Raw genomic sequence first — 71,724 nt, forward strand, 5'->3', positions numbered from 1 at the left:
GTATTCAGTATAGCATCAACCGGTTGGGAAAGATTGATTTGTGTAGGTCAGTATGGACTATGGAGTGTTTGCCTTTTAAGGTTGGATTCACAGTGGGTTGCGTCTGGTCAGGTCTGGCTCATAACTTGGTATGGTGGTTTCGTTGGTTAAAAAAGAATGGTGTTTGGGGGTGGGGTAGTGGTTGTTGGTGTTGGTTTGGGTTTGTATTATTATGTGTTGCAGTGCTGGGTTTTTTAGGTACCCGAGCACCGAACCAAAGTAATGATTGTATTCTGGTGGTTTGGTACCAAAATAAATTTCTGTTTTAATACATAATTTGAATTAAATTTACACACTATGATTCTTTCATTTTGAATTAAATTTACACGCTTTGATTCTTTCATTATTCGACTGTATATGGTCAAAATATGTCGTACCCTTACCCCCTTCCAGACAATTGATCTTGTTATTTCAAGCTTGTTGAGGACAAATTCTGAGCTGTAGTCATGTGCTACGGTAATTCTCATTGGATCATGCGCTTGATTAAGGACTTAAGAGAGTCTTTAGTAGGTTGAGAGCCATGTGCTCGTCTAATTGTCTTCGTCCGCCATATTGAGGTTCTCCTTGGCATAATTTATATTTATGTTTCTATCTTAACTATGAAATATTATGGCCATTCCGATCCGTATAAAATCTCTCTGGCTGATTCGAATCCGAATATGTTGATCCAGCCTTAACTATCCATAGTCTAAATACTTTGAGAACCTTTTGGTTTTTTTTTCTTCTGGTGAAGAAATTAACATTTTTGGCCATTGATGGTTCAATTATTCTTTTCTTTTTGGTAAAGCAATTCTTCCTTCACACTTGGTGAAAAGGTGAAAGAAATCTCTCCTAAAGGATATTACACAATTCAAAGTGTTAAGATTAGCAATAAGTTTTCCTTGGGAGCCAATATTTTCTCCACGTCTTTTAACCAAAATAACAGAATGAAAAAAATTACAGTAGAGTAAAAGTAATTAATAAAAAGTTTTCTCCCGCCGGCATGGCTTAGTCACCTCCTTGACATCAACTCAAGAATGTAGTCTGAATTATAGTTGAAGGGATAGGTATTGGATACAGTATTGGTCTCGGTGGATATTGATTTGGATTTGCTCAAATATGTCTTCGACAGATTTGTCTCTGTTTTTCAATCTATTTATTTATTTTTAACCTTTTTGCCCTTGGTCTCTACCGAATTACTGATCCATTGATATAGATCGGCCGATTCGGATACTGATTACCAACTCCATGTTCTGAATCAAACCATTTTTCTAAGTTGTCTTCTCTCACTAATGGTGCTTGAGTGAGTCCTTAGGGCCTTAGTTTTGGTTTTGTTAAGTTAATCCTGAAAAAATTCATTAGTGTGAATTATTATTGTCACAAGATCGTAAATCATTTATTCTGTCATATGGATGGATGATATGTCCATTCCGACCGTTGAAAAGAGAAGATTCAAAATCTAATTCAATCGAATACCTCATTTTGTATTTTGCTCATATGTTTTGTATATCTATGTATACTTATTGACATTATTGTGTATTCTTCAACACTTTGTGGAAAATATCCCCTTCCATTTTTACAGTGATAACTACCCTCATGTAAATTATAAAATAAATATTTGGATAGGTTTTTGTACATGGCCGTGTATGGTACATGGTTGTGCTTTCAACCATTGGATGGACATGACTGTGTATAGTAAATGGTTTGTAATTCCCATCCCATGGTTGATGACATGATCGTGCACCATGCATGGTTGTGTATAGAACCTTTTATCATAAATATTTTTTAACCTATTCTTAGTAGCTCTTTGTCCATGGATCTTCGGTTAATTAAATCGTGCATCTCCGTCACTTATAGTGGTTTAGCAATCAATGAATGACTGAAAAAAGGTCTACCGTCAGTAATCTAATCAGATTTGGTTGGCTAGACCATTAGGGTTGAAAATCAGACCTCAAAAGGGGACGCAAAAAGGTTTTTTTGTTTTTGATAAAGGGGATGCAAAGAGTTAACCAAGGGATTGTTGAAATTTTGTAGACTGGTAGGTCTGAAGGTTCTTTACTCACATGCCATGTCCCATTGGCTTGGAGACCCTAGACCAACATCGGTTAAGTTTGGTGTGTGTTGTGTACATCCATTATTCTACAGCCCTAAAAGTAGGAGTGGTACGTGGAATTTTCAGGGGTTAGGGGGCATCAGGAATATTGGGTGCATTATAGGGGATATGCGTATCTTACTCTTTCTTTTTTTTTTCCTCCTGATAAATCTGATCACTCTTTCCCCTACATATTCTTGAATCAGAAACCCCCTTTATTACAAGATCTTCTTCCCCTTAAAAAAGGAAAAGTGTTTCAGAGGAGAACATGTCCGTTTTGAAATTTTGTTTTTTGTATTGCACTTCAGTCCCAACTTCGTCAAATTTTTTTTTTTTTTTTTTTTGATTAAGAGCTTGTATAATAGGGGGGTGGGAATTAGGGGAGGACTACCACAACAGCAGCGAGCCGTCACACTAGATCTTAATTTTAATTATTTTGAGAAGGGGTTGGGGGGGGGGATGAGAGGGTATAATCAGAAGCTCAAGATTAAAAATATAGAAGATTACATTGCTTTCTTTCTAATACAGCTTTGTGTTTCAAGAACTTCATTATCTCAAGCCCTAAAACTACAAGAGAAAGATCTAACTAATAAGTAGACAGTTGGATTATATGGGTAGATTACGTACTCTTGGGGAACAAAAGATAACACTGCCCTCTAACTGAAACTAGGCCATCCACCATTTTGAATCCAATGGGGTTTTACACCAGAAAAAAAAGGGGAGTAAGTAAAGGGCCTTCACATCCATCAGAGAGGATCAGGTTTGCTTGAATTAGTAGGTAGGATTTGGGGTGGAGGTGGAGCAACGGTTGCGGTCAGTAATAGTATTTGGGTTTGGTTTGGAGAGCTTCTGCTTCTGCTTCAGCTCAGATAACAAGGCCTGATTCTCCTGGTTGAGAAGCTGAGCTTTCTAACTCAGCCTTTCATTCTCTTGGATTATGTAACAGTTCTCAAGGTACAACTTCGTGTTCTGACTTCCAATGACTATCAAACGCAATATTCCTGTTCACAAAAAATAGAAACAGAGAAGAAGAAAGCATCTCAGATACACTCATTTGAAAAAGGGAAATATCACAAAATATATTACATTTGGAACAAATGTGTTAATTAAAACTAATGTCATATTGGAGAATGATTTTGCTTACTCTTCTGAAAAATGAAGAACCCGACTTAAATCAGAACTTACTTTAAACAGAGGAATAGAAACAAAACAGAGATGATAAAAAATTCAAGATGAACCCAACCCAATAGCAGAGATTTCCAGAACTTGGTGGTTGTTTCACTTCTGCTGTGCCAGATGGATTAAAATGAGAAGGAAGGCAAAGCAAAAGAGGCCACGAGTAACTACATATGGTTGAGCTCACTTGGGTAGTCAAGGAAATTATGAAACAGGGGGCCTCAGAAAACAGAGAAAGGAAGGAAATGATGAGATAGATCAGACAGCTCTTGCACTGGCCGAAAGAAAATAACTGTAACCATGGCCTGATTCTGCCATGTGGAAGAATGATGTGCCAAATATGACTTGACTGATGGATATTTAAGGATTGCCTATCTTGGCCACGCGTCAAATTTGAGATTGGGGCATCTAATGCCATCTCTCATGTATACCATGTCGAACCCCAGTAGTTTCATGCTCCCTCGTCCTGAGTTCCGTTTTGCCACATGGCAAACTCAGAATGGTCTGAAACTAGCATGTGAACAGGGGACTTTGGAATCTATATGTCCACAAATATCAACCCAATCTGAGTCTACCAGGTGGCTGAATCAGGGCCATAATTACAGTCCAATAGTGACCAACATCGTTACCCATAGCACAACCCCATAATTTTGGGAAAATCCAACAGTAACCATCTATGGTTATAATTTTACTCAAAAACAAATGAGGGATATACTAACAGAATGATTGAATAAACAGTAAGAATTCATTTCTCAAACACTAAAAGCATCTAAATAATCATTTGTTACAATTAGTAAATGTGAAAGACCACTGAGGCACTTACCATACAAGAGAATATCTTGAAGTACCACACACCATTGGCCTGTTTTAACTTATCGGCGGTAACGATAGCGTTTGAAGTTAATATAGACATGCAAAATGCCCCGCTCAAATGTGCATTTGAAACCCTTCTTGTGGGAATATTCCCACTCTTTGTTCACAATCTTGAATGCCTGTAATGCAATTACAAGAGCAAGTCTTTAAGTAAATTATTTCTAATGAAATTTCAGATAGATGCAGGTTCATTCAATGGACAAAGCAGGACTCACAATGTCTTCGTAAGGTGGCCCAGCATGAAATCTTATAATGCATGTCTCGCCACTGCTTCCATCTTTCTCTATGGTATACAATGGAGCTTTTGTTTTGTCAACAAGATCTGGGTAAAAGATATTAAATTTGTAACCTTGCACAATCTTTGGAGGTGGATTGTCATGGTCGTAGTGGGTTTGGTTGTATTTGTTCCACTCATATCCAGTGTGAACCCGATTGAAATACTTCGGTTTCCTTGGACGGTATTTATCATGCCACCAGTATACCTGCATCAAGATGTTTCATTAGACAATTATGAAATGATCAAATGAGGGAAAATATAAATATTAGAAGCTACAAAACACACTTGCGAATCCAGGTTGACTTCAGCACCAGAGCCAAATACTGCATCCCCTTCCTCCATAGCTCCCATAGCTTTCATGGCCTTCAGCTCCAAGTTATCTTCTGATGAATTTGGTTTTGATGCCATTGATTCCCTAATCCGTCTTTGCTGTTCTTCTAGTACAGCAACTCTTTTTCTTTCCTGGTATATTAAACACCAGAAAGGTTTTAAAACGTGGAATTTGGAACATAAATGATCTCCATCAATTCTGGTCCAAATCGGATTGGAATTGACTGGACTCGCCAAACTCAATTGGACTCAGTATGACTCAGTCAGAACTCAGTTATTGAGAATTGGGGTTAATAGGAATCGTGGTTGGTCAATTCCAGATGATCAGCCTTTTTTCGATTCCAATCCGATCTTTAAAACCAAAATTTATTATAGGATGCTCAAAATGCAACAATTAGGTTCTGGAATCAAGTACCACAGTCTAGTGGCTTTGATTTAATTTCCTAGCAATAGATAATTAGAAAGCTTTACCCTAAAAAAATCAATTAAGTCAAATTGTAGAGGCTGTTTTTTCTGTTGGATGGTGTGTGTGTGTTGGGGGGGGGGGGGGGATGGATTCAAATCATAGGTTTGACCATTTGGTAATCGTTATCCTTTGCTGTATCTGAGAATGTTGGGTAATACTGAGAATTCTGTCCCTATTCTGGGTGGCAGAACTGAATTTTAGTGCAGTGAACTGCATATCTAATACAATAAAATCAGCATATGTGAATTAGTAGATAGATTACCAGTTCAATCCTATCCTCTTCAGGGTCAATTGCTTCTTCATTTTCATCACCATGCAACAGCTGCGGTGAAAATGAACCAGGTTCTTCTTCAGGCTCATGAGTCTCTTCATCGGTCAGGGGCACAGGAGAATATTGTTGAACATCTATATTCAAATTCAGTTAGCTAACCATGCTAAATAAAGAATCATACAACCAAACCAGAATAGGCAGCAAGGGCAAGGATAGCCCATACCTTCCACAGCATGAATGGCGTCCTCTTGAGGATTTAAGTTATGATCTCCTTCCAAGTCTTCCTCACTCTCCAAAGGTTGCTCCAGGCGTTGGAGATGTTTATGCAATAGATTAGCATGAATCTCCTTTAGAAGAGCCTATTATAGCAAAAATCAATTGGCAAGTTTCCAATCACAACATGGAATTAGATGGAAATACATTTATGGAGGTGTGAAACTGTGTACCTTTGCCTTATATATCGTAAGGTGTTTCTGAACAGCCTGCCAGAACTCTACCACCTTGGCAGTGCCAGAATGCAACCCTGAGTCAATCAGTGATTCTAATTCCTCTAGCTCATTGTAAGTCTTCACCTCCAGGACGTTCTTGACATCTCCTTCAATGCTCGAGTGCAAACCTCTTTCCGCACCAAGCAATTCAGCTGGTGGTTCCTGTCCCCGTACTTGAGCACGATCTAAGGCATCCTTTTTCCGAGCCTCAGCCAGCTCCCAGTCACAAACCACCATTAATGCCTGTTCCACAACATCCAATATCTTATTCATGAGCTTTGACCCCATAACAAAGTAAGAACATAGAGTTTTAGGGGAAACTACCATCAAGGCGTCACTTCTAACATTAATATTATGTTAGTCCGTTATAATTCCAGAATATCAAGTCCATAGTTCTGTAAAACGATCTCAAATCTAATTTAAGCAGCGTGCAGAAGCATTGTGAAATTTTTAACTTATCTTTCATCATAAACTTCAAATCAATTCTAGAGGAACTACCAGGTCCAGAAAAATGAAGAGTCATGTGGTGTCTTCACTGTAACCCAAGCAATGCCCAGATACGAAATGTAAAATACCATAAGATTTTTGTTGCTTGGCAATGCCACATCAGATGTCTGGCTCCCTGCTGCCTACACTACACATTGACTATACAAGTGTACCCGTCTTTGAGATAGCCCATGGTAAGGAACTTGTCAAACACTACCACCCAAACAAAAGAAGGCAAGCCATTTCTGGGGATCCTATCATTGAATCAACTCTGGTAAGAAAATCTGTAATTCCACTTCGTCAAGACTTAATTCCACCCCCTCCCAGTATGAACATGGGCATGCACGGACATGGCAATCCATGAAATCTTAAAAAAGGAATACAGCTACACATACAAACACAAAATTCAACTTAAACAATCTTCAAGATTCGGTTTCGACTAGGATTTCGACCCTGATCGAAACTGAAATATACCGCTGAAATGGTCGAAATGGCACTGAAATATGGTCCATTTTGATGAGAAAATCGAAACATTGAAGACCCCTCAATTCGCATGCCATTTCGTTTCTACAAGTGTCAAAACCAAAATATGCCGTCAAAATTCCGACCTATGAACTTAATGGAATATGTAACTATTTTATTCAGAAAAGGCAAGGACAAAGTGCAGGGGAGAGAAGGGATACCGCTCCGCCACAACACCCATCCAAAAAAAAAAGGAAGACAGAACTATAAGAAGAAGCTAAAGGTTGCATATATTATGGAACCCCCAAGTAACACAATCTTGCTCTTATCACACTGCTAAACCAACCAATATCAACATTGAATGCATTTTACTCTAAAACTACCAAACCCAAACCTTATCCCACCCATTTCATGACTAAGGGATGGCTTTGCTTAACCAGATTAATAGGACGGTCAGGTATGGATCAAGAAACTAGCTCTTACCCTAAATGGTTAACCAGATTAGAACCAACAAAATGCTAGCAACTAAAACCGAAACTAGAACTCTTCGAATGAAAAGTAAAACCCAGCAAGTTAAAAAGTAAAATATGACAATTTATCTAATTCGGTTCAGAAATTTGTAGCTAGGGTATATTTAAATATTTTATGATGGACAACAGAGGAAATTGAATGCATAAATAGACCATGGACAAGGTTCATACCTCCCAAAACTTTATATGTGTCGGTGTTGCCCTATCCAAATCCAGGTGCATTTTTATGTCATCATGAAGCTCTTCCATTTCCTTCACTGTTAAACCCTGTTGTACATATTTCAGTTTTTATTCCAAGCATAGTCATCATAAATAACAAGAGAACATAATAGAGCATAATTCATGGTTAAAAAATATAAATGCAAAGGAGGCTAACATTCAAGATACATATTAGATCAACAACAACAACTCAGCCTTATCCCAACTAAATGGGGTCCGCTACATTTTAGGTCTGCCCCTGGCACTTTTAATTTCTTCAATCTGAAGCATCTGAAGGCCTTAGTTGAACATCGCCAATCCACCTCAAACAAGTTTCTCATGGTTTATCATGTATCGGATCTACTCCCAATTCAGCTCTAATATGATCTCGTAGCTTATCAAGCAAGAGTACATCCATATTTGGAAGGTATTCAACTCAACTCAGCCTTATCCCAACTAAATGAGGTAGGCTACATTGTTCCTTCTTCTCCAATCAGCTCTATTCAAAGCCATACTTGTTAATAGTCTTAAACTATGTAATGTAGAAGGGGTTCAATTAAGAACCACTCTACAGTAGGATCGATGATAGGTTGCAGCAGAACATCAAATTAGAAACAAAATCAGAATTAGTAACTTAGTAAATAAGAACCAAACCAACCATTGGAAAGGGATCAAACTCAGGTCGATTGGTGATTATATAGAGTAAAAGCACTGCTGAAAGTCTCACTTGATTATGATGATTGAATTGGAAGATATGGCAGCAACACCAAAATAGAAGGTTAAGGGTTATCTCACAAACCAACACTTTGTTTGCGATCCAATCAGGATCAAGTGGAGGCCTTGTGGAGTAGGTGATCTGCAGCAAGTTTGGTGTAATTTTGATGGACAGAAGTGAAGTTATGAAGGGGGAATGAAAATAGAAGGTTTGTGAATATGGAGGATTCTAGCCAATGGAATGGAGTAGACGTGGGGATCGATTGGAGTGATTGATGGTGTTGTTCTATGCTCAAAATCCCAGCAGATTTTGATGGATGAAAGTGGAGATATGCAGCCTTGAAGTTCCAGCAGGAACTCAAGTCCAGGAGCAGCAGCAGTCTTCACTCGAATGGAGGAGGCAGTAGCAGCACAACAAATGTAGTCCTAGATTGGTAGAAGACCAACTAGGAGCCAGTAAACCAGGATCTGTTATGAACAGGTGAATTGGCTAGGTGGTTTTTGGTGAAATTAGGGTTAGGGTTTGATGTTAGGGTTATGTCAAGTCAAGGTAGGGGAGTCTATCAGTGAAGGTCCTAAGATGTTTTGATGGTTGGAAGTATGTAAACTTGAATGAGCAGTAACTTAGGTTTAGGGTTTTGGAAAAGAGGAAAAGAGGAAAAGAGGGGACTCTAGGGGATTAGAAAGGGAGGATGGGGATAGGGTTTGGATAGAGTGCTAAAGGGGCAGGGGTGGAGAGTTTGATCTAAAAAAGGAGGGATTTTGCTGGCTGGTTTGGTCTGAGCAGAATTTAGATCTTGGGAAAATTGAAAACAAAAAGGGGTAATTTAGGGTTTGGTAGTTTAGAGGATTACAAGAAGAATTGTTGGGGATGGGGATGATTCAAACTCACTGTTGTGCAGAATTTCCTTGCCAGTAGCTTGTTTGAATGGAGAACTTGAATAAAAATTGATTCTTTAACTAGAACTTGAAGGAGAGCTTCAAAAGAACCACCCGGGCTTCACACCGCAAGGTGTCGATTGGATTAAACATAAATCCCACCAACGAACCACCCGGGCTTCCCACCGGATGTCAATCGGATCAAACATCGATCCCACCAGCCTTGATCAAACACAAGACAAAAATCTACAATGGAGAAGAAGAGCAAAAAAAGAAGCATTTCATTAATATCAAAATTCGTGTTGAATGCTTGCCCACCTTACAACCTTATATAAAAGACTCAAAAATAGATTCCTACACTAAAAAGGAAAGGCCTAACCCAATCCTTAACCTATTAGGTAACTTAAACTAACTAGGAAAGTGAAATAACAAAGGAAATAGACTCAAAACATGGCTGGAGTTATAGAGTCCTAATCCAGCGCAACTTAAATAACAATTAAATAGTCACATGACTACTGACCACTTAACCAAGTCACATGATCACTTAAGTGATCACATGACCACTAACCAAATAAAAAGAAATCTACCAACTAATATGTAACCTTATTACACATAGTTTAGGCCCATAAAAGTGGCCTATTACATTGAAAACCCATGGGATCAAAGGCCCAACATGTATATAACCCAAACCTAGACTTATTCCTAAGTAAAGAAGCCCAGTTTGGTGATAAATCTGCATCAACTGCCTTCGATTGAGTCTTCACATCACTAGTATTGATCACAGGGTAGCAGCAATATCATAGGGGATCGATTGCAATGGAGGAGAAGATAGAGAAGAGAAGGAGGGGGGGGGTAGGGGAATGGCTCTCTCAGCCTGGGTCTCTCACCCACAGCTATCCCAGCTGTTGAAACATGGAATTTCTCCCATAACCAATTGCAACATGGCCTGAAAATTCTATTCTCCAAAATCTGCTCCTTCCTTACAATAGGGGGCCTATTAATAGCTTAGGCAAGCTTACAATAAAAATAGAAACTACGAAATCCTAACTAAAATTAGAAACTACTAGGTTTTATATAGATCAGCCACATGCAAGAATAACTAAAATAGAAATTGATAGATTTAGCAACTAAGTACTATTAAGAGAATAGTAACAAAATAAAATCAGATCTTCAGTCTTCTAGCAGCCGATCCTCTTTCTTGTTAAATCTTGGATTCTGATGTGGTCCCCACCAAGGATCTTCTAATAATATTCTCACCAAGGAAAAATCAGGGGCTCTGTGACACTGTTCACATGAACAGTGTTTTGGCCACTTTTTCTTCATGTTTTGTCCTACATCACTATGCATGTCTTTCCTCACCACTCCTAGAGTCATTTTAGGCCTAACCCTAGCACTTTTAGCTCCTTCAATCTGAATCAAATCACCCTTCCGTACTGGAACATTCAAAGGCCTCTATTGCACATGTCCATGCCACCTCAAACGATTTTTTTGCAACTCATCATATATATTGGAGCTCCTTCTAAATTAGCTCTAACTTGTTCATTCTTATTTTATCTTTCCTATTTTTACTAGTCATCCATCTTAACATATTCATTTCAGCTACGCTAAGTTTGTTTATATGTTGTTTCTTCACTGCCAAACATTCAGCTCCATACATCATTGATGGTTGTATAACTATCCTATAGGGTTTTCCTTTTGAGTTTTAAAGGAATACGTTGATCATACAACACTTCGGATGCGCCCCTCCACTTCATCCGCCCTATTCTAATTCTTTGTGCAACATCATCCTCTATTTCTTCTTTTTTATTTATGATTGAACCTAGGTATCTAAAATTTTCACTTTGTAGTACATCTTTGTATCATCAGTTTCACCACCTAGCTTTCAATTATACTGTTACTAAAGTTACACACCATATACCTGGTTTTTGTTTTGCTATCTTAAAACCTTTGGATTTCCAAGGTTGATCTCCATAATTCCAACTTTGCATTTATCCATGCTATTGTTTCATCCACCAAAATAATATCATCAGCAAAAAGCATGCACCAAGGGACCACTCGACATGGTAGCGGTTACCATGCTTTCCTTGTCAAATGGAAAGGTCACCCACGCCAGGACAGCACTGGAATTTATGCGGACGACTTCAAGAAACTCGACCCCAAGTTGTATGACCATTACATGTCCTTCATCCATTCGTCAGAGACGAATATTTTCAAGCCGGGGAGAGCTGATGTAGAGCTGAAGCACTACATCCGCAAGAAGAAGAGGAACAAGAAGCTGTCCAAGTAGTAGTAGTAGTGCAAGAAGAAGAGGAACAAGAAGCTGTCCAAGTAGTAGTAGTAGTGCAAGAAGAAGAGGAACAAGAAGCTGTCCAAGTAGTACTGTAGTAGTAGTAGTGCAAGAAGAAGATGAACAAGAAGCTGTCCAAGTAGTAGTAGTATTTCCATACTTAGTTTATTTGTAGTGTTTTGTGTTTTTAAATTGAACCGGCCCAACCTAGTTGAACCAGTGGTTCAATTTATGTGACTTGAGTCACCCTTTAATTAATGTAATGTTTTTTTTGGGGTCCACACCTCCCACGAATTTAGAAGGGGGAGGTGGTGTTAGAGTAAGCCGGCTAGGAGTATTTACACTCCTAGGCTGATTAGGAGAATGGCCTATGGCCACTATAAATAAAGTAATTCGCTGGGGGTTTATTCTCACCTCTGAATTTTTTTTTAAAAACTGCTCAAGCTGCTCTGCAACTTTGTTCTCTCCTTTCAGAATTGCTTTGTATCTGATCAAGGCTGATGGAATTGGTGTCTGATCCAATCGACACCTTGTGGTATGAAGCCCGGGTGGTTCCTTTGAAGCTCTGTTTTCAAGTTCTTATTTTTATTCAAGTTTTCAACTTCCAACAAGCTGCTGACAGGATTTTTCTGCAACAACAGTGAGTTAGAAGTGTTTCCCATCCCCATTATTCTTCTTCTAATCCTCTCACATCCCAACCGTAACAATCCCCCTTTTTTAATTTTACTTTTACAACATCAACAATCAAACTAGACCTAACCATCCATCCACGGAACCCCGAATTTTGATCACATATTCCCCTACCACTAGGGAACACTCGATCCTAAGCCCAGCCACCATCTTCCATTAAACATGCCCATATTTGGACCGAGTCACTCTCACACCCTAAGGAGAGCTCGATCCAAACCCTAGGCCAAGACTCACATCCTAAATCCTAGAATCCCCCATACTTCTTTTTTTAAAAACCCCAGAAAATCTAACCCTAAGCTGCTGCCCAGTCAAGTTTACATATTTCCCACCATCAAAACATCTCAGGACCTTCACTGTTAGACTCCCAACTTGACATAACCCACACATCAAACCCTAACCCTAATTTCACCAAAGTACCTATTTTAGCCTAGCCGATTTAGTGTTCATAGCAGGTTCTGTTTTACTGGCTCCTAGTTTGACTTTTCAAACCTAGGACTACATTACTTCGTTTTGGATCATCCAATAGCCAAGGTTCATCTGTCTACTCTTAAGCAGCCAAACCTGAAGGCAGATACTGAGTAGATGGATGGCTTCAAAAGTTACCTGCATAACTAAAGTTAAGGAGGTCCAGACGTCCACAAGTCCTTTATTTGTGAGTCAAGAACCTAAAGTGTAGAAGATTAAGTGATTGTGACAGTTATAACGTATACTGGTACTAACTTGATAGTGATTTGAAGTTGATTTCATCTAGAGATAGCTGGGAAACCAGAAATCATGTCATTTGATGTCCAATTACCTGTTAGTCCAAACAGATTAAAGATACTTTTGTGGGAAACAAATGAATTTTAATTTTTCAGCAAATTTTTTTTTTTATTTGCTTTGTGTACAATGAACAATATGATATTTCAACCAAAGCCATGAAAAACATGAAAGAAACTCATAAGAATGTCACAAGTGTGTACTAATTAGCACGGAACAAATAGAATTTGAGAACACTGTGGAAGCTTGCCTTGAAGACCATGTATGGTTCATTTATCTCGATGTCAAAGTCATCTGAACCATTAAGATGCTTGGAGAGAATATCAATGGGTTTTATACGCCCCTCACGCAATCTAATCTCTGACCTGACTTTGCTTTGATCAAAATGAAACTGTAAATTGAGCAGGTTAGCCACTGGTATATTGACATATTTGCATAAGATTGACTTTAATTACCAGAAAAATAAACAATATAATAGATAGTAACGAAATGCTATCATATCGAAATTACCTCCACAATTAAACCCCTGAACATAATAATAATACTAATGGCATACCAATACTGCAATAGATAAATTATCTCGATATCACAATAAGAATACTAGTAATATGCATTCATATCGATTTCACCTCCAACAGCAATAGAAATACTAATACAAATAATAATAAATGGTTCACACTTCACATGAAAGGATGAAGATAACAGGAATATGAGGGATGAATTCATTGCTTACCTCTTCTTCTTTCTTTTCCCAGTCATGGAACTCAGCCCTAGCACGTTCTCTAGCCAACATCGCCTGGGATAATGAACACAATTGGTAACTTATTCCTCAGGAAAATTATTAGTTTCATTTCAATTAAGAGATTAAAATAAGATCTATATGTATCAGACCATGATCACTTTAAAATCACATCCCCAGGATGATGATAGGCAAGTGGATGTTAGATCAGAAGTGCACCTTTTCTTTTTATGCCTTCTTCTGGAGTAATATGGGAGGAGAACAAATAGAAGGAAAAACTTAATTTCAATTTTCATGTGAAGCAGTCCCATCCCAACAATAGTCAGAGCTTCTACATGGAGTTTGGTGTTAGACAATATCCTTACTGTTGATCATTTAGAGAGGGAAAAAAACAGCCAGGTCAAATGCAACTAGAAGGTAGAAGGTTAGACAATCCATCATTTTTTCCTCCACCACTAGATGTTCAAGACCATTTGGTAGTTCTTTCATTCAAATTTTTTTGTGAATCCCATTAGTCTCCTTTGGAGACTTCCTTATCTATGGTCAAACTGCTAAGGGGATGGTGCATAGTGGCAAATCTTATGGCAGGTTCTTCCATATATGGTGGTCAGGGCATTAGGAAAGAGAGAAAACAAAGGAATCATCCAGGAATCAATAGCTGACCCGCAGAATATGATGGATGCGGATGTTTCTCCTTTATAATTGGTATTGGGTGCTGAGATTTTTGTCAAAGGAAGAGTTTAATTGGGACAAGGTCATACACCAGAATTACAGCATACAGCCATATCACATTTAATTTTCACATCTGTTGGACATAATCCTCATATATATACCACCAGCTTACTTATTTTCTCTTCCTCTAAACACAAAGGTTACTGTTAGGCATTCAAAAAAAATACAAGAAAAAAGAATAATGACAAAGTTTCCTCCAATAGACCAAAAAGATCGTGAAATGTCAAAGATGAAAGTACCATTTCCTCTTCATATTTTGCTTTCTCAATTGCTCGCTCCTCCCTTCTCTTCTTCACTTTCTCAATCTCCGCCTGCAGCATGAATTTGATAGTAAGTGCCTAAATTTCATATTTCAAAAAAATAGACAATCTCAACTTAACTAAACCATATCCCAATTAAATGAGGTGGCAGATAGGTAAAACTACTATACACAGTCTCAAAATCAAAGCAATATTAGTAGGGCTACCAGAACCAGCTAATCATTAAAGATGTTGGAAGTATTGAAGTAATATATACATGAAAGACTGGGTTGTGTTCTAGATTCAAAAGGTTCCATCATAGGTTAGAGGAATTGAGTAAAATAGTTCAGTGATAAAATGAAGTGAAAGTCAAAATTAAAAAAAAAATGCTTTCCAACTCTTTCAATAAAATGAAAATGCTCTACAACAACAATACAGCCTTATCCCAACTAAATGGGGTCGGCTACATGGATCCTTGCCCTCTAATCAGCTCTATTCAAGGTCGTACTTGATACAAGACCTAAGATATGCATGTCTTTCCTCACCACTTCTCCTAAGGTCATTTTAAGTCTGCCCTGCCTCTTTTAGTTCCTTCAATCTAAATCAAATCATTCTTCCGTACTGGAGCATTCAAAGGCCTTCATCGAACATGGCCATGCCACCTCAAAACGACTTTCTCGTAACTTATCATGGATCAGAGCTACTCCTAGACCAGCTCTAATATGATCATTCCTTACTTTATCCTTCCTAGTTTTGCCCCTCATCCATCTCAACATCCTCATCGCTGCTACACTTTGTTCATCTATATGATGCTTCTCAACTGCCCAACATTCCGCACCATACATCATAGCCGGTCGTATGACTGTCCTATAAAATTTTTCTTTTAAGTTTTAAAAAGGAATACGCCAATCACACAACACTCCGGATGCATTTTCTCCACTTCATCCATCTAAGTTTAATTCTCTGTGAAACATCATCCTCTATGTCACCTTCTTTATTTATGATTGAGCCCAGATTACTATAATAATCACCTATTGCGGAATCTCCCTCTCATCAATTTTCACCACCTCATTATCTGTACTAGTGTAACTAAAGCTACACACCATATACTCCGTTTTTGTTCTACTTAAAACCTTTTGATTCCAAGGTTGATCTCTATAACTCCAACTTGGCGTTAATCCCTGCTTTTGTCTCATCTACCAAAACAATATCAGCAGCAAAAAACATACACCAAGGAACCTCATCTTGAATGTCTCTGGTTAAATCATCCATGATAAGCGCAAACAAATAAGGGCTTAAAGCTGATCTTTGATATAACCCAATTGTAATTGGGAATACCTTGCTCCCCCCCCCCCCCCCCAGTTCTTACACTTGTCACCGCACCCCGCACCATCATACATATCTTTAATTATGTCCACATATTTACTTGAAACACTTCTCTTCTCTAGTACTTGCTAGATTAACTCTCTAGGGACTCTATCATAAGCTTTTTCTAGGTCAATAAAGACCTTATGAAGATACTTCTTGCCATCTCTAAATCTTTCCATAAGTCTCCTAATTAGGTAAATAGCTTCAATCGTGGATCTTCCTGACATAAAACCAAATTGGTTCTCCGTAATAGTAGAGCCTGCTTGATAACCTTCCCAGAAACTGTTTTTGGTGTTTTTGTGTTATGAGAAACGGAAAAACACCCTAAAAAACCGTTTGATAAACCTGTTTCATTTTTAGTGTTTTAGAAACATAAATTGAAATTTATGGTACATGGCACAGGTTTGACAGAACATGTACAACATGATTTTACGTTTCTTGGCACAACTTTTACAAAACGGTGACCCGATAAAAACGAGGGTTGAGTGAACAAACCACAGGTTCTCATCTCTACTCTCTTCATTCGTTCTCAACACCCTGAGTGGAAAACCAAAGAGCTTCTTAGTTCTCATCGTCTTCAGCGACTACTGTGCAGAACCACTTCCGCTCTGAGATCCAGGTACCCTCTCTCTCTCTCGCTCGCTCTCTGATATGGTTCTATTCTTCAATGGAAGATCATACCAGGTTATAAATCATGGAAGTCTTCTTTCTCTAGGGTTTAACGGTGACTAGAAGCCAATATTCGCTCGGAACCCCCATTTTCCCCTTCATTCTTGAGAAGCGTTGAACCCTAGATTTCACAAATCCCCCATCCCTCTCTCCCATTTTCCCTTCATTTTTCTGAATTAAATGAAGGGGAAATGGGAGAAGAGGGATGGGGGATTTGTGAAATCTAGGGTACATTTCTTTGTTTTTACTTCTTCCCCATTCGTCCCCTGCAAATTTGGCGTTCCTCTAAAAGACTCTTGAATCTGGGTGTCCTCAATTTCCATCTTTTAGAGGGAAATCCCCCTCGTTTTTCTGAATTTTCCCCTTCGTTTTTTCTGAATTTATGTTGTATATATTTGTGATTTTGCTGATTCTCTCTCTCTCTCTGTGTTTGTGTGTGAAGCTTGAACCATGGAAGCTGCATTTGAGCAAGATTAGTTGAGAAACTTTGCTCTAATCAGGTATGGTTCATTTGTCCTTCCATGTTTTTATCTTTGCACCTTTGGAGTGGTACTTGGAGTCCTACATAATACCTGCGTAGAGCTTTTATTGTCATCATTTTGAAATTTTTTAGAATAAACCTCTGAGGCATATTCCTGATCCCACTCTTCCCACCTATAGCTTTTGTTTCTTTTAACAAATTGGATCTGAAACACTGACCATAAAACAAGTTGGATCTGAACTTTGATCTGTATTGATGACCTTTCTGATTCTACTATTACTCCAGAAGATGACTCTCCCTGCCTGGGTTCATTTAAACTTTCATTTTCATTATAGAATAAGGTTTTCCTGAGCAATCTAACCTTTTTGGGTTTTCAGGATTTTCTAATTTTTAGATCCTTGGGATGCAACCAGAACCTCAAACCACCCCTTATTAACTTATAATTTGTAATAATATGATGCATTGATCATATGGTGATGGTTTAGCTCAATCAAGGGTCCATAGACCTGAGTTGTATATACATTAGCAAGAGGAGATCCGGGAGGAGAAAGTGGCGGATCTACTATGACCCTCAGCATATTCTTGCAATGGACTCAAATGACCCAAACATGAGTGGGAGATAATCTGCCTAAGGTGGCAGCATTAACCTCTTGAGAATTGTTATCACTTTAGAACCATGACCCTCAGCATATTCATTGGCTATAACTGGTTAATTGTTATCAATTTTTTCTCTGTAACTGGTTAATCGAGGAGAAGGGTTTATGTACTGTATGAATCATAACCCATTAAGGATGGGTAGGTAGGTATAGACATATAGTTGCTGAACAGCTGAAGAGTGGCCCCTTTGATTGTTAGAGTTATTAGTTCTCATGTCCTAGGGGTATTTCTGGAACTAGATCTTAACTAGTTTCCTTATCATGTAATTTCTTCTTTTTCTTTCTTTTTACCTTTTACCTCCCTAGGGAGGTTGGATGTAATATGTCAAGAGTTTATATTTGAGTAATATAGGTGTGGAGAAATAATCTCCAACACATAACTTTACAACCGAAACATTCTCTCCTTCTTCTTCTTCTCTTCTTCTTCTCCTTCTTCCTCCTTCATCATCTTCCTTTTCTTCTACTTGTTCTCCTAACCTAAATCTTAACTTGGTATCAGAGCTAAGGGTTTGAGAGTCGTATCCATCCTCCTTGTCCCTATTTTTTCCTCTCTTTGGAATCCGAGAACATAAGGGATTCCAAGGAAGAGGCTCTTATGTAAACTGCTTGTTGAAGGAGTCTGAAATAGGTTCTTTTCAACCTATTCAAGTGATTGATACTGTTCCTTGAGCTACATTGAAGCCCTTATGAAGTTTTGGAGCTCACCCAGCCTTATCTAGGTTTTCCGCCAGGTTCCTGCTGCAGGCCTTGTATCTCCTTCTCTCGGGCTGTGTTTGGATCCTGGAGTAGCTCTTTAAGATCGTATCTGAGTCCTATTTATGCCTCTGATGCTTGCACTTGATGGATATGAAGCTGGTTGGAGCATAACTCATTCTCGTGTGACCTCTGTTTCTGCCCAGGTAAAGCTGAGACTGATATTTGGTCCTTTTTCTCGCATTTGGAGTACAATAGGCTCCCCTCTTAGTTGAGAAATAATTATGGACATCTTGTTTGAAGTCTTGCAACAGTATTAAGTGTTTTTTGGTTGCTTGGAAAGTGTTTGGGTAAAGGCTGTTCCAGCTTATACTACTTTTCTTCTTGCTGGAATTTCTTTTTTCTGTGTTGGAATCATTTCTTGGGTTGAGTGTGTACTCCCCACTTGCTGTTGGGACTCTTGTTTATGGTCAAGTGTTCCTTTCCTTACACTATGGTTGATTCAGCAACATCTGGCCTTGGTTCGGCTGATTCACAGCCCACTCCAACAGCTCCTCGGTTGGTTTATAAGAACACCCATCTACAGATTTCCTTTGTGCAGCTTGATGGCACTAATTACTTGGACTGGTCACACTCTGTGAAGCTTTCCCTTCGAAGCAAAGGGAAGCTTGGGTATATTACAGGTGATATTAAGGCCCCAGAGCCTAGTTCACCTACCTATGAGAAATGGGAGACAGAAAACTCTACAGTGATGACCTGGTTAATCTTCTCCATGAAACCTGAGATTGGGAGAAGGTTTATAAGAAAAGAAACTGCCAAGGCAATCTGGGACAGTGTCGCCCTGACCTTTGACAGAGTGGGTGACTCTGCCAAGGTTTATCAGCTCCACCAGAAAATTAACTCAATGAGACAGGGTGACAGGACCATTTCTGAGTACTACAGTGCTTTTCTTGGTCTTTTGGAGGAGTGTGACCACTACAGGGACCTTCAATTGACTAACCCAGAGGATGAAGCCAAGGTACATCGGACTCTTGAAAAGGAACGTGTCTTCTCCTTACTTGGTGGTTTGAATCCTGACTATGAGCCAATTAGGCTTCAGATCTTAGGCCGGTTTCCCTTTCCATCTCTTAGTGAGGTTTGTAGTTACGTACAGAGTGAGGAGACTCGGCGTGCTGCTATGGCACCAACATCTGTTCCATCTCTTGAACGGTCAGCCTTCAATATGAGTTCCTTCCGAGACACCAGTGGAGGTGGAAGAGGCCAAGGGCCTAACTGTACAGAAGATAGAGCAGTGGAGCCAATTGGTGCCAGTGGAGTTGGTCGCGACAGGTTTAAATGTGATCATTGTGGGAGGACAGGACACACCAAGGATAGGTGTTGGTCTCTTCATGGTCGCCCTCCTGGCACTAGTGGTCGTGGTGGCCGTAGAGGGGGAGCTAGAGCACATTCTGTGATGACTGAGACAGATGCTCCACAGGATGACTCCACTTTGGCAGATGCGGTGTTTCGCAGGGTTATGTCACAGCTGAGCACATCTCCTGCACCCACAGTGGCCAGTTCTTCCTCATCCTCAGCTTTGCAGGTCTCCACCTCAGCTTCTACTGCAGCCCAGTCTTGGGTCATTGATTCTGGTGCCACCGACCACATGATTGGTACGTCCCATTACTATGATTTCTATACCATTTGTTCTGGTAAGGACAAGGTTAGGGTAGCCGATGGTTCCCTTTCCTCCATCTCTGGTAAGAGCAGTATCCCTGTTACACCGTCTATTTCCCTTACTTCTATTCTCCATGCCCCTAACCTTACTCTTAATCTTTTATCTGTGAGTCATTTGACTAAATCTCTGAATTGTTGTGTCACCTTTTATCCTTCTCATTGTCTTTTTCAGGATTTGGTGACGAAGAGGATTATTGGTAGTGGACGTGAAGAGCAAGGCCTTTATCTCTTTGACCCTTTTTTTCCCACAGTTCAGTCTTATGTGTGTGGACGTGATGATAGTAGTTCTGTGGAGTCTGTTATGTTATGGCACCGCCGTCTTTGCCATCCATCTGTTGTTGTAATGAGGAAACAATTGCTTCACTTATTTTCTTCTGTTGCTTCTTCTCATGTATTTCAATGTGAACCATGTATGTTTGCCAAACATTGTCGTTCCTCTTATCCATATCATAGTAATAGAACTGTCGTTCCCTTTCATATTGTACATACTGATGTTTGGGGACCTTCTCCTACTACCTCCTTATTTGACTATCGTTACTTTGTGTCATTTATTGATGATTTTTCTCGTGCTACTTGGACTGTTCTTATGAAGCATAAGAGTGATGTTTGTGATGCATTTAAAACCTTTTATCAGATGATTCTTACTCAGTTTGACACTCGGATCAAAATTGTTCGGTCCGATAAAGGGGGGAGAATACATGTTTGGTGGCCTCTAAACCTTCTTTTCTAATAATGGCATTATCCATCAGCTAGCGTGTGTTGACACACCCCAACAAAATGGGGTTGCTGAGAGGAAAAATCGCCATTTATTGGAGGTCACTCTCTTGTTTGGCATGAATGTCCCCAAGACCTTCTGGTCTGCTGCTCTTCTCACAGCTTCTTTTCTCATTAATCGCATGCCTACCAAGCTTCTTGATTTCAAATCTCCCTTGGACATTTTATCTCCCAAGGTTTTTGCTTTCTCTCTTCCTCCTAGAGTCTTTGGTTGTGTCTATTATGTGCATGTTAACAAATCTGCTCGTACTAAACTTGATCCTAAAGCCCTCAAGTGTCTCTTCCTTGGGTATTCTTCTACTACCAAGGGTTACAAGTGCTATCACCCTTCTTCTCGTCAGTGCATTATCTCCAAGGATGTCACCTTCCTTGAATCTATCCCTTTCTTTGCTCCTTCTCAGCATCCTCTTCAGGGGGAGCATTGTGGAAGTGAACAGGCTGCTGATTACCTTCACTCTCCTCTCCCTATCCCCCCTTTTATGTTTGATATTGGAACACACAAGACTGTGGAGACTGTGGATGCGGGTAATATTGGTGATCAATTAGGTGTGAATACAGAATTGGCGGTTGAGAGTGGTTCTGGTAAGGAGAAGGATTACCACATTACCTACAAAAAGGGTGAAGGCTTGCATAACAGAGAAAAGCAGACCTACCAAGAGTCCTCTTTTGATCTAGATCCACATCCTGAGATTCATCCTCCTCAATCAGGTGACATTCCTTCTCCTCCATCTGATTTAGACCTTCCTATTACTGTTAGAAAAGGGAAAAGAGCTTGTACTAATCCTATAGCCCAGTTTGTCTCCTATAATGCTCTTTCTTCTACAAGTATTGCCTTTATTACTGCTCTCTCTACAACTTCTATTCCCAGGAATATTACTGATGCTATGTCTGACCCAAAGTGGAGATAAGTTATGTTTGAGGAGATGATGGCTCTTGAGAAGAATGGCACTTGGCAGTTGGTAGATCTTCCCAAGGGACGTGTCCCAATTGGATGCAAATGGGTCTATACAATCAAGTATAAATCTAATGGTACTGTTGAGAGATACAAAGCAAGGTTAGTAGCCAAGGGGTACAGTCAAGTCTATGGGATTGACTATCAAGAGACATTCGCTCTAGTAGCTAAGCACAACTCCATAAGAGTTCTTTAATTTCTGGCGGCCAATAAAGATTGGCCATTGTATCAGTTAGATGTGAAGAATGCCTTTCTTCATGGTGACTTGGAAGAGGAAGTGTACATGCAACCCCCACCGGGCTTCAAAATACCCTCAGCTGAAGGGAAGGTGTGCCTCCTCAAGAAGGCACTATATGGACTCAAACAATCTCTAAAGACATGGTTTGAGCACTTTCAACAAGCTATTCTTCAGAATGGATATTCCCAAAGTCAAGCAGATCACACTCTCTTTACCAAGCAGGGCAATGGTACCATCACAGCTCTCATTGTCTATGGTGATGATATTGTAGTCACTGGAGATGATATGGCTGAGATAGATAAACTGAAGACCTACTTGGCTAAACAGTTTGAAATCAAAGATCTAGGCCCCTTGAAGTATTTCTTAGGCATTGAAGTATCAAGGACCAATTAATCAACATATGTCAACGAAAGTTTGTGCTTGATTTGTTGACAGAGATAGGGATGTTAGGTTGTAAACCAGCAAGTTCTCCTATTGAGCAGAATCACAAATTAGGAGAAGATTGTGGTTCTCCTCTTGTTGATGCGGGAAAATACCAGAGGCTAGTTGGGAAGCTTATTTACCTTTCTATGACACGCCCATATATCTCCTATGCAGTGGGAGTAGTGAGCCAATTTATGCATGCCCCCAAGAGTGGTCACTTAGATGCTATGTATCGTATTCTTAGATATTTGAAATCATGCCCAGGGAAAGGATTGATGTATGCCAGGCACAACCACCTGAGAGTGGAAGGTTTTACTGATGCTGATTGGACTGGATCCATCACAGACAGGAGGTCTACCTCCGGCTATTGTACCTTTGTGGGAGGTAACTTGGTTACATGGAGAAGCAAAAAACAGCCGGTTGTAGCTAGATCTAGTGCCGAGGCAGAATTTAGAGCTATGGCTCATGGAGTGTGTGAACTCATATGGTTGAAAAGACTTGTTCAGGAATTGGGTTTTGACACTGAAGGTCCTATGAGGCTCTACTGTGACAACAACGCTGCCATCAGTATTACCCATAATCTTGTACAACATGACAGAACCAAGCACAGTGTCGAGGATTGAAGTGGATCGACACTTCATCAAGGAGAAGATTGACTCTGGCTGTATTTGCACTCCTTTTGTTAAGACTGGTGATCAACTGGCTGACATCTTCACCAAGGCCCTTGCCTCTCCTCAGTTTGGCACTCTTCTATGCAAGCTGGGAATGCATGATATTTATTCTCCATCTTGAGGGGGAGTGTTAGAGTTATTAGTTCTCATGTCCTAGGGGTATTTCTGGAACTAGATCTTAACTAGTTTCCTTATTATGTAATTTCTTCTTTTTCTTTCTTTTTACCTTTTACCTCCCTAAGGAGGTTGGATGTAATATGTCAAGAGTTTATATTTGAGTAATATAGGTGTGGAGAAATAATCTCCAACACATAACTTTACAACCGAAACATTCTCTCCTTCTTCTTCTTCTCTTCTTCTTCTCCTTCTTCTTCCTTCATCATCTTCCCTTTCTTCTACTTGTTCTCCTAACCTAAATCTTAACTTTGATTTGGCTAAGTTAAATGTGGGTGGGTGGATGAGATTCAGAAGAAAAAGAAAGAATTTTCATTGACGAAATAAACAGAGCTGTATAAACTATAAACCAACCCGTGTGTGTAATAGAAAAGATTCTGAAACCAAAACCTTATACATTCTTGTACATTGATGCTGTATGGCTGAGTGAGAGACTTGATTCAAAATCATAGATTTTCATTTGATTTCACAGGAACACAGCAGCTCCACATCAACTCCTAGGTATTCAGCTTCTCTTCTTCTTCCTTTCCTCTTCTTTTCTTCTGAAGTTCTTGCTGAATCTAGTTGTATCTTTCTCTAACACAGAAATCCTGATGTAGCCTAGGTGAAATAACTTCCACTTAGGACCAGTTCTGTCTAAGGGTTGGCCGAATGGGCAGACTAGGGTTTTTAGGGCAAAATTTAGGGTTAGGGCTGAGTAATGACAAGGGGGTTTATAGGGTTTTAAAAGGCAGGTTTCAGAGGTCTTAATGGTATAAAGATATTAGGGTTAGGAGATGTTTTGAATTTCTGCAATTTTGGGCAGAATCGGGTCACAGGCTTTAGGGTTTAATGGAGTGAAGAGATGAAGGGGTTAGAGGGGGAATTATAGGCTAGGGCTGAGGTCGAGTGGGGGGAATGATGTAGGGAAGGTGGGCTGAGAATAGGGTTTGAAGGTGATGGCTAGATCTGGAATTATAATGGAATCCTAGTTGAAGTAGGAGTTGCAGGTTTAATGGGGTTGAGGGTGGAATGGATAAGTTGCGGGGTTAAGGTGCAGGAGCAGCAACAGCTTGAAGATAGAAGAAGACCTCCTGACCTTCACAAAGGCAAGGAGTCGTAGGAGAACCCACCCTTTAACCACCTTGAGTCCACAAGGATGCAGCTCGCAGGGGAGCAGGAGCAGCAGCTCGAAGGCAGCAACTCAGATCTGAAATCAGAAGTTTTTTTTTTAATCAGAAGTGGGGAGCCTGCCCACGATTTCTTCTATTTATAATAAAAGGGGGGCCAAAAGGCCTTACAAAGATATGTAGACTTGAACTAGGAGTCCTAGTTCTAAATCCTAAAACCAATCCTAATCAGATTAGGAGTAGTGACTTCCCTTAACCTGAATCCTAATAAAAACAATATAAAAACAGTAGACTCATACTCTAACTAGGAGTACAAGTGTAACAAACAAATAAACAAAAACATCATCCCTCTAAAATCGTGGAGGGGAATAAAAGACTGTTTTAACCCTAATAAAAACTAAATATATAAAATAAGGCTCCAACGAAAATCAAAGGCTGCTCTTCTTCTTCCTGCGTGAACTTGGATCTGCATCAAATCCCTTGGGAATCCTAAGATTCAGCAAGTAGTTCCTTTCAAATAACAGTGGTGCAGCACCTCAAGAACCTAGTTAATAGAGTAGTCTCTTCAATCAAACAAGAAAGTGATTCAATTTCCTATTCTCCTCTTTAATATCTAACCATCTAATCAAAGAAGAAACTCCTTTACCTTCCTTTCTTCTCTTCTTCAATTCTCCTTTTCTTCTCTTCAATTGAGTTCTCCAGCCCTCTAGTTTACCATCTCCAGCTCCACATGGTTCGAGAACTTGACTTGACTCGGCGAGATCTCGGATCTCGGGTCGACCCAGAACTCGACCCATCTACCTCTTGTTTTACTTACCTAACTCGACAAAACTCGACATATCTCGGTCGAGTTCTGTCCAAAACTCCCAACACTACTTTCTTCTTCCCCATTTGAAGCTCCTTCTTCATTTTACCTGTGGTTTTCAAGACTTGACCTTCGGGAGAGGTGATTCAGCTGCACATTTGAAGGATTCAACTACACATCTTCAAGATTCATCACAAATTTGAAGGATTTTTCAAAAGTAAACTATTTTTCCCCAAATCTATTTTTTTCAACACATGAGTTTGACAATCAAAGCACTGGGTTTGGTTTTGGGCCCATATTCCCAGTTCCAAACCAGCCATACATGCCTCAATATGACAGTAGCAGTGGATTTCACGCCTCATGGCAACCGCCTCTTCCATACCCTAGGATAGGGGACTTGGCATATGTTAATGACAACACTTATATGAATGTTGTGGCAAACTATATGCAAAACTACAGCAACACTATGAAATGGGAATTCTTTGTGGATCTGTTGGGACCGAATATATTAATATATCACATTTTATGTAACTTTGTTTAAAGATTGATGTATTGTACACTTTAAGTCTGTAACATTTCTAATGCTTATTTAAGTTGTTTTACATTAATTGAATGTTTTGATTGCTTTCTATTACTAAATTATGTGTAGAATAGGGTATTTTAGTACGTCGTCGCCTACCAACCTATAGTCCAAAGTGAAACTCATATTTGGACTTTATTTTTGCAAAATCTGATAGTGCCATTGCGTTTAAATGGCCTAAAATAGGCTGAGTACCAAGTTTCAAACCCAAACTAGGTCTAAAACCCACCGAATTGAGGCTTTGAGTCGGAAAAAAAAATGCACCAACTTGGCGAGATCTTGGCTGAACTTGGTTTTTCCAAGGGTCAAGTTGGTACCGAGTTCCAAGTTTTAGTACCTTGGCTCCAATTAATCCTCGAGCAACACCATTCTTCTTCTCTCCTAAGCTCCTAAATTCATTTCTGTTTTGCTGAATACACTAACCCACCTTCAAATTTAATTTACCCCTTTATACCATCCCACTTAAACTCTATTAATCAAAAGCTAACCCAATATCATACTTTAATTAAACCTTATTAACCCATTTAAGCACCCAACATTATTTATAATACTAATTAGTTGTAAATTAGATTCACCATGATCAAATTCAGATTAGATTTAGATAATTATGTCCTTGACACCTCACCACATGATATAGGTGGCTAAGCTTCAATAAGCCACAACAACTAAGCTATTCTAAGATGATGCCACATAGTAAATCCACTAATTCCATGCTTAAAGCTGATGATCATATAAGAGAAGTTCTTAAGGCTAGGATATGTCCTACTCTCGTTCTTTATCTTAAGCTATCAATCTCTGTTTTCCTTTTTACCAATACTATTGAAAATTCCACCTTTATTTCTTCTGTGTTAGCCACTTTTCTAATCCTGATCCAATTTGTGTATCCTATACATATTGCAAAGTCTATATAATTGTAGGTAAAAGGCTTAAAAGATATGTATGGCTTTGAAGAGGACTTGAGTGCTCATGCCTGTGAGGAAAGAGTGATATATTTGGTGTAAAAGCCATTAGTTCTTCTTGAAGAAATCAGAATTGATGAACATAATGTCTTCACTCTCGTGTAGGTTTTGACATATCTTTAGAGTGAACAAGAGAAACCTCTACTTTAGATTTAGATTGGCTGAGCTGGAGAGGAAGCAAAATTGCGTTATAGCTTTTTTTTTATTCTATTATTTTATTGGATATTCCTTGTTAAGTAGTTGATCATCTTAATGATTAGCCTCTGTTTTAGCTTTATTTTAATGGGTCATTAATGACTCTCTTCCAAACTCATATGTCAAAGTTCTTTTCATTTCTTTTTTGTGGCTTTTTTTTTCTCTTGCATCCATTGGAATCAGCAGTCACTGTAATTATCTTAGCCCAAAGTTGCTTTCATTGTATCCTTGGCACCATTATTTCAATACCCTTATGGTTATGTTGTTGTTATGGCTGCACTTGATTGATCTTATTTGGTTTTTTAAGACCTTTTACTTGAATGCTCATGGCTATACTGTTATGGCTGTGCTTGATTGATCTTATTTGAATTTTTAAGTCCTTTTTACTTGAATATTTGTGGCTATTGGGGAGTTGTAGGTACCTGTAGCCTTGGATTTCCATCATGTTCAATTGCACCCTTCAATTGGGTTACTTGTAAGTTCCAAACTCTATTTGATGGGTCTTTAGCTTAAGTTGGTAGAGCACTTGGAACATACGCATGTTCCAAGGGATAGTGGTTCAAATCCACTAAGACCCTTTTATTCAACCGTTCAAAACATAGCAAATTTTAGAATGACAACTCTAAGCCTTTTTGTTTGAGGTCTTATAGCAAATTTTTGTAGTAGGTGCAGCCAAGGATCACCCATGTGTCTGTATACATTATTGGAATTTAGAGATTATGTGTTATCTACTAGAAAAGTAGGAAATGGTTTAGTTCTTGTTATTGATAATCACTAGTTTCCTCTTGATTAACCATATGTTCCAATGGCTTACAGATAGGTTATCAAATGACATCTAGCTCAGACCCTACTCCAACCACTTCTAATTTTTATTAGCTAAAGTACATTCTTAAAGACAAACGCATCATTGAATTTTAGAAATATTGACTGTAATATCACAAATATGATTTTGATTTAAATAGTAGTAGGGCGATTCTGTAATTATTGGTAACAGTATAAGAACCTATTTCTGGAAACAAATTTTATCAAACACCATTGGTATTCCAATTGTGTTCTGGAAACGTTTCCAGAACAAGTTTACCAAAAGCTACAAAAGCTGTTTCTCAGCACAGAAACGGAAAAAACTGTTTCCGTTGTTTCTCAGCACAGAAACAGCAGAAAGGTTATCAAGCGGGCTCGCAGTTTCTTGTTTAGGGTGAGCTTCAATAACCCGCTTCCATAATTTCATAGTATGACTCATTAGTTTTATGCCTCTATAGTTATTGCAAGTCTGAATATCACCTTTATTTTCGTAAATCTAAATGATGTAGATTATTCACCTAAAGGAATTTTTATTGGAAATAAGCTTGGGTTGGGTTATATATATGTTGGGCCTTTGATCCCATGGGTTTTCTATGTAATAGGTGATGCAGGACATTTGGGGGCTGCTTGATGAGGGCATTTTTCAAACATAACCTGGTCAACCCTTCAAGGTATACCAAAGAAAGAGAAGATCACACCAGCAGGAACGACATATCAGCACCTTGCCATGTCAGCATCTCATGCCACATCAGCATCTTGCCATGTCAGCAGAATAACCTTTAATATTATTTTATTTTATTATTTATTTAGAAGTGTTGTTGGGTCTTTTTCAAATTTAAAATTAGAATTGGCAGTTTTTTCAAAAAAATTGGAAGTTACAAGCAGGACAATTGTAACTTCCCTCCTTTTTTCTTCTTTTGTTTAAATATGTATTAGACTGCCAGAATTGCATAACAGAACAGAAAATAAAAAAGTGCAGAATCGTTAGAGTCTTCTTCTTTCTTTGAGTAAATCTCTTCCTCTCCCCCCCCCCCCCACCCTCTTCTTCTTCTTCTACTGCTTCTTCACTTTTCCCCCTACAATTCTGATTTCTCTCCTATCTTTTCCTTTCTCCTATTATGTCCCCATTATTTGGTATCAAAGCCCAAACCTAGGTGAATCTCTCTCTCTCAACTCCTCTTTTTCTTCTTCTTGTTGAATTCTGTTCCCCTTCCCTTGCTTCCTCTTATCTTCTTCTTTGTTTCTTCTTCTATTCTCCTCTGCAGATTCTCTATATTTCTCCCTTCCCCCTCCCTCCCTTGTGTATTGTTGTCTTGTTATTTTTCTGCTACACAGAAATTGCCATGAATGAAGACTAGTAGATTGAGGACTGAAAATTGACATCAATGGTTACTAATTTGATTCTTCCGTTCTATAAAACTCATGGTCGAGTTTTTTTTCAACTCCGGGAGAATTGATGCAGGAGAATCTTGGACCGGGCCGATCCAACTGGCGGACCCCACAGTGGACCCTACTTCAGTATTCACAGCCTTAGTTCAGCTTATATTTCACTTGGTGGGCCCCACATGACACCTACATGGACACACACCTAGCATGGGCAGTCTTTATTCTATTTTATTTATGTTTAATCTTTAATTTTAGAATTATTTGACAGTTATTGCTCTAGGATTTTAGTTTTTATTTCAGTTTATAGTTAGTTTAGAGGGTTGGAAGGTGGTTACAACCACCCAACACATGGATGGTCAAAATTTTAAAGAGGAATCCTCCTCCTCTAGTCTGGATTTTTTATTCCATTTCCCCCTAATTGTGTTTCCCTTTAAATAAGAGTTGTGGACAGCCTTGTATGATGATGAACAGGATTATGAAAAAATGAAAGAATGAATTGAGTTTCTGGCAGTGTGTGTGTGCACTCTCCTTCCCCCCCCCCCTTCTTCTTCTTCATCGTCTCACGGTTTCTTTTCTTTCCCCCTACAATTCTGATTTCTTCCCTTTCTTTTCCTCTCTCCTTTCCAATCCCCCATTATTTGGTATCAGAGCCCAAACCTAGGTGAATCTCTCTCTCTCAACTCCTCTTTTTCTTCTTCTTCTTGAATTCTGTTCCCCTTCCCCTTCTTCTCCTTCTCGAATTCTTATTCTTCTTCTCTTCTTCTTTATTTCTTCTTCTATTCTCCTCTCCTCTCCTCTCCAGGTTCTCTATATTTCTCACTTCCCCCTCCCTCCCTTGTGTACTGTTGTCTTGTTATTTTTCTGCTACACAGAAGTTGCCATGAATGAAGACTGGTGGATTGAGGACTGAAAATTGACATCAATGGTTACTAATTTGATTCTTTCATTCTATAAAACTCGTGGCCAAGTTTTTTTTAAAGCAAGGGACATTTGATGCAAGTAATTTGGGGGCTGCTTGATGAGGGCATTTTTCCAACACAATCTGGTCAACCCTTCAAGGTATACCAAAGAAAGAGAATATCACACCAGCAGGAATGACATATCAGCACCTTGCCATGTCATCATCTCATGCCACATCAGCATCTTGCCATGTCAGCACTTTGCCACATCAGCCAGCAACATTCTCAGCAGAATAACCTTTAATGTTATTTTATTTTTATTTTTTATTTAGACGTGTTGTTGGGTCTTTTTCAAATTTTAAATTAGAACTGGCAGTTTTTAAAAAAAAAATTGGAAGTTACAAGCAGGACAGTTGTAACTTCCCTCCCTTTTTTTTTTTTTTTTTTTTTTAAATATGTATTAGATTGCCAGAATTGCAGAACATAACAGAAAATAAAAAAGTGCAGAATCGTTGGAGTCTTCTTCTTTCTTTGATTAAGTCTCTTCCTCTCTCTCCCCCCCCCCCCCCCTCTTCTTCTCTTTTCTCCCTGCAATTCTGATTTCTCTCCTATCTTTTCCTTTCTCCTATTATGTCCCCCATTATTAGGCCACTTTTATGCGCCTAAAATATGGGTAATTAGGTTGCATAGGATTCCTTAGTTTTTTTTATGTGATTAGTGGTCATGTGATCACTTAAATGATCATGTGACTTGGTTAAGTGGTCCGGTGACAACTTAAGTGGTCATGTGACTATTTAAGTTGGGATAGATTAAGACTCTATAAGTTCAGCCCTGTTTTGAGTCTATTTCCTTTGTTATTTTCACTTTCCTAGTTTAGGTTACCTAATAGGTTAAGGATTGAGTTAGGCCTTTCCTTTTTAGTGTAGAAGTCTATTTTTGAGTCTTTTATATAAGGTTGTAAGGGGGGCAAGTATTGAACACGAATTTTGATATTAATGAAAAGCTTTGGCTACTCTTCTTCTCCATTGAAGATTTTTGTCTTGTGTTTGTTCAAGGCTGGTGAGATTGGTGTTTGGTCCAATCGACACCTTGCGGTGGGAAGCCCGGGTGGTTTGTTGGTGGGATTGGTGTTTGATCCAATCAACACCTTGCGGTGTGAAGCCCGGGTGGTTCCTTTGAAGATCTACTTCAAGTTTCAGTTCAAGACTCAATTTTTATTCAAGTTTTTTCAAGCAAACAAGTTGCTGCCAGGACAATTCTGCAACTACAAGTAAGTTGGAAGCATACCCATCCCCATCCTTCTTCACTTATCCTCTAAAACCCCAACCTTAGCTTTCCCCCTTGTTATTTTCAAGTTTCCCATACGTTAAATTCCCCACAAACCTAACCAACCATCCATTCAGCCCCATACTAGGACCGAACATCCCTCTCCATCCCCTAGACACTCGATCCAAAGGTGGTACAATTCTGACCAGCCAAAACCCTAGATTCCATCATCTTCCTCTTTCTAAAAACCTGAAACCCTAAACCTAAATTGCTGCCTATCCAAGTTTACATACTTCCCTCCATCAAAACACCTCAGGACCTTCACTGATAGACTCGCCTACCTCAACTTGACATAACACATACGTCAAACCCTAACCCTAACCATACCCTAACCCTAATTTCACCAGAAACCCTATTTTGACATAGCTGATTCACTTATTCATAACAAATCCTAGTTGATTGGCTCCTAGTTGGTCTCCTACCAATCTAGGACTACATTAAGCGGAACCACGATGCTTCTCCTCCATTCATCAGGCATTTTCCTTCTGCTCACAATCTTATTAAATAATTTGGTTAGCCAAGACAAACCATCCTAAGCTCTTCCACACTTCTATCGGGATCTCATTTGGGCCTTGTGCCTTGCCTACTTTCTGCCTCCTTAAATCTTCTTTTACTTCTAACACCCTAATTCTCGTATATATCTATGATATGTGGTGTCTTAATGGGTAATGCAGCCTTTCGGAATACTATTACTCGAATTTTCTTCATTTAGTAGGCTACAGAAATAACCTTCCCATCTCTTCTTAATGTCCCCGTCCCTTATTAGTACTTTACCATCTTCATTTTTAATACATCTAACATGGTCGAGATCTCTACTCTTCCTTTCCCTCGCTTTAGCTATCTTATATATAGCTTTTTTCCCCTTCCTTTGTGCTCAGATTATTATAAAGATCTTCATATTTCTTTGCCTTTGCTTTTCCCACAATCTTCTTAGCTTCATTTCTGGCAAATTTATACCTTTGTAGATCCTCTACATCCTTAGTCCTTTGTCATGTCTTAAAACTAGCTTTCTTAGCCTTAATGGTTGTTCACTTGTTTGAATCTCATCATCCCACCACCAAGTCTCTCTATAAGAATGACGTTTTCTTTTCGATTCAGCTAGGACATCTTTAGAAACCTTCTTAATACAAGAGGTCCTAAGTGTTCAGATGTTCTTCCACGATGAAGATAGTGATTTGGTCAAGCAAGGTAAGGGTAAACATAAGGGAAAATCGGTAACTTGACCCCTCTCGAGGGTAGAATTGTCAATTAGAAATTTATTTTTGCAAAACATTATCAACTAACCGTAAATCACTAACGGGGAGGGGTTGACTGTAACAAGGTTTGGAAAGTAGGGGTAGTTAGTGTAATTTTTAGAAACACAAGAGTGGGGGTGTAATTAAGGCTTAGTATAGGAGAGGTCTGATTAATTTACTCTAGATATTTTTATTTAATGCTGGAAAAAAAAGGTAGGAATTCCATAGGAAGAGAAGAGAGAGAAAGAAGCCGAGTTAGGCTGAACAAAAGTGATTATCTACAAGGTACGTATGCAACAACACCAGACAGCACATTATAGAAGAAAACTGAGCCCAAAAAAAATCATCAAAGCTCTCACTCATTAATGAATTATCATGGCCCAACTTAAAAATATATACTCAGTGACTAGCATTCATCATCAAATTCAATATCTGAATTGAAGTATACCAATGCAAGCCAATTTTCTGCAAGAGTGTATCAGACTGTCCCATGGGCCAGCTTAATTAGGAGACCACAAAAGCCAGAGGATGGCCTGGTCTGATAACGGAAGATAATCTATTGCTTAGATTTTCCAGCCTTAGAATATTTTTTCCCCTGGCTAGTAGAATGTGATAGTTTGATAGCTATAGTCATGATTTTTTTGGTGTAGATCTCCGCTACACCTTAGTGGCTCCCTAAACACGACATGAACCAAGGACAGCAATCATGAACACAACCCAAGGAATAATTCCTTTTCATGCACTTTGTATGTTTTACTGCTAGTTTATAATTACCGCAGGAAAATAAAATAAATGCAAGAAAGCAAATATCAATAAAAAAAAGACTGATTGTGGTAAGAACATATACCATCCTTCCTATCTGTTTCTTTTTCTCTGATTTCACTGAATACATCTCAAGTGGTACGCCCTGTACAACATCACGCTCTATTTTCTTTCGCCACACAAACCTGCCACCATTGCATGGTAAATATACATGGAGAAACATAGAAACAGGTACATCTACTTTCATTAGCTTATTGTATCAAGTCCATCAAGTGAGCAATGTATAGTACTAGTAATCATATTTATCCAGTCAAACTACACCGACATCAGTACAAATTTTGAAATAGAGGAACCAAAGGATCAGATTTCCGTGCAAAATATCTGTAGATAAGAATAAGACAGCGACCAAGTGGATATGTTTAGCGCAATAGCAGAAAAATCATGTATTATTATCTTCCTTGTCCAACTGAAACTTGAACAGAGAAACAAAGTTTAACAATACCATGCACGTTCACAGGAATCCCAGCCTTGCGGCAACCCCTTTTATATAAATGGTATTAATTCTGCTACTTGCAATCATAAGGTAATGAAGATAGGTTGTCTCAGTTTTGTAGCTGGAATAAGACCTTAATTAAAGCATCTAAAGATACAAAACTCCACTATGAAAATCAAGCTCTAACATTAGTGGAATGGAAGAATATACGTTGTGTTCCAATCAAAAAACAATTATGATGACGCTTGCTTGAGGTGTAGTCAAGTATAGAACAAAATTGTTGACGATCCAAGGCAAACACCCCACTTATAGGGATCACATCTTCTAGATCACAAAAGGAATGGTATCCAGGCATTGCCATAAGACTAATAAAATTAAAATACGAAGAAAATTATTGTCAGCAAGGACAAATCTCTATCAACAAATATGATTTAAAATGAACTTTGCAAATAAGTTGCCCAACTTTAATTTCTGCTGAGTACATGCAGAAAAAAATAAAGGGCCATCTAAATCTGCACTGCAGTATGGAATGGAGAACTTTAAGATTCAAAGCCTCTAACCCACTGAATCGAAGGAGTACGATTTCTTCTATTTACTCCCCATCTGATTGCAATAGAAAAGAAAAAAGGTCGCAATCATCTAAATTTCATTAAATTTCCCTAAGAATTTTCTGTCAGAATCTGATGGAAAAATCGAGGGCGGGCCTTGGTGCAACGGTAAAGGTTGCTCCATTGTGAACTTGTGACCAAGTGAACACGGGTTCGAGTCTGGAAACAGCCTCTCTGTGAAAGCAGGGGTAAGGCTGCGTACATCATGACCCTCCCCAGACCCCGAAGTGGCGGGAGCCTCGTGCACTGGGTACGCCCTTTATAATCTGATGAAAATATCATTTTCTTCTTGTGACGTAAATTAATCTGCAATTTCAGAAATCTCAATTCCATTTTCAATTCAACCAGATGCAGCATTGTAAAGTTTTTTACTATATAGCAGACACAATGTTTGCTTTTGGGGGTGAGACATCAACAAATAAAGACTCACTTCTCATTTAGGTTGGAATCACCAAAAGGATTTGAGTCATTTGAATAACCAGAAACTGTCTGCGTCTTTAATTTTTTAGCAACTCTGAGTGCCTGCACATCGGAGCGGGGGAAGTTAGTATCAAAACCAGACCTGGAAAACAAAGCAAAAAACAGTAGCAACAAACCCCATACTTTCTTTTGAGCTTTCTTGGACAAATACTCAGAAATTTCTTCCTCAGTTATCTCCCTTGAAGACCTCTTCTTGTGCCGATTTTGGCCGATGCTGTTTTCAGAATCTGAATCTCCAGTGCGTGTTGAGCTCCTTCGCCTGCTCTGGCTGTGACTTCTATCCTTTCTCCTAGAAGAGGTCTGTCGGGGTGAAGAAAAGCTACTCTCCTCCTCAGAAGCAGAACTGGATTCTTCCGATCTTCTACTCCTTGAAGACTTCTTCCTGCTACTGCTTCCATGCTTCGGCATCTCATATAATTAGCTAATGCTCCTTAAGCTATAGAAGATTCTCCACTGTACAAATAAATGAGGACAGATAAATGTCAATCAGAAAACAAGACAAATAAAAGAAACAGATCAATAAGAAGTCTGAACAATAAAGGAAAGAAAGAATAAATGAGTCCACCATCACCCTCCGCCCCCCCCCCCCCCCAAAAAAAAAAAAAAAAAACAAACACAAGCAATTCATTGGCAGCTATAATCTGGTCAGCCACAAGTAGTTATTCACAGGACGCCCCACAGCTAGCCCATGGTAGAATATATGTGCTGTCCCATTCAATTTCCTTTTACTAAAATTTTTCTTTCTTGACAGCTTAATCTGGAATGTATCCAACTCTCCATCATCAGCCTGATAGAATGTTAATATTTTGTGTTTGTTTCTTTGTTTTGCTTTCCACTTCGACAAATTCTAATGAATAAAAGCTTCTTATTAATTTATGCCATTTTATTAAATTTTACCATTACATATCTTCTCAGTATCTCTCTCCCCCTGATGTAAATTGGCTGTCTAAAACCAGCCGCAGGTGTCCCTACACCAGCAGGAGTAGCCATCGGGTAGGTGTAGGGGATTCCCTACACCAGCAGTAATTGTGGGCTGAAGTTAGGATTTTATTCGGTATTTTTCTAGTTAATCTTTTACTGAGTTGTAATTCTAATTAGGATTCCTAGTGCAAGTTTGAATCCTAGTTAGAAGTCCTCCCCGCTGCAGGCCTCTTCCCAGAAGGCATCTCGGGACCAAAGAAAGGTGGTGTAGTCAGTGTAGACCGTGACTTTGTCATCAACCTTGCTCGTATGCGGGTGGCCAAATCAGTCACAGCTATGGAAGCAATTGGTCAACTTGAGGATCCTCAATGTGAGTTGTTGCTTCTACGTGCCTGTGCTGGGATGGCAAAGTTAGTGTTTGCGGCTCGGGTATACCCTCCGGAACTCTTTGAGCAAGCTGCCTTCGCTTTCAACATACAGTTACGGTGCGCCATGCAAAGGATCATCACAGCAGATGGCCCAGGTTTTGGCGACTTTCAGTGGCATATCTCTACACTTCCATTATGTCTTGGTGGTCTTGGCATCTACAACGCCACAGACACGACACACTTTGCCTTTGTTGCATCTAGAGCACAAACGGCAAAATTGCAAGATGAGATTCTAAGTCGCGCTTTTAGGCTGCCAAAAGACGTAGAATACTGCATTGCTTTGCGTAGCTTGGCTGCTACGCTAACAAATGACGACTTCGCGTTTTTTGTTGACCCATCTACTCCCCCCACAAAACCTCAACGAGATTGGTAGAAAGATAATATGGTGAAGTCTCAAGAGTCTTATCATCAGATGTTAGTTTGTCAGACCGCCAACAAGCCATCTTACAATGCTTACAAATGGAGCATGCAAAGGACTTTTTGTTGGCAGCACCACTAGACGGACTGGGTTTACGTATGTCACCAGTGAAGTATCGAGTTATACTGAAACAAGGTTCAAGAACTCGTCTCTAGTACAGGTTTCGACCTGGCCAAAAAGCGAGTTGGGGTAATTTTTTTCTTCAACTCGATGGCTGGTTTTGGTGGGTTTTAGACTTATTTTGGAGCTGAAACTTGGTACTCAGCCTATTTTAGGCCATTTAAACACAATGGAACTCAGATTTTGTAAAAACAAAGTCCAAATAGGAGTTTCACTTCGGACCCTGGATTGGTAGGCGATGACGTACTAATAGGCCCTATTCTACACATAATTTAGTAATTGCATGCAATCAAATCATACAATTAATATAAAACAACTTAAATAAACATTACAAATGTAAAAGTGTACAATACATCAATATGTTTAACATATTACATGTATCATCGCAAGCCATATGACCGCATCAAATATTCATTCCCATATCGTTCCACATAGTCTTCCCACGTCATAGTGCAGTTGTAGTGTTGCACATAGGTTGCCACATAACTCATATAAGTGTTGTCATCAACATATTCCAAGTTCCCTATCTTAGGGTATAGAAGAGCCAGTTGCGATGAGGGCCATGAGGCGTGAGATCCACTGCTACTGTCATACTGGGGGAAAAATGGTTTACCTTTCAAAAGTTCTTCAAAATTGAGATGAAGAATCACAAATCATGAACAAATCTTGCACTTTTGTAGCTGAATGGTCTCCGGCAAGTTCTACGTTGAAATCCAGGTGAAAAAAAATGAAGCAGTAGCTTGTGAGCAAGTAGAGGCAGCTCTCGGTCGAGTTAGAGGCGAGATCTCGCCTCTCGGTCGAGATCTGGCACTCATATAATGGTGTTTGGGTCGAAATCTCGGTCCGAGATCTCGATCGAGTTGGGGTAAAATGGGATTTTGACAACCATCTTGTCTTGAGATTTTAAGATAGCGAGATATTGGCAAGATCTCGTGAGTTCTTATACCATGTGCTGAAATACCGTCTTATGATAAAGCTTTACGTTGGTGGTGAGTTATGTCCGTTATGCCAGTCCAAGGAATTGGACGATTACGGAGACCATGCAACACATTGCAACCACTATATAATGCAAGTCTTGGCTGCTCTCAAAAGGTTTTTAGCTCTATATAATGCAAGTCTTGGCTCTCTCAAAAGGCAACCATGAATTGAAAAAAAAAACAACTCACTTTGAGAATTTTACTTGTGGATCTCAAGTGGTTTTGGATCTCAGCAAATACATCCAAAAGTGGATCTCTTTTGGTGGACCTAGGTGGACCTCCTAAGGTGGGCTCTAGTGGATCTCTAGCAGCCAAAGCTATCTTTTATTTTCTATTTATCTTCTTTCTCTTAATTTCAACTTCATCTATCACCATCATCTTCAACCTTCCATCAAACCACCTTAAACTCAAACTGTGGCTAGGTGACTCTTCATCTTCCTTAGATTGCAACCCTTCTATCCCCCTTTGGTCCTACACAACCTGATCTTAATCTGGTCGTCCTCCAGAGTCAATTCTGCAAGAATCCCTTCTGGATTCACCATCAATTGGTATCAGAGGATGGCTGGAGGCGAGACCAACCTCAATTCAAATCCCTTCAAATTCAAGACTAGAGTTCGACTGCCTAATGAAAGAACAGCCTTATTGGTTGTTGGTGAACAATGGCATGACAACACCATTTCACAATCCATTGTGGATATGTTATCTCAAACAAATGAGATAGTAATCGAGCTTGCCAATCAAGTGATTGTTGAATTTGAACTGACCTCATGCTAGACAACGCTCAATGCTGAATCTTTCCACGTTCAAAGAGAATTATCAGAATTGGTCGTGATTGACTAGAACAACAAAAGGGTGAGATTGATTTGGTTGACAATATTTGTATCCTAAGACCCTCACATCTACGCAAGACTTAAGTTCTGAGAGGATTAAAGCTAGTAATGACCATACCAACCATGCAACCACAGGAAGAACCAACTGGATCAACACAAGCTGACAAGCAGAAGAAACAGTGATTGAAGCATCATCAACGACAACTGAACAAATCGAAGATTCTATTGAGACAACCTATGTTGAAGAAATTCAAGTGCACAAAACAGAAGAAATTCAAGAAGACCAAGTTGAAACAGTAGATGAGAACGTGACCGATAAGTTCAATACTTCCATTGAAGCAAAGATTGTTGATGTCGATCCAAAGATTTCTACAGATACTTTTTCCACAATTGAGATAAAGAATAGTGAAATAGTTTCTGAAGAATATGTGCTTAGTCCATTCGTAACTGAGATTGAACTAGAGGTTGAGACTAAGAATATTGATTTTATTTTTCCGTGCAACTATTTTGACAGACGTAAACCACAATTGCACGACTACATCCCTGACTTCAAAATGCTGCTAGAGCATTGCTTTGGATTAAAGTCTGATCTCCATCACACCAAGCTGATCCCTTCATTGACCAAAACTCGAGGTCGAGTTTTTTCTAAGAAGGGGAGAATTGATGCAGGGAGAAATTGGCTCACAAGGTTAATTGATGCATATAAGTCACATAATGGGCTTATTTTATTGGAAATAAGCCTTGGGTGGGGTTAAGTATGCATTGGGCCTTTGATTCCATGTGTTTTCTTTGTAATGGGCCACTTTAATGGGCCTAAAATGTGGGTACAAGAAAGGCATACGGGATTAGGCTTAGTAGTAGCTCTTTTTTCATATTTCCTAGGCCTATTTAAGAATCCTTCAGAATTTCTTAGTGTCTTTTAGAATTCCAAGAGATAGTTAACTTTCTTGGTTTATGTTTTCTATGTATTGGAGGTGGGGTTCAATGTTTTGGGTTTTGTTTTCTATGTCTTGGGGGCAGATATTTATGTTTAGGATTTGTTATCTATGTATGGGGAATTCCAAAAGGGTTTTGGAATTCTAAGGATCTCTTTAATGTTATTTTGCTGTATTCAAGGTTTTTACCTCTATATAATGCAAGTCTTGGCTGCTCTCAAAAGGCAACCATGAATTGAAAAAAAAAAAACAACTCTCTTTGAGAATTTTACTTGAAGATCTCCAATGGCTGTGGATCTCAGCAAATACATCCAAAAGTGGATCTCTTTTGGTGGACCTAGGTGGACTCCTAAGGTGGGCTCTAGTGGATCTCTAGCAGCCAAAGCTATCTTTTATTTTTTGTTTATCTTCTTTCTCTTAATTTCAACTTCATCTATCACCATCATCTCCATTACCTTCAACCTTCCATCAAACCACCTTAAACTCAAACTAATGTAGTCCTATATAGGCAAGGCCTAATAGGAGCCAAGTAAGATCAGAGTTCTGAAACTGTTTGCTAATTAGGCAGATTTGGGGCTGTTTAGGGTAAAACTAGGGTTAGGTCTAAGAATTCAGGTATGGTTTATATATGGTTTTAGTATGCAGGTGTAGGGGATTATTATGGTATAAAGAAAGTACGGTTTGGATAGGTTTAGAAGTTCTGCAGTTTTAGGGTTAGGGTTAGGGTTTTAGGTTTCAGATTTTAGGCTAATTCTAGGGTTTAGGAAAGGGCTTTGGGTTTTATGGGAGATGAGGGGGATTAGGGTTTGAGTGGTATAATTGGGCTGAAAGTAGGATCGAGTGTAGGGGGGAGTGTGGTGGATGTATGCTGAAAGTTTGGGACAGATCTGATGGTGGGATGATGGTTGCTTAGAAACTAAGCTATGATTCGAAGGTGGAAGTTGCAGGTTTAATGAAGGGCTAGGTTTGATGGATGGAGCGGAGTTTGGATGTGGTCTAATGAAGGGAGTGCTAGGCAGATTGTGAAGGCTAGGGTTGGAGGATTAGAAGGAGAAGGTAATTTCAGAATTAAATAAACTACTTGAATAACACTGATCTCCAACAATAGCAGATTGAAGAAGAGCTAAGAGAGGACCTCCCGATCTACAAGATGCAAGGAGTCACTGGGGATTCCAGTCCTTCAATCCTTGATATGACTCACAAGGGGGGGGTCTTGATATGACTCACAAGACTGGATCTCATAAGAGAGAACAGCAGCAACAAAGGCAGCAAGCATAAAGCTGAGTTTTTATTCATCAAAATTCGTATTCAATGCTGGCCTCCCTTACAAACTTATATAGAAGACTCAAAAATAGACTTAGACACTAAAAAGGAAAGGCCTAATCCTGTCCCTAACCTATTAGCTAGCTTAAATTGACTAGGAAACTGAAATAGACTCCAAATAGAGTCTTAATCCAGCCTAACTAAACAACTAAAAGAAAAACTAATAAAATCACTTAAATTGAACCATTGGTTGAACCGGTTCAAGTTAAAACACCAAATAAAAAGCTAAGTATGGTAATAAAACTAAGTATGGGAGCTAATCTCGTATGCAACATATTTACCCATATTTTAGGCCCATAAAAGTGGCCTATTACATTAGAAACCCATGGGATCAAAGACCCAACATGTATGCAACCCAACCCTAGACTTATTCCCAATGAAACAAGCCCTATTTGGTGATGAATCTGCATCACAAACTGTGGCTAGGTGACTCTTCATCTTCCCCAGATTGCAACCCTTCTATCCCTCTTTGGTCCTACACAACCTGATCTTAATCTGGTTGTCCTCTGGAATCAATCATGCAAGAATCCCTTCTGGATTCACCATCACCCTTTCTACTTGACCAGTCTGAAACCCTCTTTTTGCCCTGCATTTTTTCCCTTTTATTCTTCTAGCTTCTTCTTCTCCTCCTCCTCTACCTTCTTCTATGGCTGTCCTCTACTAGTGGTGGCTGGTGGCTTTGGCAGCTGCATTTTTTCCTTTTATTCTTCTAGCTTCATCCTCTTCTTTGTTCCGTGTCTGACCGTCTTCTACTTTTTTTATTTTCTTATTATCCTATACCTTCTTCTTCTATGGCTGGCTTCTGCCAGTGGTGGCCGGTGGCTTTGGCTGTTGCCGGAGTGGCTGGTGCTGTAATTTCTGTGATTCAATGTAAATTGTGCATTTCTTAGTATAATTTATGAAATGGATCTATTATTACAAGTTCTGCAATCTGTGATTATGTAACTATTTATTCTATGATTATGTGAGTTTGTAATTCTAACATCATGTGAGTAAGTAATTATGTGATTCACTGATTTTGTAATTCTGTGATTATGCTATTTTGCAATTCCTTGATTATGTACTTCAATTCTTTCATATTTATTTAGTATATAAGTAGAATTATATAAAAATTAATATGCTATTTGTGCCTCATAAAATGGTTATATAAAAAAAAGAATACTAGAATGCCTTGCGGCCGCCCTATCGCCAAGGCACTTAGGAAGGCCCTCGTCAAACACCATGGTCGCCTTGTGCCTTGATACCTATGACTTGAAGAGTGGATACCATCAGATTCGGATCCGGCCAGGAGATGAATGGAAGACTGCATTCAAGACCAAAGATGGGCTATATGAGTGGAAATCGATGCCCTTCGGTCTCACAAATGCACCAAGTTCCTTCATGCGTGTAAATTGACACAGGTACTCTGTCCATTCATCAGTAAGTTTCTTGTAGTTTACTTTGATGACATTCTTATCTACAGTCAAACCACTGAGGAGCATCTTGATCATCTGAAGCATGTGATGAGAGTGTTACGAACAGCGAAACTCTTCATCAACCTCAAGAAGTGCTCTTTTATGCTGCCTAAGGTTATCTTCCTTGGGTTTATTATATCTTCATGAGGTATTGAAGCTGATCCGGCAAAGGTGCAAAGCATAGTTGATTGGCCAATACCACAAACCTTGACAGAGGTCAAGAGTTTCCACGGCCTAGCATCATTCTATCGGCATTTCATTCGTAATTTCAGTAGCATCATGGCACCTATTAGTGAATGCATGAAAGAAGGCAAAAGGCAAATTCCATTGGACACCTACTGCTACCAAAGCTTTTGCATTGATCAAGCAAAAGATGACTGAGGCACCAGTTCTACGGCTACCCAACTTTGATGTCATATTTGAGGTGGCTACATATGCATCCCATGTTGGAATTGGTGGAGTTCTTATGCAATCAAGTCACCGCAATGCCTTCTACAGTGAAAAACTAAACGAAGCCAAGCGGCGATACTCTACCTATGATCTGGAACTATATGCAATGATCCTTATCCTAAAGCATTGGAGACACTACCTTGTGGGCAAGGAATTTATTCTCTACTCTGATCATGAAGCCCTCAAGTATCTACATTCACAGCGATCCATAAGCAATCGGCATGCTAAATGGAATGCTTATCTCTAGGAGTTCCACTTTGTTCTAAGGTACAAAGCCAGCAAAGAGAATCAGGTTGCTGATGCGCTAAGCCATTAAGTACTCACCATGTCCACCTCCACTACTCACACTGCCAGCATTGAACATATTAGAGACGAGTACCCATTTGATTCTGATTTTTCACCTATTCATGCTACGTTACAGCAAGGTGGAACTGATGTGAAGTACTCCTTACATGATGGATACCTCTTTTTAGGGACACGTTTATGTATCCCTAACACTTCCCTTCGGCAGCACCTCATCAGGGAGCTACATGGCGGTGGTATGGGAGGACACTTAGGGGTTATCAAGACGTATGCTGCAGTTGCTGATTTATACTATTGGCCACACCTACAGCGCCGATGTGCAGCAGGTGATACAAAGTTGCCGTGCTTGCCAGCTTGCTAAGGGCGATAAACAGAACATAGGCCTATATACACCTCTACCAATACCACATGCACCCTGGTTGCATATCAGTATGGACTTTGTCCTGGGTTTACCATCTACACGGGAGCGCCATGACTCTAAATTTGTAGTGATGGACAGATTTTCGAAGATGGCTCATTTTATTCCCTGTCGGAAGACATTTGATGCGAATCATATAGCCAAACTCTTCTTTAAAGAGGTGATATGTATTCATGGGCTACCAGAGTCCATCATTTCTGATCGTGATGTGAAATTCACTAGTTATTTCTGGAAGACCATGTGGATGAAAACAAATACCAAATTGAAGTTCTCCACAACCTTTCATCCTCAAACCGACGGTCAGACTAAGGTGGTTAACCGCAACTTAGGCAATCTCCTCTGATGCCTTGTTCATGATCATGTGAGAGACTGACCTTCTATCCTCGATATTGCAGAGTTCGCATGCAACAGCTCTGTTAATCGTACCACTGGAAGTACCCCATTTGAGATTGTTTTGGGCTTGCAACCTAAGCGCACTGTGGACTTGATTCCTCTTCCTCCTCATGTTCGTGTTAGTGTAGGAGTAGCCATCAGGTAGGTGTAGGGGATTCCCTACACCAGCAGTAATCGTGGGCTGAAAATAGGATTTTATTTGGTATTTTTCTAGTTAATCTTTTATTGAGCTGTAATTCTTATTAGGATTCCTAGTGCAAGTTTGAATCCTAATTAGAAGTCCTATTTAGCATTCCTAGTTTTGTTTTGAGTCATAGTTAGAGTTTGTTTTCTTTTCAGCCATGAGGCTATAAATATGTCTAAGAGCTCCAATTGAGCCCCCAGGATTTAATGAATAAGAAATTTGCTTTTGCAATTGTCAATGTACTGGGATAGGCTGTGAGGGTGAGATACCCAGGCTGAGATAGCCTACACTGTCTCTCTCTCCATCGATCTACATTCAAGTATTCAAGTTGTTTCAATTCTGCCCTAGCCGATAGCTTGAAGATTCAACTTAACTGCTTGGATTCTGCTGCTATACTCAAGAACAGTTCAACCACAAGTAAGTGCAACACCCCAACCCCCAAACCCTTCTTCTTCTAATCCTCTAAATCTAACCCTACATTCCCACCATCTATGAACATCATCTCCATTACCTAAATTCCATTCAGACCAAACCACTCATCAAAACCATCTTTATTGATTCGATCTTTCCCCCTCACCATAAGGGAAACTCGATTCTAGTGCCAACCCTAGGTGACCATCCTAAACCCTAGATTTCCCTTCCTTTCACTTTCCCAAAACCCAACCCTAGACCTAATCTATTGTTCACTCAAGTTTACATACCTAACCTCATCAAAGCATCTCAAAACCTTCAGTGGAAGCTTTCCCTACATCAACTTACCCTAACCCAACCATTAAACCCTAGACCCCAGTAAACCCTAACCCTAATTTCACATATTTTGACCTAGCCGCTTTCCCTAATCCTTAGAAGCTCCTAGTTATTGGCTCTAGTTGGCCTCATACCCATCTAGAATTACATTACCCCCTCCCTCCTCTCCCCTCTCCCCTGCCTCCTTTGCCCCTCTGTGTTACAAAGACAACCTAAGAACTTTGGGGAAGTGACTTCAGATTTTTTTTTCCCCATACAATTTATTGCATTTAATTCCTCAGTGCATATCATAGGCAAGAAAAAAAAATGAGGATTTTCAGGTGCAATTCAAGCATAGGGGTTTGCATTCTCTCTTACAAGGCCCTAGGGTTGTCATATATCGAAAATTGGGCCAAGGTTTTGATTGAGATTGATTCTTGAAGTATGCATGATTTGGAATGGTTGAATTATAATTGATGATTATAACTCTTACAGACATTCACAAATGAGGCAACATCCGTATCCCCCAAACATAACTTGTATCAGTAGCCACAAAAATTAACAAGAACGGAATGCCTCTCTTCCAAGTTGTCAATGCCTCTGGTTTTCTCTGCATTCTTTGCAGCGTGGATATGAGAGAGAATTATTTTCTAATCACTTCAAATATATAAGGAGAAGTCCAGCTATTGTACAAATCCCAAAGCAAGAATAAAAAATCTTTAAGCCATAAACCACAAAGTCAAGAAGGGAAAAAAAAAAAGAAGAAATAATGATATAAAAACCACGTCAGAATTAATTTAAACCAAAATGATTTCTTACTTCATAACTCATATTGTCTGCCCAGGACACAAGAATAGAGGACCAGCTGGTTGCGAAAATGGGGAGAAACCGAGGAACCTTAAAGATAATAACATGGAGAAAGGAAGAGAGCAAAAAATAGCCCAGTCAGATTGGAGGAGAGAGAACAAACAGAAAAAAGGGGGAAAGGAAAAGTGAATTTAACATGAAAATTTATAAGAACATGCAAAAATTCTTTCCCTTCCTTTGACTGAGCAGTACAACAACAACAACAGCACAACCTTATCCCAACTAAATGGGGTTGGCTACATGGATCTTTTAAAAAATAAAGTAGGGAAAACTGAGGTCCTCATAAAGGGAAAGGAAAGTAAGAGAAACTTAAAAGTGATGAAATGAGCCAAAAAAACATCTATGAAACAAACAGTAGCAAATTTATCTGAAATCAACAGACAAATAATCATGACAACCTTACAAAAATTTGCAAAATAATAATCCATGGCCCCATCCTATAGTAAAGAGAAAAAGCTCCTTAATGCAAATAAGACCCATGCTTCCATCCAAATGTGAAATTACTCAGATTACCTTAGATATTGAACATTTTGTTTGGTTTTATCATAGTAATTCACGAAATTATTTCATGCAATGCAAGAAGTTAATTCCAATTTAGCCACTGAATTTGCCGAAATACTTCATGTATTTGAATGTTTAGCCAAGCTACAAATTTTGGTCCAGATTGATAAGAATAAGTAGTGCCAGTTGCATTTTCATGGCTAGTTTTTTTTTTTCTCTTTGGAATAAAATTAGTTGAAACATTAGGTGTCTCTCAGGAACTCAGCATTACCTGTTTCGTCCTTCAACAACGATTTGGAGATCAGGTTATCGATTAGAGAGAGCAGTGGCAGTAGACCTGTCGACCCTCCCAGTTCCTCCAATAATCAAAATTGAGAGAAATTCTTGAACTAGGAAAGAGAAATATTCAAGGTGGAGAGCTCTACTCTGCGATTAGGGCCGAGGGCGATTAGGTATCAGATTAGAGAAGAAATAGATAAGGCATTTGAAACAAGGAGCTTACCTGCTCACGAAGAACGCCTGCTGCACCCGTCTGGGGTTAGGCAACAATAGAGAGAAGAAGATGATGGCTACAGCGGCGTTTTGGACGGCGGTGGCTGTAGGCTTGTCTTCGTCGACGATGAGGTTTCAATTTGAGCCAATAGGGAAATGAAATGTCTAATTTGCCCATTTGATTGATCCTTTAATGTATCACTGCTTATTGTGTATTAGTCTTTTCACCATTTTGTTATTTTTTCAAACATTAATGAGACATGCTCTTGATAATATCAGAATCCCTTTACCAAAAAAGATATATATATAATATCAGAATCCCCTGGGTCAATAACTGAGGCAGCACTCGCACAAAAACAAAAAAAACTGAAGCAGCACATCCGAAAGTATTTGCCACAAATGGTATCCAGATCGACATTGTTCCCATAAAAGTGATGAACTCCAATTTTCGTCGACATTGCATAATACTCTATCCCTGATTATCTAAGGGCATGGGGAGCCTCTTTAAAACCCATGAGTGCTGCGAAATTAAAATTTTATGGGCAATTATTTTTTATTTTGCCCTCTGGTTCACTTTACTCATATATGAATCAAGTTTAGTATAAAAATCAGATCAAATGATTTTATGAATTTAGAATCGTGATTCTATAGAGTTGAAGTGGGTTAAAGGGAAGAATAAAAATTGATTGTCCATAAATTCCCATTTCACAGCACTCATGGGTTTTAAAGAGGCTCCCCATGCCCTTAGAAAATCAAAGATAGAGTATTTGAATACGGCAAATCTGTCTTGGGGTGGCAGATCACTATCAACTGCCTTTGCCCATTTTGTGTACTGTTGCACCTAAAGCATGTCCTTTGTGTCCATGTTCATCTCCAGCCTTTTTAGGCTAAACCAATAGTTAAACGAAGGACATTTTTGGGGGTATTTTTTTGAAATATTTATAATTAATTCACTCTTGTACAATTTATTATTTAGGAAAAACTCAGACCCCCGATGAAGCCATACGGGTGCCCTTTGAAAACGAATTGCATAATTGATTCACCAAGGTAAGTGGATTAGATTGATTTAATTCAAGGAGTGTTTTTGAATCTTTTAGTCTTGTGTGTCATATTCATGCATTGTTGTTGATTGAATGTTTTCCTATGCATGTCTAGGTAGTTTAACTAAATAGCCATCATGCTGGTTTGATATAGACCGGTTGATAATGGAACTGAAATTTTTTAGATTGGATTTATAAAAATTACATATCATTCGATTCGGTTTAAATTCACAATTATTAACATAAAACTGGATCAAAAACCATTTCATTCGATTCGATTCAAATTCACGATTTTCAGCATTAAATTGGATCAACATGAACAAGTCAAATTTTAATCTTCAAAACCAAAACCAAAACATTATTTTTCGTTGGTTTCTGTTCGGTTTTAAACCTGTAATGAGAGACGCACATGTTGGGACGTGGGCCAATAAAAAACTGGCAGGGCACGTAGAGGATTAGAATATTCTTTTTTTTGTACGTCAATAACGAGCACCAAGGCGAATTAAAATTCTCTGTCGGCGGGGCGGCGGCACAGCAGAGGCATGTGTTCCATTTGACCTCTACTGTGCCGTCGGATGTATACCGCCGCCCCGCCGGTATTGGAGAAGATCTGGTCAGCGCAAGTCTCACAGCAAGGGGTTCAGCTTTGGTGTGCCAAACGCTAGTTCGTTGATCCTTTTGGCATTTTCGCTCGCACGCCTCTACCGCGGATTCTGAGTTTCTCTTCCTCGCACGCACGCACGCGGGATCGCGTCTTCTGCTGAAACACTACGCCAGTAATGGAAGACTGTGGCGACGTTGATGGAGGAGTAAGAACTGCTCGGCTCCTCTCTCGTGAGAGCGTCAAGGCACTCGTCGATTCTGTTGAAGTTTTTCTCTTCGATTGCGATGGTTAGAAAGCATATCTTAACAGTCTATGTTTTTCAATTTTCGGTCACAGATTTTGGTATTTATTTGACGATTTCATTATAAATCATAATCAGGTGTCATTTGGAAGGGTGATAACCTCATCGACGGCGTCGCGCAGACATTAGAGATGCTTCGATCCATGGTATTTCATTCTCTTTCTTGTCCCCTCTATTTTCTTCATGAAAATCTGTTTCCTATTGAATAAGCTAATTTTCAGCTGATCTTCGAATCTATTGCTACGATTGTTGAATTCTGCAGGGGAAGAAGCTGGTATTTGTGACGAACAACGCAACCAAGTCTAGAAAACAATATGCAAAGAAGTTCCATTCGCTGGGACTTGCAGTAAGCGAGGTCTGCTTTAGTAGGGAGAGAACGTAAATTGTTTCAATCGCATTGCGTCCTCTCTATTTATCCCCGGTGTTTGACCTTTGAAATTATTGCTATTTATTGCTAGGATGAAATTTTTTCGTCGTCCTATGCGGCTGCTATGTTCTTGAAAACCAATAATTTCCCTCCAGAGAAAAAGGTGAGGCCTTCTCTCACCTTTTCCTGTTTCGTTGCAGAAGGGTTTTCATCTGTCCACTTAATAGTTTGTTGCTTTTTGAGAATCCATTTCAGAATTTGAAACATTAGCAGAATTTTTATTCTTATACGTGGTAAGGGACTGATCAATTTCTGCATTGACTTGAGGCTGGTGATGATGTGGGTTGTAGGTGCCTGTGCGTATTTCCTGCTTGTTTTGAGCTAAATTCCTTCTGTGCCTTTGCAGGTTTATGTGATAGGTGAGGAAGGCTTATTGGAAGAGCTGGAGCTTGCTGGTTTTACTGCTCTTGGTGGCCCTGTAAGGCTTTGCTCTACATATGAGTATACCACTGAATGATAAGCGACCTTTGGCTATCATTTTACTTGTATATTTCATTCTCTTTTTGTTCCCCTAAAAACAAATTTTTAGCTACTTCAGAACAACATTTGAGAGAGAGAGAGAGAAAGAGTCGAGGTTAATTTGCTTTTTCTCCTATTTCTCTTCCTCTTCCCACAATGCAAAACCAGTTGAACATGCTAACCAAAAACACTGAAAGAACATAAAATGTACTCAAGTAAACCCTAGATGATTCACCTTCTATGATTCTTCCCATTGTTACCCAACTCAACCGTAAAGGAAAGGACATGTCATAGCAAATTCATGTGTAATAATTGAGGCCCTGAGTTGTTAAAACTCCATTTCTCCCAACTTTTATTTAAATTATAAAAGGATCGAATAAATAGCCCGAAGTTTCAGAACCACAAAACCATCTACCATTTTGTTAATCAATACAAAGTTACTGTGAAAAAACATCAGCCTCATCCATTTCTGCAGATTGATCAATTGATCCCAATCATCTAACAATGTCTTTTCATTTTGTAAAACCTCCATCCAATATTAGAAAGAAAGAGAGTGTGGAAGGAGGGCTATCAGGGACGGAGGCATGAAAGTTTTATAGCCTTTGTAAATGTGAGTTACAAACAGAAAACAGTTCTGTCCAAATCTAGCATAATGGACCATGTCGTCTTGGGCAGCCCCAAATCAGTAGTTGGATTGAAACTTCTTGCTGGGGTTATTGTATTGGCCTTTTTTAGGTGAAAGAAAACAAACCCTATAACTAAGGTTTTTCCTCTTTGGGTTTTCAAAATTCAAGAGACCCAACTGCACTCAATCCTTGATTTGGTCAAATGTGCTCATCTGGATCCTGATTTTGCATTCAAATTTTATATACTGCATTGATCTGTTTGGAAGCTTGAATTTCATATAGTTAGATACTTTCAAATTTGTGTTTTCATTAGATTGGAGATATATCCTATTGCAGGAGGATGGGAACAAGAGGGTAGTGCTGGAGTCCAACTTCCTATTTGAACATGATAAGAGTGTAATGTATCCTTAAAACCATCGCCTTTCAATCATTTTACTTATAGGCATCTGGAATCATGTGGGATGAAATCACTCTGTAGCATTAACTTGCAAGGTGTATCATCCAAAATGGAATCATACAGGTGATTTTCATTTTAGGATTTGAAAAAATGAATCTATTTCTACTTCTTATACTATTTAAGCTGTGACTGAAATCATGCATTCAAATGTGTGAAAAAAATGAATGATTTCACTCCACGTGTTTTCTAAATGCACCCTTAGTATATCTTCTCAATAATAATATAGCAGTTTCTTTTCCCAGGTTGGAGCGGTTGTAGTTGGACTTGACCACTATATCAACTATTACAAGCTTATGTAAGATTATTTTTTTTAATGTTCCTTTCTTCCCATCTTAGTTTAGGTGGCAATCTTCGGAGCAACATATCAAGGATTAAAGAATCCTCCCACTAGCACAGGAAGTAAACTCTGACATAGGTCAAGTGACTCTCTGTTGAGGGCACAAAAGGATGGTCTGAAACATTGTTTGGCTGGGTGTTGTAGTAAGAAATGAACTTGATAAGATGAGCCTAACCTTCTAATCTTAGGTCCTCCCATAAGAGTCTGGTCAAGAGAAGGATGTGAATTTAATTTCCACCTAGATTTACAGCTTCTATGTGCTTCAGTGTTCTCTTGTAGCTGCAAACACAGTCTTTCTGTTTTTGTCAAACAAATCAAAATGCAAAAACTAAGGAGAGGTTGTACTCAAATGGATCGACTTGCTGACTTCGTAATGGAAATTTTAGTGTGTAAGTTTGGAATACATGAGGTATTGGAGGGAAGGATTCCCCAACTGAGCATCCAGAAGTCTATATACCATGGGAATTTTCTTGAAACATCATTAGAAACCCTGAAGGAAGAAAAATACATGCATAAATATGGGGAATTAACACAAAAATCTGAATTTCAACAGTATACCAGACAATACAGGCATTTGTTCCCTGTAAACCTATCTTGAGAGGACGCAACAACATTTCTGTATATATAGTAGTAACCATTTGAGCTGGCAGGTATGGAACCTTATGCATCCGTGAGAATCCTGGTTGCCTTTTCATTGCTACCAATTGTGACGCAATGCGCCACGCGACTAATTTGCAAGAATGGCCAGGTATTTCATAACTATGAACATTTACTCAAATGAAATTCAGCTTTTTGAGCACTTTCAAGATGAAAATTTCAGATGTAAAATAGTTTTCAGTTTGAGTTTCAGGTGCTGGATGTGTGGTTGGTGCAGTGCGTGGATCAACTCAAAAGGAACCTATTGTTGTTGGAAAACCATCAACGTTTATGATGAACTTTCTACTAAAGAAGTATGCAGACCAGTCTTCTTTTTTCTTTTTTTTTTTTTCCTTTTTGTGCATGTTGTGTAGCTGTGGTTTCTTTTTGAAGGGGGGTTTGGGTGCATAACAGAGAAAATTATGGACTTGAATGCGTCATCTATGAATAGACCTGTCTACCATACTGAAACATGATTTTGATCTCATTATTCAGGGCCATTTATTTAATGGAAAACTTTTTTAATAATCACATCTGAAATTGAGATCATAAGGTTTTAAATTGATGAGTTCGTTGAACATGTGGTATGGAGTGCAGCCATGTACAAATTATTGACGATGATAGGCCTTGATCCCTTGTATAACATTACTATATACATTAGGAAAAGGATGAATCCAATCTTTTTCTTTTGATTAACTGTGGGAAGATGTAGTTTTGATTAGAATTTTAATACTTAGGACAGAAAAATGTGTTCCTTAGAATAGCAAAATGTCTTATGGGATTTATCATTTCCTATATTTAAAATAAGGGAAAAAGATCTCTACTTGGTGGTGTTTTCTACGCTCTCTCACAGGGCACCGTGAGATGACGCCTCTGCCCCCTTGGCCCAGACGCTTGTGTAGAGACCATGCGACCAAGTAGAGATTTCTTGCCCTTAAAATAATGATTTCATGGGATTGATTATATAGTTCAAAGAATAGATCATTTACTATGTCAAATCCTGCATTTCAGATTCCAAATCCCTACCTCCAAAATGTGCATGGTGGGTGATAGACTGGACACTGATATTTTATTTGGACAAAATTCTGGCTGCAAGACCCTCCTTGTTCTTACTGGTACAGTCATGTCCTATATTGCTACTTGTCTATTTATTTTCCTTCTTTGAGGAATTCCAAACAATTATGGAGAAAACCCATTGATATTCACTCATGATGTTCTTGAAAATTTTCATCATTTGTAGGTGTGACTACTCTACCTGTCCTTGAAGATCCTACAAACAACATTCAGCCAGATTATTACACAGGCAATCTATCTGACTTTCTTGAACTATTGGGACCATGATTGCAACATTTGTCCTTCATAATTTTTGTTAAGATCTCTTTGATATACTTAACTTTACTTCTATATTTTGAATAAGGGTCATAACAGGAGTATGTGGCCTAGCCTTCTCACTGTACCATTGTTACTAGTTGGTTTGGGGAGCTTTGTTACTCATATAGATCCACAAAACATATTCACTAATATTATTTCTATACCATCTTGAAGGATGTGATAAATGGTTGAGATCGTGTTATTGGGTTTAGCTTTTTCTGGCATCTCCCATTCCTTAATATATCAAACAAGATCTGAGTAATATATTGGATTCAGAATGAATCTAAAAATTTGGCAAGATACAGGTGAATGTTTCCGCAAAGTCATGGACCTTTTTGCAACTTCAAGAAATAAAAAACCAGCCAACCAAGAAGGCAGGAAATCTGTTCAAAACAAATTCTGTTTCATATGAAACTTTACAGAAATACAAGGTGGAGAGAATTTAACTCACAATTTCCTGAACTTTGCAGTTAGTATTGCTAGATTTCCATTTAGTGCAATCAGGCTGATTTCCCTTGGACTTGCTGATAATGATTTTAACATGCAAGGTAACTTGAATTCTCTATTCCAATTGATTAAATAAGGACCAATTTTTTTTGCCATTAAATAATCCAAATCTACTTAAATTTAGTAAATATATCAGTGTCCCCAGTCTTCTGTGCTGTCTTATTATTTGTTCCATCAAAACTCTGACAAGTTGAATGACCAAGTAAGTGTAGGTACTTAACTAGCCTTTGAATCATGAGTAATGATAGAAAAGAAATTCAAATTTGGGTTACACAAAATAAAGGGGAAAATGTTGTAGTGATATAAATATTTTATGGGAAATTTTCATGTACCTCCCCTGAGGTATCACGTAATTATAAAAATACTCGTCAGTTTTGGAAAATTATGTCCCCGTATTTTTGTAAAAATTTAACAAATGCACTCATTCCGTTAAATTGTGACTAACAAAGTTAGCATTAAATGGTAAATTGATCAAATTACCCAACTTATCTTCCCCAAATCGTTTAGGGTTTGAAAAAAAGGAACACATCTCCTCTGTTTTGCGATACCTGTAACTCATTTGGGAAAAAAGGGAACACATCGCCGCCATTGCTACCACCATTACCCTTCTACCACCATCACCGTTACCACCACTACCACTACCCTTCTACCACCATCACAACCACTACTGCCACTATTATCCTGTCACCACCACCACCACCACTTCCATGCCACCATCACTGTGATCGCCACCACTAGTGCCACTACCCCGCCACCACCACTCTTCCCAAAGAAATATAGAGAATCTATTCTTAAAAATTGAGCTACCAAATAGATTTTTTTATTCTTGAAATATTTTATATTGGTACAACCAAAATAATTTCAATTTTTTGACAGAAAAATCCATTTGTTGACTATTTCATGAAATCAATCTAAAATTGAAATAGAAATCATACCAAATCAGGCTTTAGTGTTGCTCAATTACCGTATACTTCTTGTGAATTTCCAAGAACAAATTCTATTTTCAGAGTCAACCCAAATCTGCACCATATCTTAACACTCATCAGACATTGGGTATGGGACCTGTCTCTCTATCCTCCTACATCAGAACCTATAACCTACATTGAACCAAACCCCCACCACATTTGGATTTCTATACCAATTCCCAATCCACAGACTAGATCACCATTATTTTCATATGGGAGCTTCGACCACATTAGCAAAGAGGGTGGACAAATCATTTTTGTCCTCTTGAATTGTGGTCATACTGGTTCAGCCTAAGAAGTCAAGGCTCGAAAGATCAAGCAAGAAATCATTGGATCGGATCCCTTTGCTGTGCGGGCTGCTCCAACGGCCCTGCTGCATAGATACATCAATGCGTGCAATGACCGTCCAACCCACTATCCGAGCGCTGTGCCCAGGTGGGGTAAGGCAATCATTGTGCGCCTTATTGTGTCTGCATAGTAGGGCCGTTGGGGCAGCCCGCGCAGCAGCCGATCCGGGTCTGAAATCATTGGTGCAGAAGCCAAGGAGTAAAACAGACAATTGGATTCTCCAACCAGAGTCAATTCCATTGCCTTGGGCTTGGGAGCTGTACTCACTTCTATTTAACATCCAGACTTTTTAATTAATTTTTTTTCATTCTGCATCAAGCCATTAAGAAAATGGACGGGCAATTGATTTAAAATTATAAAGATGCCATTTCATAATTTTTTATTTATTACCTGTAAGCTTCTAGTGGAACATTCACAAGCAAGTTTTTGAAATTTTGAATTAAGCTTTGACCCACTTTCCTTACTTGTTTCTGGTCATGTGCCAAGGTTATTGTGAAGCCATTACTAGGTATAGTGAAAATAAAAGGGAAAATCTTATTGTAACAATTAAAAAGAAGTTATAATCTTACTTTTTGGCCTTTTCAGTATAAAACTTAATCTTTTCCCCTTTCAATGAGAGTAAAATTTTTAGGGAAAAAGAACTCTGTGCGTGAGTGTGGCCTACGCCAGCACTCCCATGAATCTATCTCTCTGCTCCTCAAATGAAAAGACACCTCTGCCCCCCCCCCCCCCAATTTTAAGGATGAGAGAGATAGACTAGTGTGAGTGCTGACGTAGGCCACACTCCGAGACAGAAAATTACTTCCCAATCTTTTATTTCACATGCCATTTGAGAAAGCATACAAGACAATGACAACTCTTTATAGTGACATACATAATAGTGAAAAATCTCTCTTTAACCCTTGAATATAAGAACTTTGGAGAACAAGATAAGAGGCAATCTAAAGAAAATTACAATTTATATAAATTCACCACTTTGATAACAACAAGAGCCACCCAAAATAAAAAGACATATTTACATGATCAAAAGTTCTTTCTTTCTTTCTTTTGATTTACTGTTTTGGCTTTGCTAAGGCACTGGTTAAGTCAGCAAGGGCCATTTACTTTTTGTTTTCCCTCCTTGACTGGCAAATGTTATGCACTTATGGGAAGGGGCATTATGCCCTAGATGCCTTGTCCCTCATGTGATTTGGCCGGGTGACCTAACTAGATCCCTCACTGGTGATCCAATCACTACCCTTTCACCAATTCCCTCATCCCCTTTTGTGCTTCACTCAGTAACTCTTCTACAGGTCTACCACATCCATTATTTAACCATCTCTCTCTCTTGTAGTATTGCACATGCAAGCCTTTGGTTGTGTTCTAAGGGATTCCCCCAGCACTCTGCCAAAACCCTTGTAAACTCACCATTAGGGCAAGAAAAAGGAATTGTTGATCAACACATTGATGACAGTGTAAGAGTAGAATAAGAACAATACCTCCATAAAGATTCTTATCAATCCCTATCCATTGATTTCAACTATTCAGAAAAATTTTGCCTAAAACTAAATAAAGTATACTTTACAAAAAAATACAATTAAAAGGGCCAAAAAAAAGGGAGATGGTTCTCTAAGCAGGCAGCTAGAGATCTGCCATGTGGTAAAACAGGTGGGGCTCAAAATTTATCGACATTTAAACCCTAATTCCCCTGCCCACATTTGAAGTTTCAACCCAATCAAAAATTTTAAGGTGGCTAAATACAGGTTATCAAAAATCCAAGACTGTACACAGTAATTGCCGGAGTTACAGTAAGTGAGCATGGAAAAATATTGGGATGATGCCAATATATAGGAGGGTATTTGATTGAATTAGGTTCTGAAATTTGATAGTACTGGTCAATCAATACCGCTCTCTAGATATCCTTCCTAGGGTCAGAATTATCATATCACTCTTCCACGTGGCAAAAATGCAGCAGGCTGCTTGGAGATTCCTTTCCGAGCTGTTCGCTTAGAGGAACTTTTCTCAAAAGAAAGGGAAAAAGGAAAAAGGAGAGAAATCTCATGAAACAGATGGGCATCCATCAACCTTAATCCTTGGATGTGTAGGACAAGATGCTAAAAGGCAATGATCACCTTGATCTGAACCCCACCAATCTGGACCAGGGATCCCATTCATTTCGAGAACAAAATAGATAAGGATGGACATGAAAGCAACCCCTGCATCTAAGGCTGCTGAGAGAACATAATTGTGCCTAGCCCACCACCCTCTATACCTCCGATACACATAGACATTGAAGAAGATGCCAACCATACCCCAAGTCCAATAGTTGACAGCCTTAGCCTCTGGAAAGGAGGAAGCATTGTAGAAGATGAGGGGCATGTGGATGAGTCGTATCCATTTGTATTGTGGAAACTTGCGACTTAACCACCAAACTGGCACTGGTGAAAGAAAACCAACAAGGAAGAACCAATTCAACTTCACATACACACCAAGCTTCCCAAACATGCGAAGTGGCCCAACCACTCCCCATATAATGGAAGCGCTGTAGAATACATGGTCACCTGGGCATGTCCATGGACTTCCCTTTGGCAAGTGATGAACATCACAAATATTCTCCACACCATTTAGAAGCCACCATGCTGTGCCGAACTGGGTCATGTTGTTGATCAATGTCCCAACCATCTACAACAACCAAATCACAATATTGGTCTTGCTTCTTACTGTGACACAATTTCAAAAATTGCAGAACATTACCTGAACTATGAACATTGATCTAGGAGGGATCTTCATGTAGTGTCCCAGCTTTAAATCTGAAATGAAAAAGATTGCTTGCACCATACTTATATAACCGTAGGTCTTGAAAGCCACGTTGGCAATGGGTTTTCCCGGATAAAGATAGCCAATAATTAGCTCTGTGATCACATTCAGACCAGGTTGCTGTACACAGTTTAAAAAAAAAAAAAAACACTAGTTAGAGATGTGGTATCCTCTCCATAAGAGAGAGACGGAGAGAGAGAGAAGAGAGAGATTACTTGGTTTGTAGTTGCTGTTATTATACCAATAGGCAACGTGAAAACTAGACCCACAGCAATGGCTAATAGGATCCCCCAATAAGGAAGTTGTAGTTTTTTATCAAAACCTTCACATGTGAAAACAGATAGTCCAAGCACTGACGCAAAGATTGAATAAAACCACCACTGTGGGACTGAATCATACTTGTTCATTATCCTGTTGTAGACATCTCCAGTCTTATCTTTTATGCTTGACTTCATTTGTCGCCAAATTGATCTGTGAAGTGATAGAGCCAAGATTATGTTGAAGATTGATAACATTGACTTCATTGGCTAGGCCGAAAGCATTGCCCTAGCCAGCTCCTCCAAGTCTAAACTCCAAAGTTGGAATATGCCTCAGGAGAAGGAAACATAACAAAAGAGGGCGAAAAAATGGTAAAATTCTCTAGTGAAAGCATTTCTAAAACTTCAAAATAGCTTATAAAAACTCAAAACTAAATAAGCACAAGTTTTTTCTCTAATTCAAAGATAACAGCTAACTGAAAAATACCAAAAAACCTTTTCTACAACATTAGAAACAATTCACTAATTTAAGGTCAACCATCATTGTTAAGAAAATCCCTTCTACTATGGGCAAAATTTTGAGGCTTCCCCAAACTGTTCAACTTTTTGCAGCCAGAATGATGGTTGACCTTAATGAATTAATAGGGAACCCACTGGATAGTCTACAAATCAAATTCCATGGCCTTGTTCAACTATATAGTTCAGCATCTAGTTTAGTCATCTTCTCTCCTGCATTGTAAATTATCAAATCAAGATCAAATTGATAGATATCTCATATAGCAATTCTACCCATGGGATAGATAGAGGACTGTCTAGGCCGGGCATCTGTCAAATTTCAAGGCCATAATCAATTATATATCCCACCACAATGTTGGATTTTTTACTTTAACCATCCAAATCATAACCTAGATTGACCCTTCGATTATGGAACCCGGTGTGATGCCTTTGGGTTAAAAACTTACCACAAGAGTCATTACTCAATTATATTATAGAGAAGTTTATACTAAACATGCAGTAGCGTTTTGTCCAATTCTAAGTAGTTAAATAACACATCTCTTTTTTTCATCATCTTTTAGTTTTTTTTTTTTGGTAATATCATCATCTTTTAGTTTGTTTATTTAAGGAATAGACAGTTATAACTCAACTCAACTCAACAAAGCCTAATTATCCCAATAGAATAACCCAAAGACATGGTTACTCACCTTCCATCAAAAAGGGCTACATGGGAGAGACTTGCCGCTAATGTTGCAAAGCTCGCACCATAAGTAAATGCAAAAGCGATACTGACGTAGACCTTACTGTAGTTATCATAAGCATGTTCATTGAACTCGAAAGTCTTCAAGTTCAAGATCCGTGTAACATTGTAGCTGTTACCATATTCATCAAATGTCCCACTGGAGAAAATGGGAAACCGCTTAGACTCGAAAGAATTGGTCCAATAAGCAATCGGGATTAAAACATAAAGTGCGAGGAAGGCACCCGCAAGCGAGCATATAATGGAGTATGGTGGGTAGGACAGTGGACTACTCAAAAAGGCAGTCACCACATTCCAGTCGAGTGCAAATGATCCAAGACCCAGCCCTTGTACCCCTGCACCAATTTGGTGGGCTGTGATTGACTTAGGCCATATCCAACATATGAATGAGAGAGCAGTTAATGAAGGGAAGAGATAGGCTGGGAAAACTGAGTAAGCAAAGCATGAGCCAAGGGCTATCACGAAGAATTGGAAACTTGACAATCTACCCTTTAACCTTATTTCTTTCTCATGGAGAGCCCTGCAAGATCCATACCCAACAAGGTTAGTAACACATACACACATAGATAGATAGAGAGAGAGAGAAAGAGAGAGAGATACCTGAACAGAGACACCTGAACGAGGGTGGCTGGCCACCACATGTAGGGTGAATCAACGAGGAACTTTCGAAAGAGACCAGCCCAACCATATCCAAGCATCTGTTTGTCAAGGGGAAAAAAATTTGTTCCTTTAATTACATTTTTTATTTTTCAAATTGAGGAGGAAATACAACATCAGTTTTTTGTTATGGATGATTGCAATGGAGTAGGTCAAGTGACAAAATCAAAGTATTTTTAAAAATAAGAACCAGAGTAGAGAGGATGAAAAATACAGAGATGCTTGAACATAAATGGCAAGGCATTTGATGAGTGACGCACCTGGGTAGTTAGGGTTAGCAAAATGGCAATGACGGGTTGGATGTCCTGCTTGTAGAAAATTCTAAGAATGGTGACAATGTGGATCGCGTAGACACCACCACTTCCGACGTTTGCAAAAATGGTGATGAGGACGTGCTCCTTCATGTTGAATGGTCCAGGGTTCAACGAGAATGACCACCCTCCTCCCAGCATCGGAACCCTCACTGTTTTCACCGGCAATGTCGCAGCCATCAGCTTTCCCACCGGAAGAATTGCCAGTTGAAGAGAGATGGATCCAATGCTCACCGGGTTCTGTCGAAACCGGTAAAACTGATTTATGAAGGAAAGCAACATGCATGACAGAACCCCTAACACCCAAGTTCGAAACGTTAACGTCGGCATTGTTGGGTCGTCGGTGATTGGAACTGTTAGCCGGACTTCCTCGATTGGACAATCATTCACCTCTTCTTCTTTACATTCTACAAATTGGACAAGGAAGAAAGAATACTAAGATTGATTTGGGTTGTTCTATCTATCATTACGTTCATCCTTCTTCTTTCCAGAAGCAGAACACCCCTAAATAAAAACCCAAAATTTTTGTTTTTGTTCCTGGCTCCCGAAGTACACTCCTAACCGTTGCATGGAAATTACTGGCAATGGTTTTGTTTATACAATGTTTTAGTTTCTCTTCACAAGTTTTTGTTTCAAACAAATAAAACAATTTCAAATTTTTATATGTTTTAGTTTCTCTGCAAGTTTTTGTTTCAACCAAATAACACATTTTCATAATCTATCTACCGCCCCTGAATTAATGAAAGAATATCAGAGAGAGAGAGAGAGAAAGAGAGGCACCTTTGTCATCAGCAGAAACCGCCATTGCAGCTGCAATGGGGTTCTGCTAGTGCTAAAAGGAGAGGACTGATGAAGAAATAGTTGTTGCAGAGACGGTCAAATGACAATAATGATCCTACCCTGTATAAAAAGTTTAGAATCTCCTAGGTTCCTCGATCGAAATTCAAGTTTTGTTTCGTAATATCTTTCTATCATCTGTGTTCCCCTGTAGAACACGACCCAATTTGGTGATGGGCGTGGCGGTGGTGGTGGTGGTGGTGGTGGCGGCGGCGGTGGTTGGAGACGATGACCGGGAAACAGGGGGTTCGTTTGTTGGGGCAGGGGGTGCCAATGTGGTAAACAGATTATCTGTTTCCTTTGACCAGTTTTCCAAATTTTTTTACCCGAAAAAAAAATTTCTTTTTCTCTTACGAGGGGGTTTCTGCTACATGGAAACAACAAGAGCCTCAGACGTCAAAACGGTTTCGGACAGATACGTATGCGTAATGCCACCCTGGCTTACTTTGAATTGATGAGGTCGGAAGGGAATAGATGAATCCCCTCCTTTATGGAGTTTTATAAATTTGGGTCCGTTTGATTTGTCACCAGCTAGGTGACAAGATCAGTTCTAACGAAAGTTCTAACTTATAAGTTTTATAACCTATAATTCCCATGTTTTATTTTTTTTTTCAAATTTTTAGGGTTAAAATGGTAGTTAGAAGTTAAACCAAATCACTATCATTGGTTTTTTTCTCCGTGGTTATCGGAGTAGAAGATGGATTTCATCAAAAAAGAAACCGCTTCAGCGAACTTGAGAGATTTCATCACGGAAGGGAAAGAGCTTCAACGATTTTATCACAGAATGTTAATGGCTTTCAAGCATCACCTTGAGGAACAGAGCAGAAGCTTATAGCGATTTCTCCGATGCTTCTACGATATTATGTTAGCATCTGTTAGAAAAATCGTTCCTTCTGGGTTTGAAGGTCTAACTTCTCAATTCCTCCATTGGAGCTCTTGGAATTGTTGAGGCAAAGCAATCTATCTCGGAAAAGGTTGGTTTTTTTTTTTTTTAACCATCCAAAAGCTCTCCGGCTTCGATGAAGAGAGGAAATATTAATGCAACATCAAAATTGTTAAAATCAAGAACTACAACATAAATAAACTTTCTTATCTTTAGCAGGCAAATTTTTTTTTTGAATTTTACATTTGCCGTAATTTGTTTCTGCGGCTATTTTGAAATTTTATCCACACGACCACACCTGCTTCGCCTTCTGTTGTTCGTAATACCATTATAGCGCAGCTGCTATTCGCTTGCAAGTAAAAGAAGCATTTTGGTCAGATTTCAAAGAGAATAGAGAAGTGACAAGGTAGGAAAAATGAGCACTGCAACCCCACCGCTGTGAATAGCCACCCCTATTCCGCCGTTGCTTGGCATGTATTCTGTCCGCCTCAGTGCGTGTTACCAGTCTGCCTCAGTGTGTGTAATCTCTCCCTCTATTTCAGTTTTGGTGGTTGGTTGCTCACCACCATGGCCCTTGGAAGCTGCTCGGATGATGACGCCGATGCCGACACCGACGACGACGACGACAACCGCCCCATCTCCCTCCTTCCCCTGCTGCCCCACCGCCCCATCTCCCTCTCTCACCTCTTCTGTGTCCCACCGCCTCCCCCTCCCCTGAAATTTCAGCAAAACCTCCCAGCATCCCCCATTCTACTACCCTCATCTTACCCCCTGCTCCCACCCGCCTCCAAACCTCCAGATCTCATCGCAATTCTCACTCTCACCCCCATTCTGTTCCCACCCCATCCTCCCTCCCCCTCCCCTGTAACGCCCTATTCTCTCCACCCCATCCATGCTTCCTCCTCCCACCACCCACCACCCACCCACTTGCATCCCCCTCCCATGAAGCCGATGCCCCCTGTTTCCCTTGTTCCGTCTCTGTTATGGTTTTTTACCATCGTCGAAAACTCACCCTCTCTCCCCTGTTTCCCCTGTTCCGTCTCTGTTATGGTTTTTTACCATCGTCGAAAAAAACTCACCCTCTCTCTCTTATTTTCCCCTGTTCCGTTTCTGTTATGGTTTTTTACCATCGTCGAAAACTCACCCTCTCCCCCTGTTCACCCTCACCGCACCCCCCTCCTCGCTCTAACCCGAAGACCTCCTCTCTCACTCCCATTCAAACTCCTGCTTTGATTCCATGTTCCCACCTCAGCTCCCAACTCACCCCTTTCCACCCTGATGCATCCACCTTGCCTTGTTTTTCCTTTTCTTTTTTTGCTTGTGGCTAGGGGTGTCAAAAAAACCCGGCCAACCCGAACCCGCCCTAACCCACCCTGAGCTCAGACAGGGCTAGGTCGGGCCTGTGTTTAATATAGGGTCGGACTGGGTTTACTGTTTTCCTGGCCCTGGTAGGGCCGGCCTTGGTTTGCGCCTTGACCCTGGCAGGGCCAGCCCGACCCTATATTATATAATATATATTTATGTAATATCTTAATTGTGGGCCTTGCTGCAATGTTTGAGGTTGTTATTATAACCAAGTGCTCATAGGTTCAAGCCACGGTATAGACTTTGCTTAATTTCGGTCGGGCTAGGCTTGGGTTTAGTTTAAGGCTCCTAGGGTGGGGCTAGGGTTCAGGGCAAATCCGGCCCAGCCCGGCCCGTTGACAACCCTACTTGTGGTTGTGTTGTTTTTGCAGGTCCCAGCGTTAGTGGCGCCTTGGATTTGGCCAGAATCGAAGCCCTTCCCCCTTTCGATTGGACGGTCACCATCGTCGGCGATGGTGAAGCTACTCGGAATGTGAACCTTGGAATCGATGCAACGACCATCAAGAACTTCATTGGGCCACGTGCATACTGTGACTTTCCCTGTCTTCCAAGGTCGTATCTAGCATGCAGCATAAAAAATGATGTCTTCTTTTTGTTTATTACTGATATTTTCATTTTTTTATGTTACTTTCGTGCATGCGCTTCATTATGTATGCTGTGTCTACAACGAGTTTCCTTGGGATGTGGTTGTTCCTTGTTTTCTTTCTTTTGGCGTTGGGCGCGCATGAATGAATAGCCTTGCTTCCTACCCCAAAAAAATAGAATGGTGAGAACTGAATGGAACCCACACTTGGAGTAAACGAAGCCATCTGTTAAGCGCACAATTCGACAGATCCATTAGGAATTACAAGAACCTTATAGTGAGATTTGAGAATTAAAACGAAAATCCGAAGCTTTACATCGATGGAGTGGCGACTGGCAACTGACTTGCCAATTTACTCTTATCAGTCGAAGATCTCGGAACGGTAAAGCACAAGTTGTAAGAACATGGTTTGAGGTATTGGATCAGATCGGATCGGCCGATTTTGGCCGGATCGGAATGGTATCGGTCGAGACCGATCCCGATATTGATCCTATCCAGCTATATGGACAGGGGTAAAAATGTAAAAGAAATTAACTTTTTTAAAAGAAAACAAGGACAACAGTGTCATATTTGCCCGAGTTTGGGTGATCCCGATCCGTATCTGGTTGATCCGATCCGATCCAGCCGATACCGAGATCACGACCCATGAGCATAATTGAAGCTTTCAATCTATATAATGACAGTCTATTAAAAGTCAAAACTCAGACTAACTCTAAGCAGCAACAGTAGGAAATACCAAACCTCCTCTTCTTCTTCTTCCCCCCCCCCCTCTCTGAAGTCTTGCAAAGCTTCCGCCGTTGTGGGGCGTGCAGCCTTACCCATGTTTCAGAGAGACTGTTTCCAAAGATTGACCACTTGGTCACAACCTAACCGTTGCAACAAGGTCCACCCTCAAGGAAACTACAACCGGTTATGTAAAGATCATATGGGAGGGTTTTAAATTTTTCATATAAGCCAGATTGACCTATTTGGATTAAATTGGTGGAGGTGGATCTCAATTCTAATTGATTCCATTCCAAAATCTAGGGTTAGGGCAACCTTTAGTCGATTTCTCACTGTTCCTATATTCATCGCCAACCTATAAACTGCTTGTATGTGCAATGGCAATATCAATTCTTGTTGTTTAAAGTCTAAGGAATTGTTTGGATCGAGGAATTGAATTGGAATATCGAATCCGTCGAATTGAATTAATGGATTGAAATTCTATTATTTTGGGTTTTTTTTTTGGGTAAATTATAAATCACCACCTGGTTTTTAATCAAAACTCATATCACCCTCTGGTTTTTTTAAAACTCAAATGTTCCTCTCTACAGTAACGGTGTTAGTCTGCTGTTAGTTATTGATGTGAAAAGACTATTTTACTTTTGTACTAAAACATTAAAATTAAATTTACAATATTACCCTTCCTTCATTTTCAACATAAATTACCCCACCCCTTTCCTGCAACTCCGCTGGCAGCACCGCCACCCCGCCTCTGCTTCGCCCTAGCCCTATGGTCCATTCGTATCACGCCCATGCTCTCTAGATCTCTCTCCGTCGTCTTCTTCCTCGCAATCCAAACCATCTCTCTCTCTCTCTTGCATCTTCTTCTTCCCAGCGAATTTTCTGTTGCCCTGTTCTGGACGGTAGTAGCAGCTCCAACCTCTGGTTCGATCTCTTCTCTCAAAAATCCTTGTTCTTCAGGCTTTAAAGTTAAGACTCCCCCACCTTAGGGCGATTCAATCTTCCTAGCCCAGATCCGAAAGCCAGTTGCTATCTTGAGTTTGTAATCAACTTTCGAACCTGAAACTACAAGTACTGCCATAGCTACTTTCAGAGATTTGTTTCTCTCTCAGTTGCGCATCTTTAATACTATTAAGGCTTGCATTCAGTAAAGTTTGGGAGTAGAAACCTTCGCCTAAAGTCTCGTGTGGTTTAGATCAATATTGAGGAAAATCTTTCAATTTGAGAAGTCCAGGTTTTTCCGCCATGTTTTGTTTTGCCAAAGGTTGAAGACAACCTTCACCTTCATCCCATGAATCTTCTTTCTCTTATTTTATTGCCCTACTTTCCAATAATTACCTGAAATGCCTCCATTTCAGATCCAAAGAGGTAATCCACCCCAATTAAGCAATCTTCAGGTCCGCCATTATCGTCTACCCAAATCCTATATCTCAAATAGGCTAAATCAGATTAACAACACCAGGAAAGGAAAACTAATGAAATCAGACTAAAGAGCAGACTTGAAGGAACAAAACAACTGAAACATAAAGCCTTTCCAGATCTTAAAAGTTAAAGCTCTGCTCCTTTTTCTTCTCTCTGGTGAACTTCTACTTGAGATTGAGTTGCAAGTGTGAGGAAGAGGATGAAAATGGGGTTTTTAGTTACAAGGGTAAAATCGTAAATCAACACTGGTCAAGGGTAGTTTAGGGATTTAAATTTATTTAATTGGGTTACTTCATCACTTAACAGCATAAAATTAACGTCAGAAACTAATTTGGCATTTTGGAGGCTAAATCAGGGGGTGATTTGAGTTTTTTCAAAAACCAAGGGGTGATATGAGTTTTGATTGAAAATCAAGGGGTGATCTGTAATTTATCCTTTTTTTTAAATCCACACTAATTCCATATATGATGTCCAGAATTTGGTACTATGGATTTAAAGTTAAAAGAAAAACAACACATCCCGTTAACTTAAAATGTACCAAAATACAATATAAATAATAAAAAATAATAAAAAACACCGTGTTGCATCAAGAAATCATCCGATGGCCCCTTCGAGTATCGTAACCTGCAAAAGGACCAGAGTGACAAAGAAAAATCGGTGTGGTTCCGACCTAGGACTCTCCGATGCCTAAGTTAGATCTCTCTGAGCAAACAGATGAATGATAGAATTCAAGATGATCCATGGAGTAGCATACCTTCCTTTTTATAGCAGAGTATGGTGGTGTGGAGAGTCCCAATTTGATGGCGAGTGATCCGTGTAGTTGACAGTCCCTGGGTTGCAGGGCTCTTGCATATTTGGTGAATTCCCTATGGGAGGGAGTGTTCCGATGGAGTTGGGATCCTTGATAGATAGACACCTGCGTGTGGTGATAAAACCTTTGGTGTTTGAGTCCGTCAGGGTGACGTGACTCCTAGGCGGTGGCCTAGAGTCCTGGAGATGGTGCATGTCTACAGTGATGGCTGGATCGCAAACTAGGTGTCACAACGTCCGCGTAGGCCATATCTATGACGTCGAACCTGATGAGGCCGCACCCAGTGAGGAGGCCGCGCCTGGAGAAGAGGCCGTGCCATGGGGAGGTCACGCTTGCGAGGAGGCTGGGCCCGTGGGGAGGCCGCACCCAAGAGGAGGTCGCGCCTGTGGGAGGCCATGCCCAAGGGAGGCCGCACCCAAGAGGAGGTCACTCCTGTGGGAGGCCGCGCCCAAGGGAAGCCGCGCTCAAGAGGAGGTCACGCCCAAGGGAAGGTCGTGCCTGGTGAGGAGGCCGCGCCCATGGGTAGGCTACATCTGTGAGTGTTCTTGCGGTTCGTATATGAGCTGGTTTTGGGGGGGCCCACCCTTTGGACCGGGACACGTGGCAGCTCCTGATTGGCCTGTATAATCTTAGGTTTATCACACCACAATAAAAATATTAACACATTTTTGTGATCATGAATAATAGAGTGTGAGAGTTGCGTTCAAATCATGAAGTCACTTCATCCATGGACGGAATTCTTCCTCTCTAAATCAATTACTTTTTTTTTGTTTTTTAGAAAAAAAGGCCATACCCAATGCATAAGGCGCTCCCTCGTTTAGTAAGGTATGGGAAAGGTCAAATGTATGCAGCCTTACCCCTGTTTCTAGAGATATTGTTTCCATGACTTGAATCCATGACCAAGTGTTCAACAAGTGAGCACTTGACCAACGAACCAAACACGACCTTCTTTTTATTTTTTAGAACTAAAACAATTTACTTCATGTCCCCATCAAGATAAAGTCATAGCAAATGTGTTAGTTCTCACCGTTGAATAGACACTAGATGGTCTTGATAGATCAATTATCAAATTTCAAACTCCAATCTAATCATATACATTCATGTATTTAGGCTGCATCCCCATGTAGGTCCATGCATGCCTATGGTACTTTTCCCACTATTATGCAGTTTTCATAGTCATGCATTTTCAAAGTTCTATTTTGCCTTGACATTTATCGATTAGACCAAAACTTGACAAGTAAGCAGGGCCTTAAATGTTTACCTGTCCATAAAATCTAAGCCCATCACATATGCCAAATGACCGATTTTTAAGTCGATAAGATAAGTTTATCGATCAAATTACACTTTGCATGACATCATTTGGTAGAAATATCACTCCTAATGGGTACAAAAGGTGGAATATCATCTAAATAATTAAGGAGGGGGATCATTGCAGGGGCAGTCATTTTTCCCTTCCTATGTTTGAGCTCAAGCGCCACTAGCTTGACAACCTTCTTTTTTCCTATAATAATTATTCTCATGCAAATGTTTGTCACTTGGGCACTCTCCACTATTCCTATGCCCATCCCAAACCATGGTTCTAAGTATCGGTATAGTATTGTCCGTATTGGGCGATACATATCGGTTTTGCTAGTCACCAATACTGATACCATTTCGATATCGTATCGGTAGCACGGTACAGACAAGGGGTAATCTCCTTAAAAAACTCATTTTAAAGGAGATTCAAGGGTAATTTTGTTCGATACAGTTGATCCAGACCGATACCGTATCGGTATCGTATCAATTTTGTAGGTTACCGATCCCGTTTTGATACCGTACACTAAAACCATGTCCCAAACACCTAGATCTATTGGCGAAGGAAGAAAGGAAAACTGCTTCCTTCAAGTAATTACGTAAATATTATCTATATTATGATATATACATAACTCGTTTGAAATTTAGGTTATTATAAACTCATAATCTAATACCGAACAAAAACAAAGGGTAATAGATTAAACGAAAAATTACACTATCACCTCCTAAGGTTTGTACTAAATACAGAATGACCCCCTGTGTTTCTAAATTATACAACTACACCCCCTAAATTCTCTCGTTAGTTAGGTGTTACAGTGATGGTTAAGTTTGCCCTCAAATGACTAATATACCCCTTTCAGGGTATAAGCTTACCAATTTTCCCATAGGCCCTAACTTCACACGGATTCAGATCGTCTACAGCCAAAGTCTTGGCAGCCATCGCGCTGCCACGACCATGGGAGCGACACATGGAGATATTACCATCTAACGGTTAAGTTATAAAAAATTCAAGTTTCATGGAAGTGACTGGGTTATCTCCAACCAACCCGACCGGTCCGAGCTGACCAAAATCGACCAAACCGAAATGGTTTCAAAAAACCCTAAGTTGGACAATGCGATGAGAAGAGGAACCAAAGGTCGTCTTCTTCTCTCCTCACTGTGCCTCTCTCTGACCAAAATGCTCTTCAGCCACTCTTCACCTTATCTCCGACCTGAAACACAACCAATGTCGTCTTCTTCCTCTTCCACCTTGCCTCTCACTGATTCAAAATTGTCTTCTTCCTCTTCCCCAGTCGTGAAAGGGCTTTGCATTTACTTATTTTTCACCAAAATCGTCTTCCTTGATTGTGAAACATGTCACCTATATTCAGGCCTTCAGGGCAGAGGAAACATTATTGTTGACCCTGATGAATGGGTACATCATCTTCTCTTTCTTTTCTGCAATGATTTATTCTGGGTTTTACTTCAATATTTTTCCTCATTTTGAAGGTATCCATTTCAAGTTTCTAATCAAATTCATGCTTACTACTTCTTAGATTCTTCTTGTAGAATGAAGTTTTTTCTTCTCTCAATTGGGGTTTTGGAGTAATGGTGTTTAAGGATTAAATCACAAAGTTCTATTAATATGTTTCTGTTTCAGGATTTTGACCCATTCTCTTTGAGTATTGATGGGGATAAACTTCAAGGCCATGGAACAACTGATTGTTGAAGTCGAGTGTGGTTGCAGTCCTTATAGCGAACGAAGAGAATTCATCAATTCCAGGGTTGGGGTGTATGAGCTTGTGAAACATGGGTTGCTTAATAAGGGTTGCAGTCTTCATTGGATTTTATTATGCTTAAGGGCAAATGCTCCCCAAGAGAGGCACGGTGAGGAGAGGAACCACACAGGCAGGTGAGTTGCGGCCATCACTCACGGTGAGGAAAGCAACCGCAGCGGCAGGGTGAAGAAGACGAGGGTCTGAAAATGGTTCAGTTTGTTTTGGTCAACTCAGACTGGTTGGGGTTGATTGTGGAGATAACCAAGTCTACATTTTAAAATTTGAATTTTTTTAAAATGGATCGTTAGATGGCATTTTATACCCGTGTCACACCATGGGAGCATGGCAGCGCGATGGCTGCTAAGACTTTGGCAGTAGAGGATCTGAATCCACTTCACACCCCCTCTTCCCGGTTTTTCTCCTCTCACTCGAAATCTCCCCTCTTTCTCTCTCTCTCTCGAAGCAGAAGAAGGGTAATAACAATCGCCTCCCTTGATAAAAATCTCACAGGAACCATCCCTTCCACCATAAAAAATCTCAAGCACCTCACCACGATCCGCCAAGGTAACCGGCAAAGGGAGATTTGCCTTACCCAAACCAGTCCTTCGATAGACGCATCTATTGCTTTCGTTTTTTGCTCGCATTTACTCTCCATTTTCCACAAAAAAAAAAAAAAAAAGAATTTTAACTAACAGTCTCAGTCTCCATTTTGATTTCCATTAAAACAAATTCTCCAGAATCAGAGATCTCTCCCAGATGAACCACCGCCTACATAGTATATGAAAAAAATCCCCTCAAAAAAACAAAGTTTATGATAAAGAGATAGAGATTCAAAACCCAGCAGAAGAAAAAAGACATTCAAAAAAAAAAAACACTAGAATGAGATTGGCTCTCTTGCGGACTGAAAACCGAAACAGTAAATAGTGGATAGGGTTTTGATTTGTAAGGACAAGATCCAGGGAGATTTCATTCCTTGAACGGTTCTCTGAATCAGCTCATAAGCTCATTATTTCCCCTTTTTTTCTCTTCCTTTTTTTTTTTTTGGGCTTTTGCTTCTTATGTTTTGCTTGACTGTGATTTTCAGAGTTTTAAGAATGGGGAAGAGAGATGAACATCATTAGGTTGGATTGCTCCAAGACCTCACCGATGAAGATGTACTTGAAGACAATGATGAACTGGCTCGGACTCTAGTCGATTCCTTGATTGAAAACAATGCTCTTGAATTGCTGGTTCAGAATCTTGGGAGGTTGAATGAGAGTGACCCAGATGAGATGACTGCAATTTATAACACTCTTGCTACTATCGAGAACATGATTGAAGGTGAGAGGACCAAGTTGTTGCGGTGGCTATTGGTTAAAGATTGCATTTACTGCTTTGATGAAGCGTCATTATCTCTGCAACGAACATGGGAAGAGGAACAGGGGAAGAGGGAGTGTGAAGTTTGGGATGCCCTATGGGCAAAATGGTAAACTCATAGTGTGAAAGGGGTATATTAGTCATTTGAGAACAAACTTAATCATTACCATAACACCTAACTATCAGAGTGGGAATTGAGCCATATAATTTAAAAACATAGGGAGTCGCTCTATATTTAGGACAAACCTCAAGGGATGGTAGTGTAATTTTTCCTAGATTAAAAGGTTGGTTTATTAAACAATAGAGCAATAGTACATGGGGGTGTACAAGTTATTTTTTAAAAAATAAAAATAAAAATAAAAATAAACTCATAATCTATACATACCAGCCCAACCTCTTAGAGTCTCAGCCTTATGCCCTTATGGTAATGGCACATTTTAA

At 39.6% G+C, this 71,724-nt stretch overlaps 4 protein-coding genes across 4 annotated transcripts; 2 read left to right on the top strand and 2 right to left on the bottom strand.

Annotated features, from left to right (window-relative positions):
- Positions 1–4,012: 4,012 nt before the first annotated feature.
- Positions 4,013–35,609, bottom strand: LOC122641037 (cactin-like). Its single transcript, XM_043834353.1, has 13 exons — positions 35,481–35,609; positions 35,110–35,369; positions 33,664–33,763; positions 14,707–14,778; positions 13,730–13,792; positions 13,247–13,387; positions 7,641–7,736; positions 5,950–6,234; positions 5,727–5,862; positions 5,495–5,637; positions 4,722–4,898; positions 4,375–4,641; positions 4,013–4,278 (listed from the first exon to the last, which is right to left on the bottom strand). The coding sequence occupies exons 1-13, from the start codon at positions 35,565–35,567 to the stop codon at positions 4,159–4,161; spliced, it is 1,947 nt and encodes a 648-aa protein (XP_043690288.1). The 5' UTR covers positions 35,568–35,609; the 3' UTR covers positions 4,013–4,158.
- A 7,731-nt stretch (positions 35,610–43,340) lies between these two features.
- LOC122640206 lies at positions 43,341–44,406 on the top strand. The gene is made up of 3 exons (XM_043833357.1): positions 43,341–43,644; positions 44,132–44,270; positions 44,376–44,406. Exons 1-3 carry the CDS (start codon positions 43,341–43,343, stop codon positions 44,404–44,406), a joined length of 474 nt encoding a protein of 157 aa, XP_043689292.1.
- A 4,206-nt stretch (positions 44,407–48,612) lies between these two features.
- LOC122641035 (phosphoglycolate phosphatase 2-like) lies at positions 48,613–53,366 on the top strand. Its single transcript, XM_043834350.1, has 11 exons — positions 48,613–48,830; positions 48,923–48,990; positions 49,107–49,199; positions 49,303–49,374; positions 49,618–49,689; positions 50,693–50,752; positions 51,056–51,108; positions 51,801–51,898; positions 52,001–52,100; positions 52,798–52,901; positions 53,027–53,366. Exons 1-11 carry the CDS (start codon positions 48,719–48,721, stop codon positions 53,125–53,127), a joined length of 933 nt encoding a protein of 310 aa, XP_043690285.1. The 5' UTR covers positions 48,613–48,718; the 3' UTR covers positions 53,128–53,366.
- A 3,103-nt stretch (positions 53,367–56,469) lies between these two features.
- Positions 56,470–61,231, bottom strand: LOC122641029 (oligopeptide transporter 1-like). The gene is made up of 7 exons (XM_043834345.1): positions 61,034–61,231; positions 60,203–60,660; positions 59,886–59,983; positions 59,233–59,805; positions 57,989–58,244; positions 57,711–57,893; positions 56,470–57,638 (listed from the first exon to the last, which is right to left on the bottom strand). Exons 1-7 carry the CDS (start codon positions 61,056–61,058, stop codon positions 57,015–57,017), a joined length of 2,217 nt encoding a protein of 738 aa, XP_043690280.1. The 5' UTR covers positions 61,059–61,231; the 3' UTR covers positions 56,470–57,014.
- Positions 61,232–71,724: the final 10,493 nt, after the last annotated feature.

This window comes from Telopea speciosissima, chromosome 9 (assembly GCF_018873765.1).
Source record: "Telopea speciosissima isolate NSW1024214 ecotype Mountain lineage chromosome 9, Tspe_v1, whole genome shotgun sequence".
Taxonomy (NCBI): Eukaryota; Viridiplantae; Streptophyta; class Magnoliopsida; order Proteales; family Proteaceae; genus Telopea; species Telopea speciosissima.

Excerpts from the sequence above, each read along its gene's own strand:
- LOC122641037 (XM_043834353.1), bottom strand. The coding sequence starts at position 35,567 with ATGCCGAAGCATGGAAGCAGTAGCAGGAAGAAGTCTTCAAGGAGTAGA. Across the intron at positions 35,370-35,480 it reads CTGCTTCTGAGGAGGAGAGT|GGCCAAAATCGGCACAAGAA; the intron begins AGCTTTTCTTCA and ends GAAAACAGCATC. Across the intron at positions 4,899-5,494 it reads AAGAGGATAGGATTGAACTG|GAAAGAAAAAGAGTTGCTGT; the intron begins GTAATCTATCTA and ends TTAATATACCAG.
- LOC122640206 (XM_043833357.1), top strand. The coding sequence starts at position 43,341 with ATGTCCACCTCCACTACTCACACTGCCAGCATTGAACATATTAGAGAC. Across the intron at positions 43,645-44,131 it reads ACAGCGCCGATGTGCAGCAG|AGTTCGCATGCAACAGCTCT; the intron begins GTGATACAAAGT and ends TCGATATTGCAG. Across the intron at positions 44,271-44,375 it reads AGTGTAGGAGTAGCCATCAG|GATTCCTAGTGCAAGTTTGA; the intron begins GTAGGTGTAGGG and ends AATTCTTATTAG.
- LOC122641035 (XM_043834350.1), top strand. The coding sequence starts at position 48,719 with ATGGAAGACTGTGGCGACGTTGATGGAGGAGTAAGAACTGCTCGGCTC. Across the intron at positions 48,991-49,106 it reads TAGAGATGCTTCGATCCATG|GGGAAGAAGCTGGTATTTGT; the intron begins GTATTTCATTCT and ends TGAATTCTGCAG. Across the intron at positions 51,899-52,000 it reads TAATTTGCAAGAATGGCCAG|GTGCTGGATGTGTGGTTGGT; the intron begins GTATTTCATAAC and ends TTTGAGTTTCAG.
- LOC122641029 (XM_043834345.1), bottom strand. The coding sequence starts at position 61,058 with ATGGCGGTTTCTGCTGATGACAAAG. Across the intron at positions 60,661-61,033 it reads GGTTTCTGCTGATGACAAAG|AATGTAAAGAAGAAGAGGTG; the intron begins GTGCCTCTCTTT and ends TCCAATTTGTAG. Across the intron at positions 57,639-57,710 it reads GATCAATGTTCATAGTTCAG|ATGGTTGGGACATTGATCAA; the intron begins GTAATGTTCTGC and ends TGGTTGTTGTAG.